At 37.7% G+C, this 72,089-nt stretch overlaps 3 protein-coding genes and 1 long non-coding RNA gene across 5 annotated transcripts; 1 reads left to right on the forward strand and 3 right to left on the reverse strand.

The window, feature by feature from the left end:
• Positions 1-18,542: 18,542 nt before the first annotated feature.
• On the reverse strand, positions 18,543-24,701 carry LOC104114833 (pentatricopeptide repeat-containing protein At4g01030, mitochondrial). Of its 2 annotated transcripts, none has more exons than XM_070181937.1 (3): positions 21,736-24,701; positions 20,725-21,022; positions 18,543-18,985 (listed from the first exon to the last, which is right to left on the reverse strand). In XM_070181937.1, the coding sequence occupies exon 1, from the start codon at positions 24,531-24,533 to the stop codon at positions 21,738-21,740; it is 2,796 nt and encodes a 931-aa protein (XP_070038038.1). In that variant the 5' UTR covers positions 24,534-24,701; the 3' UTR covers positions 18,543-18,985; positions 20,725-21,022; positions 21,736-21,737. The 2 variants fall into 2 exon arrangements, with proteins under 2 accessions (XP_070038038.1, XP_070038036.1); XM_070181935.1 differs by having other exon boundaries at positions 20,725-21,028.
• Positions 24,702-32,271: 7,570 nt separating this feature from the next.
• On the reverse strand, positions 32,272-34,996 carry LOC104114834 (uncharacterized). Its single transcript, XR_690472.4, has 2 exons — positions 32,688-34,996; positions 32,272-32,588 (listed from the first exon to the last, which is right to left on the reverse strand). It is a non-coding gene; the product is annotated as an uncharacterized lncRNA (long non-coding RNA).
• A 719-nt stretch (positions 34,997-35,715) lies between these two features.
• LOC104114835 (protein WHAT'S THIS FACTOR 1 homolog, chloroplastic) lies at positions 35,716-38,046 on the reverse strand. The gene has a single exon (XM_009625373.3). The coding sequence runs from the start codon at positions 37,781-37,783 to the stop codon at positions 36,107-36,109; it is 1,677 nt and encodes a 558-aa protein (XP_009623668.1). The 5' UTR covers positions 37,784-38,046; the 3' UTR covers positions 35,716-36,106.
• Positions 38,047-45,712: 7,666 nt separating this feature from the next.
• On the forward strand, positions 45,713-49,767 carry LOC104114836 (rhodanese-like domain-containing protein 4, chloroplastic). The gene is made up of 8 exons (XM_009625374.3): positions 45,713-46,467; positions 47,091-47,193; positions 47,276-47,362; positions 48,315-48,389; positions 48,469-48,543; positions 48,713-48,793; positions 48,921-49,154; positions 49,419-49,767. The coding sequence occupies exons 1-8, from the start codon at positions 45,857-45,859 to the stop codon at positions 49,464-49,466; spliced, it is 1,314 nt and encodes a 437-aa protein (XP_009623669.1). The 5' UTR covers positions 45,713-45,856; the 3' UTR covers positions 49,467-49,767.
• Positions 49,768-72,089: the final 22,322 nt, after the last annotated feature.

Raw genomic sequence — 72,089 nt, forward strand, 5'->3', positions numbered from 1 at the left:
ATTATAAAAATCGAACACCCATTCGATATCGAGTCCAACCATATAAGAACTATTCAAATCCGAACTCATTTCGCCTTTCAAAACTCAAGAATTTAGCCTAAGGAGTTTCTACCAAATTTTCCTAATTTTCAACTCCAAAGCACCAACTAAATGATGAAATTATCAATGGATTCATGTGAATTAATCAAAAATGGGTGAATTCCTTACCCCAAAGTTCTCTCTGAAAACCCCTCGAAATATTGCCTCAAACCGAGCTCTCTAAGTCCAAAAATGAATTATGAATCAAGCCCTCGAATTTTCCCCTTTTCTACCCAGCGACTTTCGCTTCTTCGGCCTTTGGGTCGCTTCTGCGACGCCTCACCTGCGGAAATACCATCGCATGTACGAAAAATACTTAAGTCCACAATTTTCACTTCTGCGGGCCATGGCTCGCACCTGCGAGCCCGCTCCTGCGGAGTATTCTCCGCTTCTGCGAAGGACGACCAAGCAGCTCTTCTTCCGCATCTGCGACCACATCTCCGCACCTGCAGATGTGCAGATGCGGTCCACTCCTCGCACCTGCGATCCCAGCTGGACTAAGACATTTACGCTCATACGATCACCAGCTCACTTTTTTGGGCCCGCACCTGCGGTCAATCCCTTTGCAGGTGCGATGACACCAGAACAGCCCAACTTTAGCAAAACACTAAGTCCAAAAATAATCTAATTTTCATCTGATTCACACCCGGGGCCCCAAGTACCCCGTTCGAATATACCAAATAGTTCCAAAATACATAACTGACCTACTAGAGGCCAAAAATCACATCAAATGACATAAATCCTACGAATCGCAAGCCAAATTCAAGCCTAAGAAATTATGAAATTTCAAATTCCGAAACTGAGGCAGATTCATACCAAATCAATTCCGATTGACTTTAAATTTTGCACACAAGTCATAAATGATATTACAGACCTATTTCAACTTTTGGAATCGGGATCCTACCCCAATATCAATAAAGCCCACTCCCAGTCAAACTTTCTAAAATCTTCTAACTTTTGTCAATTCATGCCAAAACGATCTACAAACCTCCAAAACAACATCCGGACACGCACCTAAAACCAAAATTACCCTACGGAGCTATCAGAACCATCAAAACTCTATTTCGGAGTCATCTTCACATAAGTCAAAGTACGGTCAACTCCTACGACTTAAACCTCCAACTTAGGGACTATGTGTCCCCTTTTACTCCGAAACTCACCAAAAACCAAAACCAACCACTACGGCAAGTTACATAACTACAATATAGCATAGAAGAAGTATAATTTAGGGGATCGGGGCTCAAATACTCAAAATGGTCGACTGGATCGTTACATGTTCCCTGATGTTTGGAAATATTTGCTTGTGCAAGCAAACTTTAGACACACGCGATTGAAGTTGCAAAATTTTGCATATGAAGTTACAAAATATGTATAAAGTTTGGCATATTGCTTGTTCAATCAAACTTAAGACATTTTTAATTGGAAGATTGATGTGGCAGTCTCAAACTTACTTCAGACAAAAATGTATGAAGTGTGGCCTAGCAATCCGAACTTGACTTGTCTAAAGTTAAAATGTCTGAAGTTAGGCCTAACCATCCCAAACTTCAGAGTGGGGTTGTCACCGGTTGAAGGGATAGCTACTACGGTGGTTTACAATGGTTTATATGGTGTCTTCATGGTGAGTTTTATGGTGTGTTTTTTTTTGAAAAATAAAGAAAAACAAGGTGTTTTGAAAGTTTTAGTGACTGGGTGTTAGCCCCTTGACAAAGTTCCTCGGCAGATGTGGGTTGTGACAAGGATTTTCATGATGGACTTGGCACACAACCTGAAAATTGGGGCAACATCATGACGGGCAGCTCGGCATGACGGATTGTGCGGAGTTGACAAACGTACCTTGACGGAGGCAAGGCGCATTTCACATGGACATATGGGATGGCATGACAATGGAAAGGCAAAACCATGTTAAAGCAGGGGCAAAGACATGGCAAGGAAAGGCAAGGCAAGCAATGACAAGGGCATGGACAGATTTGATCAAGTTGGGGCCTACTTGACATAAGCGGGCAGCTGAGGCAATGGACGTGTGCGGCTAAGTCAATGGACGACAAGATGTGAACATGACATTGGGGCGAAGCAGTGTGAAAGGGCAAGGCTGGGCGCAATGCCAGTCTTAGGCGTGTAGCAGCTGGCCAAAACAAGCACATGCAGTGCACATGACAGGGCAGTTGAGTAGTTACAACTTCTCCATCCAAACATGACTGATCATGGGGCTAAGTGGAGGCATGTTTTTAGATCATGACTGATTGTGTGGCTTAGTGATACACGTTTTTAACATGTTCTCCATGTTTGCCCATCAGTTGGGGCTTGTCAACTGATTGCTTTAAATGCTGCCAAGTGTAATTGGGCAGCCTGCACTATAAATATGTGCATGATGTCCCAAAGGGGTAGAACTTAGTCTTGTGGCAATTTGTTAAAGCCAAAACATAAGTGTATTCCTAAGGGTGAAAAATTATTTCGGGGCAGGGAACTAGGGTGTTTTTTGTTCTTGGCCATAGGGTTGGCTTTATTGTGTTCTTGTATTCACATATTAATACGAGTTGAGAAGAAATTCCTATAAATTCGTACGTGCCTTTACTTTTCTTGCTGCCTAAATTTCATTCTAAGTCCCAAACGTCCTACAATAATTCTAAGTGTCGGAAAGGCTGAAGTCAAGCCTGGTTGACTTCAGTACGGTGGTAAACCTCGGGCAGAATTCGAGTGACATAAATCACCGCGTGACACCGGGGGCAGTGGTGTTAATGGATGAGAAAAGTGCTATTATAAGGTTCTAACAATTTTCAGATGAATTCAGTGTGTATTACTAATATTTAGAAACGGTAGTTGGGGTGTGCCAACAGGGGACGAACAGGGTACTATAGGTATTATATTAACTTTCAAGGTTAAATTGATCATTTGGGCCTAATGTCTTTCATGAGACACGTGTAATGAAATTTATATGAGCAAACCACGTATATATTCTACTACTTTTGGTTAATGTGAATTGACAAAAAAAACCCAAATATTTCAGTTCAAGACATTTTTCCTTTTATACAATTTCGTAAAGATAGTGACGTTTGAGGACATTTAAATGCCATAAAAAGGCTGACGAAAGGTTACGGACAAAACTTGCTGCCCCTTTTGTTCCAATTTTGACGCCCGTTGGCTAAGGTGGGTTTTGGCTTAACCTTATAAGCATATTTTGACTTATTTATGTATTTGATAAATATCCAAACGTGTAATCAGTCATAAATCATTCTTATGACTTTTTAGCTTATAAATATTTTTAATTAGTTTGATCAAAGATTTTAATGGTTTATCCTTAATAATATTTTTTAATTCACAAACGGTGAGCGTCTCAACTTTCTTCTTCACTTTTCAAATTGTTAAGTTTTTCTGTTAATGGGCTGTGATGATATTTTATGCCGTACGTGAATTTCTTCTGTTTTCTTATTGATGTTCTTCTTCTGCTATATATAAGTTGAAAAAAAGGTAGGTTATGAAGTTCTTCTTCGTTTGCTTATTCTTTCTTCTAAAGTTTGAAATTGTGGTTTAAAGAGGAATCAGTCTGCTATATTCAATCTTCTTCCTCACTTTCCTTTCATCTGTCCGATTCTCGCTGAAGTTTGAAATTGTGGTTTAAATAGGATTGTGTAACGACATGGCTATAAGGTGTTTGCTCATTTACCTGAAAATTATTCCACTGTGTGATTGTTCCTATAGTGCAACTGAATATATAAGGTTGAAAGCTGCTCCCTACACTGCTAAATAAGGAATAATGGTGGAGTTTAAGAACAAATTAAAATCATCTCTTGACATATTTCACTGGAGTGGATTTTGATTAAGGCTTGGGAAATTGGATGATGGAAGAGAAGTGAGGAGAAAAGAAAGAAACAGTACACTACAAATGGGAAAAAATGTTGATCGGTAATGATATTGTATTAAAGAACAACAAACTACTACGATGTAATTTACATGTTCTACTGTATTAGAACTGTATAAATGCAAATAAAATCATGCTTTGCATATTGTATACGGTCAAAATAGATTCCGACCTTTCTACGTTCGATCGAGTTCGAATGGTAAGCAATCGGAGTGAGATTTTGGGATGAGTTCCGAAGGCAGTACAAACGAGCCTCGAGTCCAAAGGCTGATCGAGCCCGTGACCGAATCGGTCCGCAAGGCATTGCTTCGAGGTCAGAAATGCGCTACGTCCACCCCGGAGGTCGAACTCAAGCCAAAACCGAGGGTTCGACCCAATAACGAGCCCGAGCCAGTGTCGAGCTCACAGACAAGAGTCGTTACAACTGCACTAAGAAAGAGAATCTTGGCGGGAATCGAGGAAGAGACAAATCATCATGGGTCCTCCACTATATGCTTTATTTTACTATAAATAAAGTAGGATCCCTCTATTATAAAAGGGGGGGAGGATCCTTGTAAGCATCACACAGAGAAAAATACATTGTAACAAAAGATCACTTCTCATATTGAAAGATATCTCCTCATGCTTGTTTTATTTTACCTTATTCATTCTTTTGCTCACTATTCCCATTCTCATAGCCAAGAACACAAATATTGCTATTTCTCTATACGATTTGTATCAAATTGTATCACATATCCTTAGAACCATACATAAATTTAACGTTATCCGATTTTTCGGGTAAACAGTTTGGCGCCCACCGTGGGGCTAAGAATAACAGCGATTGTTTGATATAAATCTCCAGTACACACCAGTCTACAACTTCGAATCAACAATGGCTTTACCTATCGACCACGAAGCCGGCCTTCAAGATGAGACCAACAACTTGGTACTTGGGGCCGGAAGGCCGCTTGACGATGGCACTGAGGCTCAAATCGAAGTACCCGAAATTCGAGCCGAAGTACCGTTAGATATCAATTCGCAAATGGCTCTTGAAGCGAACCAACGTTCCGAACCGAAAAAAAGCATTCAGGGCGGTACCCGATCCGTAGCTCGAGACACCTATAACGTGGGAAAAATCAGAGTCAGCTTTTGTAGCATTTAAATGTCCTCACACCCCTACAGAAGCCTTTTCCCTCGAGTGCGGCCCCAAAACCAATCCCCAAAAAATTTCGTATGCCCGAAATTCTCAAATATAACGGTACGACCGATCCTAACGAATATGTCACCTCTTACACATGTGCCATCAAGGGTAACAATTTGGAAGACGATGAGATCGAATCCGTATTGTTGAAAAAGTTCGGGGAGACCCTCTCGAAGGGAGCGATGATTTGGTATCACAATCTGCCGCCAAATTCCATCGATTCTTTTGCCATGTTAGCAGATTCGTTCGTAAAGGCACATGCTGGTGCCTATAAAGGTTGCAACAAGGAAATCAGACCTCTTCAAAGTAAAGCAAAGTGGTAATGAAATGCTGAGGGAATTCGTATCCCGATTTCAAATGGAACGCATGGAATTTTCACCGGTCACAGACGATTGGGCCGTCCAAGCTTTCACCCAAGGTTTGAACGAGCAAAGTTCGATAGCATCGCGTCGGCTGAAGCAAAATTTGATCGAGTATCCAGTAATAACTTGGGCAGATATACACAACCGATATTAGTCAAAAATTAGGGTCGAAGATGACCAGTTGGGAGCTCCGTCTGAACCCATGTATCAGAATAGGACAGCTACTAAAAATCAAAGGGAGATCGACAGAGAACAAAGGTCGAACAGAGACCGATATCAACCGCACGTCGCAGATCGGATGAACAACGGTTCAACATGCAACACCGCTCGGAACAATCAAAGGATTGATCGAGGGCAAAATTCTCGGGGACTTATGAGCAAAAGCGACTTCGATAAATATGTTGATCCTATAGAAGCACCTCGGTTATCGGAATATAACTTCAGCGTTGATGCATCCGCCATCGTGTCTGCTATCGGGCGCATCAAAGACACTAGATGGCCTCGACCCATGCAGACCGATCCTTCCCAAAGGAATCCCAATCAAATGTGCGAATATTATGGCACCCATGGCCACAGAACGGAAGATTGCAGGCAACTAAGAGAGGAAGTAGCCCGGTTATTTAACAAAGGCCATCTTCGGGAATTTTTTAGCGATAGGGCGAGGAACCATTTTAAAAAGAGCCGCAGCACGTCATTCACATGATTATTGGCGGTGCCGATACCCCTCAGGGACCGGTGCTTAAATGCACTAAAACATCGGTTGTGAGAGAAAAGCGATCTCGAACTCAGGATTACACACCCATAGGAACTTTGTCCTTCAATGATGAAGATGTAGAAGGGGTCGTACAACCTCATAACGATGCACTGGTAATATCTGTAATCATGAATAAAACTAAAGTTAAGCGTGTATTGATTGATCCAGGTAGCTCGGCCAACATCATCAGGTTGAAGGTCGTAGAGCAGCTCGGCCTGTGGGACCAGATCGTACCCGCAGCCCTGGTTCTAAACGGATTCAATATGGTATATGAAACCACCAAAGGCGAGATAATTCTACCAATAAACGTGGCCGAAACCATCCAGGAAACGAAGTTTCACGTGATCGAAGGCGACATGAGGTACAACGCTCTTTTCATAAGGCCATGGATCCACAACATGAGAGCTGTACCTTCGACCCTACACCAGGTCCTCAAATTCCCAACATCGAGAGGAGTCAAAACAGTGTACGGAGAATAACCAGCCGCAAAAGAAATGTTTGCCGTCGAGGAAGCCAAACCAATATCCTCGCCTTCGTCAGTAAAGGGATCGGCCTCATAAGGAGAACGAGGCACCAAATAGCAATCACAGACATCGGCTTCGACCCAACCAGATAACCAGACGATCGAAGAACATGATGATCTAAGGGTCCCTCGATCCTTCGCGATTCCCGATGACTCCGACGCCACCAAATCAATAATTGAGGAATTATGGCAAGTCACACTAATCGAGCACTGGCCCGAACGAAAAGTATACCTGGGAACGGGGTTGAGCCTCGAACTCAGGAAGAAACTTGTTCAAATTTTTATCGATAACATTGATTGTTTTGCCTGGTCCCATTTAGATATAACAGGGATTCCACCGGACATAACACGCATCGGCTGAGCTTGGACCCTAAGTTCAGACCGGTAAAGCAAAAGAGAAGACCCCAGTCCGAGGTAAAACACGCATTCGTAAAAGACGAGGTAACCAAACTTCTCAAGATAGGGTCCATTCGGGAGGTGAAATATCCCGAATGGTTAGCCAATATAGTTGTAGTGCCTAAAAAGGAAACAAACTTAGAATGTGCGTAGACTATAAGGATTTAAACAAAGCATGCCACAAAGATTCTTTTTCGCTGCCCAACATCGATCGCATGATCGATGCCACAGCCGGCCACGAGATCCTCACTTTTCTCGATGCCTACTCCGGGTATAATCAAATCCAGATGAGCCCGGAAGACCAGGAAAAAACATTATTTGTCACCAAATATGGAACATATTGTTATAATGTGATGCCCTTCGGGCTAAAAAATACGGGGGCTACTTACCAACGCCTAGTAAATAAAATGTTTGAAGAACAAATAGATAAATCAATAGAAGTTTACATTGATGACATGCTAGTTAAGTATCTGCGCGCAGAGGACCATCTGACCCATTTGCAGGAAACGTTCGAGATTTTTAAGGAAATACAACATGAAGCTCAACCCCGAAAAATGTGCTTTCGGGGTCGGTTCGGGCAAGTTCCTCGGCTTCATGGTATCAAATCAGGAAAACGAGATTAACCCCGATAAAATCAAGGCTATCGAAGATATCACCATCGTGGACAGTGTAAAAACTGTACAAAGGCTAACGGGACGAATTGCGGCCCTAGGCCGATTCATTTCGAGATCATCATATCGAAGTCATAAATTTTTCTCCCTACTCAAAAAGAAGAACGATTTCGCTTGGACCCCGGAATGCCAACAGGCACTGAAGGAACTGAAACAATATCTGTCGAGACCACCACTAGTTCACACTCCGAAAGCAAACAAAAAACTTTTCTTATACCTGGCAGTATCAGAAATCGCAGTAAGCGGTGTCCTAGTTCGGGAAGAGCAAGGTAAGCAATTTCCCATTTATTACATAAGTCGAACCTTAGGAGAAGCAGAAGCTAGATATCCACACTTAGAGAAATTGGCACTTGCACTGATAAGCGCCTCTAGAAAGTTACGACCATACTTTCAATGTCACCCCATATGCATATTAACAACTTACCCATTTCGTAATATTTTGCACAAACCCAAACTATCGGGCCGATTGGCCAAATGGGTCGTCGAACTCAGTGGGTACGATATCGAATATCAATACCGTACGACCATCAAGTCTCAAATTTTAGCAGACTTCATGGCCGATTTCATGCCAACCCTCATACCCGAAGTCGAAAAAGAATTCCTGCTGAAATCGGGTAAGTCCTCGAGTGAATGGACCCTTTTTACGGACAGGGCCTCGAACGTAAAAGGGTCCGGATTGGGCATAGTTTTAAAGCCACCCACAGGTAAAACTATTAGGCAATCTATTAAAACTACCAGGTTGACTAACAACGAGGCCGAGTATGAGGCCATGATTGCAGGTCTCGAGCTAGCTAAAAACTTGGGAACAGAAGTCATCGAAGCCAAATGTGACTCTTTGTTGGTGGTAAGTCAGGTAAACAAAACCTTCGAAGTTCGAGAAGATAGAATGCAAAGGTATTTGGACAAACTACATGTCACTTTGCACCATTTCAAACAATGGACTTTACAGCATGTTCCACGAGAGCAAAACAGTGAGGCTGATGCACTTGCGAATTTGGGATCATCGGTCGAGGAAGGTGACTTGAGCTCGGGGACTGTCGTTCAACTCTCGAGGTCCGTGATCGAAGAAGGTCACGCCGAGATAAATTCTACGAGCTTAACCTGGGATTGGAGAAATAAGTATATCGAATAATTAAAGAACGAAAAGCTCCCATCGAACCCTAAAGACTCAAGGGCCCTACGGACCAAAGCTGCTCGATTCACGTTGGCTTCAGATAGAATGCTATACCGAAGGACATTCGATGGACCATTAGCAGTATGCCTGGGTCCAGGAGATACCGATTACATCCTACGTGAGGTGCACGAGGGCACTTGTGAGAATCACTCCGGTGCCGATCCATTAGTCCAAAAAATAATCAGGGCAGAATATTATTAGACCGATATGGGCAAAGACGCGAAGGAATTCGTTCGAAATTGTGACAAATGTCAAAGGTTTGCACCAATGATCCATCAACCCGGAGAGCAACTTCATTCGGTCATATCCCCAAGGCCATTCATGAAATGGGGAATGGACATCGTCGGCCCTCTACCATCGACCCCAGGTAAAGCTAAATTTATTTTATTTATGATTGACTACTTCTCTAAATGGGCTGAAGCACAGGCGTTCGAGAAAGTAAAAGAGAGAGAAGTTATAGAATTTATCTGGGATCATATCGTATGCCGATTCGGGATACCCGCCGAAATAGTATGTGACAATGGGAAACAATTTGTGGGCAGCAAAGTGACAAAATTCTTCGAAGACCACAAAATAAGAAGGATATTATCAACACCGTATCACCCCAGTGGGAACGGACAGACAGAATCAACGAACAAAATCATCATTCAGAACCTAAAGAAGAGACTGAATGACGCTAAAGGAAAGTGGAGAGAAATCCTTCCCGAAGTCCTTTGGGCATATCGAACGACGTCAAAATCCAGTACGGGGACGACCCCGTTCTCCTTAGTATATGGGTCTGAAGCATTGATACCAGTCGAAGTCGGCGAACCTAGTACCAGATTTCGATACGCAACGGAAGAATCTAATAACGAGGCTATGAAAACCAGCCTCGAATTATCAGACGAAAGACGAGAAGCTGCTCTCGTCCAATTGGCCGCCCAAAAGCAATGAATCAAAAGATATTATAATCGAAGAACCAAGCTCCGCCATTTCAAGCCCGGGGACTTAGTGCTAAGGAAAGTCACCATCAATACCCAAAATCCGAACGAAGGAAAGCTAGGACCGAATTGGGAAGGACCATATCAGGTTCTCGAGAACGTCGGAAAAGGATCGTACAGGCTCGGTATTATAAACGGCAAAAAATTATCAAGCAATTGGAATGTGGCACAACTAAAGCGATACTACTGCTAAGTACGACTCTCCCGTATTCATTTACATTTCAAAACTGACCCCCGCAGAAGTTCGATCAGGAGCTAAGATGGATCCCTCAATACGGAGCCTTAAGATCCGAAAGCACGCGTTGCACTCTTTTTCCCTTAGACCGGCTTTATCCCAAATGGGTTTTTCGGCAAGGTTTTTAATGAGGCAACCAATGATCGTACTGTGCTTACAACAGTATCTGAGGCCTATTTACAATCGACATCGAATACTGGGGGGGCATTAGCCCTCGAATATATCAAACTCTGATGCAAGAAAGTTATTTCGCAACAACGGGTTTCCAATAGGAAAAGTTGTAAGAGCCAAATGGTCAAAACGAACCATGCTCATGTAGTTGGCCTGAACCAAGACACGAAACATAAACACTTTTATAGTGACTTGCAAAGAAAGTTCTCTTTGCCAACATCTTATATCCAAGAAAAATTCCTCTATTTGGAGATTTATTATGCAAACAGAATTAAGATAAACTCGACCTATAAGCCTACGGGATACTTTATTTCGAGTTCGAACAAGCACTCACTCGACCATTACGCCTACGGGCTACATTACTTCGAGTTCGAATCATTCACTCGACTACTAAGCCTACGGGCTACTTTATTTCGAGTACGAGCAAGCACTCACTTGACCATTATGCCTACGGGCCAGTTTATCCCAAGTCGAATCATTCACTCGACTACTAAGCCCATGGGCTACTTTATTTCGGGTTCGAGCAAGCACTCACTCGACCATTACGCCTACGGGCTACAGTACTTCAAGTTCGAATAATTCACTCGACTACTAAGCCCACGGGCTACTTTATTTCGACTTCGAGCAAGCACTCACTCGACCATTACACCTACGGGCTACATTACTTCGAGTTCAAATCATTCACTCGACTACTAAGCCCACGGGCTATTTTATTTCGAGTTCGAGTAAGTACTCACTCGACCATTACGCCTACGGGCTACATTACTTTGAGTTCGAATCATTCACTCGACTACTAAGCCCACGGGCTACTTTATTTCGAGTTCGAGCAAGCACTCACTCGACCATTATGCCTACGGGCTATATTACTTCGAGTTCGAATCATTCACTCGACGATTATGCCTACGGGCTACATTACTTCGAGTTTGAATCATTCACTCGACGAGTACGCCTATGGGCTACTTTTATTTCGAGTTCGAGCAAGCACTCATTCGACCATTATGCCTACGGGCTACTTTTATTTCAAGTTCGAGCAAGCACTCACTCGACCATTACGCTTACGAGCTACATTAATTCGAGTTCGAATCGTTCACTCGACTAATAAGCCTACGGGCTACTTTTATTCCGAGTTCGAGCAAGCACTCACTTGACCATTACGCATACGGGCTATATTTCTTAGAGTTCGAATCATTGACTCAACTAATAAGCCTAAGGGCTATATCATTTCAAGTCTGAAAAACCAATCGATCAATCATAGAGACTACGAAGTCCAAATTCGATTAAGTTGTTTAGATCCTTGTAAAAACATTCATAAAGGCGTGAATAAAATCTTCACGAAACAGAAGCAAGTCGGCAGAATTATCAATATACAAAATTATCTACATGGTTGATTACAACGTAAAAACTAAAGACTAAACTTCTTGGTCATCCTTAGGAACGGTTTCTTCTTTATCGGGCTCCCCCCCCCCCAATTCTCGGATCCGCTCTTGCTACCGTCATCATCATCATCATCGCCATCAGAAGCCAAGGCTTTAGCCTCAGCTTCGAGCTCTTTAGCCTTCTTTATCTCTTCAGCAAGGTTGAAAGCTCAAGCATTTATCTCCTCGAGGGTCTCCCTCCGAGACCGACACTTAGCAAGTTCGGCAATCTAATGTGCTCGAGTGTCAGCAGTATCCGCCGCCTCTCGTGCCTCCATCTGATAGCCTTGGCATCAGCCTGGTACACGGCAATGGACTTGTCCTCCATGACTTCGATGACTCAACCTCTGCCTTGGCCTCAGCAAGCCGTACTTCAAGCTCCTCGATCCTCTTAGCCTGAGCCGAACCCTTTTGCTTGATGCTTCAAAGCTGAACATCGGCCGATAATAATTTGGCCAAGATGGTTTCTTTTTCTGCAGCCAGGCGGTCGATAGTCTCCTTCCACCGATTATATTCAGCCTTGATTTGATCGACTTCTTCCCGAAGTAACCCGATCTTTTCAACCTTTTGCTGCAGCTGAGATAACGAAGGGTTAACTTCCACAGTTGAGTCAAACCCATACTCTAACAGAACGAGGCTCACCTGCTTATCTAGTTCGGCCTCTTCTTCACGAGCCTTAGCCAAATCTGCTTGAAGGTCCTTTATAGCCTCGTCCTTTTGGCTGCAAAGAAGCCGCAGGGCATCTCTCTCCCCCGAGACCTTCTAAAGCTCGACCTCGCACTGGCTGAGGTCGACTCAAAACCTACTAATGGCCTGCACAGTAGGGAAAGAACACAAGTCAAGTTTGGGAAAAGAACGAAGAAACCAAGTACAGTAAAATCATTACCCGAGTAATGAAACGTTGGGCCTCCTATAGGAGAAGAGAAGCATCACCAATGTCGGAGGCATCATCGACTCCAGTAAAGCAATCCCGAAAAGGATCCCCTACACTAGAACCTCCGCCCATATCGGGGGTCTTCAATTCTCGAGCCTCCATTAACGCCTCCTCAGAAAAGGTTGGAAGAGAAGGCAAACGACCCACTGTCATGGTCCCAAGAAAATCACTCGGGATGCTCTGATCGAGACTCAGGGTAACGGAATCAACCCCGACCGGTACAGCCGCCATCGGCTCGGAAGCTCTGGCGACCTCGATAGCTTTCGCAGATCGGATCACCAAAGCCGAGGCATCATCTTTTTCTCCTTATTCTTCTTCCCTCAGTCATTGGACCGAGTCCATCAAAAGAGTGATTGCCTTCCTCCTCACCCTTCGAGTTTTGGGCTTGGTGTCCTCTGGCCGATAGACAGCTTTTCGCTTCTTATCTTTCCCCGATTCCGGGACCGGGGACTTGGTTCCTTCTTCACCACTTGAAGGCCTCAAAACGGCATCCTTGGTTACACCTGCATGAAAGGAAATCGGTGACGAATGGAGCATAAAAAATATTTCGAAGAACACGAGAATCAACCCTTACCATGATTCTTGGCCTCCCATCTACCTTTTGTCAAATCACGCCAAGCGCGTTCGGCATAAGAGGAAGTCGAGGCTAACTTCCGAACCCAATCCTCAAGGTTGGGTACCGCTTGTGGCATCCAAGGGGCAGCTGTATATCGGAGAAAGACATCAGATAAAATCAGAAAAAGATATGAAAAGCAAAGTCTTATGAAAACCACTTACGGTCGAAATTTCATTCCTCAAGGAACAGTATCTTCTCTTCCGGAATGAGGTCGCAGGTCCTCACTCGGATATAACGGCCCATCCAACCCCGATCTTTGTCTTTGTCGATGCTCGACATCAAAGCCTTTGATGCCCGACGATGAAGCCTGATTAGTCCTCGAAAGATTTGAGGCAGATACAGTCGTATGAGGTGATTCAGGAAAAATTCCAGCCCCCCGGCCTTGTTGGAAAAGAAGCGAAGTAAGGTTACTATACGCCATAGAGAGGGATGAATTTGACCAAGGGTGACCTGATATCTCTTGCAAAAATCGATGATCACCGGGTCGACGGGACCCAACATGAAGGGGTAAGTGTAAACACTTAAAAACCCCTCCACATGGGTGATGACGCTCTCTTCGAGGGAGGGAATTTGTAACACAACCTCGGAATCCCAGTTGCAGTCTTTCCTCACAGCCTCGAGATGACCCTCCGTTATCGAACACATGTACATCGACACATGCTCACATCGACCCGGAACAGATGAAGGATTCTCAACCTTAAAATCGATCTTCAGAGTACACGGGCCGGGAACATACTCATAGGTAGGCGGCTCCACCGGCACCTTGTCGCCGTACGGCCGTGTAGAAGAAGCTTTCTCCTTCTGAGGTACAATTTTCGAAGTTTTGGCCATTGATACAAGAGAAAGAAAGGCAAAGGAAGATGAAAAATTGATGCAGATGGCTTTGCAAGCGGCGAAATAGAGAGAAAGGGTAAGAAAATTTGGAAGAGTGAAAGATGTAAAAGAGGTAAATGTTAGATGGGGGGTTATTTATAGGCCTGCATCGTGACGGTTCAATATCAGAGGTGGCCGACCACCGTCTGACATGCATTAAATACCTTGAAAAGACTAAATCGATGGGACAGTTATCACATACGTCATGATCGAGCCTTGTGAAAACGTCATCTTATAACCCGATCGAACCATCGAAGATCATGTCGATTCTCACCACATCCTTCTTGAGAAACGAGGGGACTATCTGTATACGGTCAAAATAGATTTCGGCCTTCCTACGTTCGATCGAGTTCGAATAGTAAGCAACCAGAGCGAGATTTTGGGATGAGTTCCAAAGGCAGTACAAACGAGCTTCGAATCCGAAGGCTGATCAAAAAGTCGGCTCGATACTTTCATCGAGCCCGTGACCGAATCGGTCCGCAAGGCATTGCTTCGAGGTCAGAAATGCGCTACGCCCACCCCGGAGGTCAAACTCAAGCCAAAATCGAGGGTTCGACCCAATTACGAGCCCGAGCCAGTGTCGAGCTCACAGACAAGAGTCGTCACAAACGCACTAAGAGAGAGAATCTTGGCGGGAATCGAGAAAGAGACAAATCATCATGGGTCCTCCACTATATGCTTTATTTTATTATAAATGAAGTAGGATCCCTCTAGTAAGCAGCACACAGAGAAAAATACATTGTAACAAAAAATCACTTCTCATATTGAAAGATATCTCCTCATGCTTGTTTTATTTTACCTTATTCATTCTTTTGGTCACTATTCTCATTCTCATAGCCAAGAACACAAATATTTCTATTTTCCTGTACGATTTGTATCAAATTGTATCACATATCCTTAGAACCATACACAAATTTAACGTTATCCGATTTTTCGGGTAAACACATATAAACTTACGGTATATCATTATCCCCCTAATTTTAAAAAATACTGATTGATGCACTTAAGCTCCACAGATTCTCGCAATTTTGCAAAGGTTGACACAATTACTTTGACTAAGTGATGCAGAAAGCTAAATTCAGAACTTAAAAGAAAATTGCCGCAGATAAAACTACCTCTTCAAGAAACATGTGTTAATAGTATTAAAGACAAATGAGGAAAACATGAAAATTTGGATATGAAATCAGAGATTGATGCGAAGTTGAAGAGGTCAGTATGTAACTATTGATATTCAAAATTTTACCAGCTGGTAATATCAGTATATACAGGATGATATTCTTTGTCACTTACAAAGATGAGCTTCCGTTGTTATTGTCCGACTAAACAACAACATCGTAAGTATGCTTTTTTTATTTGGAAGGAGTTATATTATGTTGCATTTTTAATTTCTTTTGATTAGTGTTAACTATATCTAAAACTTATTTGCCTATAAAGGCATATCTATAACTATAAGTTCTTCCTATAAAAAAATAGTTATATTACGTGGGTACTTCTTGGCGCATCATAAAAATATAGATAGGATCGTTGTGTCAAAAAAAAAGTATTAAAAGCCAAATGTATCTTTCTGCTTCTTTCTTTCTATGTATTTGCTGGATTTTGATTCAGCTGAATAGACGGAAAACTTAAGTTCCTTTAGAGATATCTTTTGTGTAAATATTATATGCTAGCTATTCTATTATGTTGACTTCTGTACTTCCTTTGTGTCTACTGAAAAATTATGAGATGCTCAAATTATGACTTTTATGACCATTTTCTGGCTTACATCCAAAACAGTTTTAAACCCTCAGTAAGAAACTAGAAACTGGAGTGATGTAGAGTATTCAGAAAACGGAGAAAAGTGAACATTTTGAATATGTATTTACTTTTGTCATGTCAAAGGTTCTACAACTAGCTAGGCTAAAAACTTTTTGTACAAATTGACACACTGTAACTCTACGTCTATCATTTTATAACTCAACAGTGATTACAAGCTCTTTAAATACCTTATTGCATTAAGTTTGTCACTTCTTAGCTATCCGTCATTAATTTAATTTAATTGTTTTATCTTTAGGTATATTCAAGTAAAAGTATGAAATATTATTTGTTGCTAATTTCTCAGTTCCATGGTATATGTAGGAGTTTGAGGCGAGACTGTAAAGCTAAAAGCAAAAGAGATAAAAGGAGTAAAATAATAAATGAAACTATAAAAGAGGAGCACAAGTGATTTACTAGAGTTATATTGTAGCAATCAGTGGCGGAGGCAGGATTTTCACTAATGGGGTTTAAAAAAAAATAAGTTAAAAATTTTTAAAAAATTGGGGCCAATGGGAATTGAAAAACTAGTGACCTCTCAAAGTTTTTAAAACCCCCTTGACCACTAAACTATGTTTTTGGGTTATGTCAAGGGAATTCAAAACATAATATATATACGTAAAAAACAGATTTTGTCTTATATATTCGACGAAGGCGGTTCGGATGAATCCCCTTCCACCCCTAAATCCGCCCCTGGCAGCAACATCTTACCATAAAACATGGTAAGGCAAACCTCCACGGGAGTTGACTGGAATAGTTTTGCCATCAAACATTTTGTTGTTTTCTATTTAAAAACAAATCCCTCCGAATTTAGGAGGCATCAAACATTATTTGCTATCAGAATATCATATAGGTTTAGGTGAATGCTCCGATTGTACAATATTTTGTTCTTTGTTGGTTTGCATTGGATAGGTGCAAAGCTAATCGGTGATGTAAATATAAAATGTTCCTTGTCTATCACAACTTTATTTACAATAGTATATTTTATATCTTACTTTAGTACTTGCAAATAATAACAAAGAATTTGAAACTTTAGTAAGTCATCCTTACCGGTGAAAGTTTACAAAATAATCGAAGTATAATAAAATATGTAATAAAACAATATAACGTGTTCGCCCGGGCTACCCTTCCACTAGTTTTAAATAATTCAATGTGTGCGCGAAAATGGGGAGCATAAATCATGTTGTGCTGCGACGCTACATGACTTAGGAGAAGGATAGTTGGGTGTTTCCTGATGTCGTTAAAATTAGGTATAAGTTAGTGTCCAAGTAATTATAAGCCGTGAAAATTTTATAATTTTCGTTAAAAAAGAAATTTGCTGGGGTGGTTAGAACGACAAATCTCTGACGACTGCGAGTCATCTTTTCCTTTTATCTTCAATTATTGGTCTTATTATTCAAAAACCCAAGTAAGTAACTTGTGGATACTTTTTGTTTCTCCATGTTAGTTTCAAAGCTAATATACATAATGCGATAATTATTTTTAAGTCCGGTTATTCGGCTTAACTGATTTTTCTTTTTGAAACATTAAAAACCGAACCGAAAATTGGAAAATTCTAAAACGAAACCGAATAAAGAATCGAAGAAACCGAACTGGAAAAACCAAAATTTTGGTTCGCTCTATTTTTTCGGTTAAACTCGAAATATGCCACATCTGTATTATAGTTTCGAAGACTGGTTGATTTCGGTCATAATAAAAATAAAAAAATAAAAAAGTTCTTGTCTCTGCCTCTGTCATGGGCAAAGCCACATGCTCGTAAGGATAGTCTTCGTCAAAAAATTACACTGTGTATATAGGTAAAATATTACGTTTTAAAGGTATATAACACATATTGAACACCCTTTGTCGGGAATTTTTTTTCACTCCTTTCAAATTTGAACACCCTTGGAGAAATTCCTAACTTCACTGTCATGGCCCATTTTCCATCTGCACTACCCGGTATTACTAACTTACAATCATGAATTCAATTTGTTCATAACCATCTTCTATCCCCTTTAATACTAACTTCAAATCCTGAATCGAACTCTCCAAAGAGAAGTTTAACATAATCACCTTGATTTATCTATAGCAGAGGTCCAGAGTCATGTGAATTTGAGTAACAAATTCACGCCTAAATAGGTAACTCGGGTGGCATAACTTGATACCACAATGAAAAAAGATAAAAAAATCAAATTGATGTACGAAAGGGAAAAACATAGCATTCAGACAATCCATGTACTACATGGTAGCATAAGTTGAATAACATAAAGTTGGCAACTTTGTATCCTTCGAAAAAAACAAGGTAAAAATGTCATGTTTATTAAAACAAACAATAGAAGAGAAAATAAACAGAGAGAAGTCTCAGTACTACATAGCTATGACACTTCGAGAGTTTTTTGGATTGGCCTAAAGCTTTGCAAACCAGCTTTAAACTATTCTTTTGGCTTATTTTGGTGTGTTGCCCGTTTGGATTTGCTGAATTTAAGTACCAAATGCTGCAGAAACCGCACAATCTCAAAATTAATTTGCGTGCAGATAGTATTATCAGATGTACTACTGTTAACTCTACCTTTTCATTGAATTTGATGTACCACAGTACTAGTGCTGAATTTCGCATACACTAAAAAATCAGCAAAATCTGAATTGGAAATTTATGAAGCCATATTTAATACATCCTGTAACTGAGTCCATGGCACATATATGTGTACGTTGTATGAGCTATAAAAAGCTAAGCTATTTGTTTTAACGGTTTTAAAATAGGACTGCTTCTCTTTGCATTTGATAGTCATTAGTTTCCAGATATGTTATCATCTCCTCTCCTATCAAAAAGAGGGATATTTTCCCGTAAGTGCAGGGAGTTGAACTCTAGGAATGCCCAGCTATCATCTGCAAATCCTATAGTGTGAGACTGCTCAACCTCAAAAGTTGATCGCAGTACTGTAGGTAATGCTGTCAGTTGTTGTACTGTCAAGTATTTTGTGCTGATTTCATAATAAACTATAAAAAAAAAAAAAGCAAAATAAGACATGTATCTAAATCGGATATTTACAGGAACTAATCAAGTACATATGCATAATCAGAGTCCATGTTACAAAATTAGGTTCGTTGTCTGAGCTATAGTAAGCTAATTGTGTAACTTAATTAATTAGGGCAGCTTCTCTTTCAATTTAATTCACAGTCCAGTCTACTGTCAACTTCTCACTGATCTCAACAAGGGATATATTCCCACAATTGCAGGGCTTTGAGCTTTAGCATTTGAGCCAAGTTTGACTATGATGCGATGAATTAGATCATGAGGATAATACAGCAACTTTGTGAAAGTTGATATATAGGAGTGAGACATTAAGGAGGACTTTAATTTTGTTCCCAGCCTTGTAGGGAATTACAATAGAGGAAACTGGAACACTCTAGTTTCCAACCATTTCTTTTATCTCTTATCTTGTTCCTATCTATCACAGACAGTTGTCAAATTGGCATAGGCTGTCTTCCTTTCCAATAAGAATAGATGTTTAAAGAGTGAATAATTTTGGCACTGCTACTATTTTTTCTACGCGGGACTTCATTTATATTTCTTGTATGAATGTTGAGGACACCCTTATCTATGCAAGCTCAATAATCATAGTCTCCGATATTAGACGGAATGGGACTCAGATACCTGCATTAGGTTTTCTACCACAAGCTTAATCAAATAGAAGGCTCATTCATAGATCAGCACATAGCTTTAATTCGATTCAATCCAAGATGAGGAACCGAGTTCTTCTTACCATTGTTGGCACGAGAATACCTCTCAAAGGGGAATAATCAGATTCCATCTCTAGAGTTGAGATATTACTAGATTAGCAACACTCGCTTAACCTAAAGAAAGGTCAGCCTGAGAAAACACCTTCCTAAGCTGGTAGGAGAACTTCACTCACTAAATTTCTTGAGTAGAGGAAATCTTTCCTCAGATTACTTGAATGCGAAAGGTCAAATAATTGATTTTCAAATATGTCTGCTATTGTCATAAGACCTCCTAGGTGAGCCACTCGGAGGTGTGGTATTCAGTGTGTTTTACATGAGCTATTAACCGATTAATTTTACAAAGTGTAGTCAAAAGATATATTGAGGAGAAAATATCATAGGTGAAGAAGATAAAATGATGACCAAAGAGTGGATGTAACTACTATCATCTATGTTTATCACAGTTCATTTTCAACAGTTGGACTTGGATTAAAAAATTTTCTCAAAATTTTGGTTGTTCTTAATTCTTTGAACCATCCATCCTGGTTACTTTGCCAAAAACATTACTACTACTACTAACAACAACAACAACCAAAAAAAAAAAAAAAAAAAGTGTAATTCCGTAAGTAGGGTCTGGGGAGGATAGTGTGTACGCACAGTAGCGGACCCAGGATTTTGTGCAAGCGGGTTCAATCTTAGAAGTATATAAATTTAGTAGTAAAATAGTAGTTATCAAGTGTGTTCAAATAAAATATTTATGCAAAATTTACACAGCTTTAATCCTAATTTATACATATACACAGTATTATTTTTACCACTTGGGTCCGCCACTGTGTACGCAGACCTTATTCCTACCTTGAGAAGGTAGAGAGATTGTTTCAGATAGACCCTCGGCTCATGAAAAGATGAAAAAAAAAAAGCAGTACCAACAGGCAGTAATATCAGCAAAAATGATAAGAAAGAAAAAAGAAAATCTAATCCATGAACAGGTAAAACAAAGGATACTCAGGCCTTACCATTCACCAGAAGCTGCATTGTGATTGAGGATGCAAGGCTTCCAAAGACGGTGAATTATCCGAATTTCTTTTCAAGAAGGGGAATCCAGGGAATCATTCTGGGCTCGTAAAGATTAACGGTTAATATAGAGTTTAACTGCTAAATAGATCCCGTCATGTTACATTAGTTTTCCCCTTTTCCTTTGAGATCTCTTAATAGTGTTTTGGTTAAGTAACCTGTTCCACCCCCTCTACTGTTACACATTTCAATAGAGTTTGAGACATTGTTTCTCTCCTTATGTGCCAGATAGCTGCAGCCCTGCAACTTTAGATTTAACCTTATGAGATATATTGGCGAGCAATTTAATTAATGAACTAGGTTTGAATAGTTTCTTACAAAAATGAGACCTTATTTATAAAATCTTCCCTGAAAAATAAAAACCTAGACAAGGAAAGAAACTAAACAATGATCTGAAAATCAAGAAAAAATCAGCAATGAGTTCCTTTCCTCTTTATCTCTCTTCTATCCCTTCTCTTTCTTGTAACCAAACATGGTGTGAAGAAAAAAATCTGAAAATTTATTTCTCAGTTTTTCATAAACAACTGCACCTTTTGCTCAATTTTGCCTCCGATCAGTGCTGACATTTGCTCAGAATCAAGGGTTGTCGTGCGACTGGTATAGTTTGATAGTTTAACGAGTTACTGATCACTAAGATCTCTTCGTTAGATGCTCCAAGTTTTGTTAGTACATGAGTGGAGAATAAAACTGGAGTCATCATACCAAAACGAATATGTACTTGCTCTAAATAGAACCACTGAATCACTTTTTTCTTTTTTTGTGTGCGCAACAGATTGAATTGTGACCAAGCTTTCTGGCTATTAAATATAATAACGCTTAAACTGATTCCAAGTATCACTGTATTCATTCTTCCAACATCTATGAACTTCATATATCACAAAAAATACCATGTACAAAACTGGTATGACACAAGATCTGTTTTCTGTTTTAGGAGAAGAAGATGCTAGACGTACCTCTACCAGAAGTCACAGCAAGAACATTTACCATCCTTAAAGTGGTGAAAGCGAACACCATCTTTTAGGAAAATCTCTCGCCTCCTCAGCAATGACATGTATTTTGCAACTGTATGACAGTCTGAACATATTCTTGTATTATTGATCACTCTAATAGGTGCAGGACTTGTGGTCCTGATTAATCCATATGTAATTGCCAGTTTTTCAGTGTGAGCAAGTAGCACCTTTTCTTTCTCCACTTCAGGAATGTTCTGACAAACACATTTAGTATCAGGTGCATAGCCCAACTTCTTCATCTCAGATATTAACTTGTACAGTTCAAAGTATATCTCTCCTTCTTCTTGATGAGTTTTTCCTGCTGTAGAGAAGATGTGAATCCTCTGATTGACTTGTACCCAACTCCATACAGGTCCGATTTTCACTCCCATTGCTTCCATCTTGTCTCTGATACGGTCAACATCCTTCCATCGGTTTGAAAGTGCATAGAGGTTCATCATTAAGGCATAGTTAGCTGCATTATATGGTTCTAACTTGAAAAGGTATTCTGCTGCAATCTCTCCAAGCTCCACGTTTCCATGGATCCGACATGATGTAAGAAGAGCACCCCAAACAGCAGCATTTGGCTCCATCGGCATTGACTGAATAAAATCCAATGCTTCATCAAGGTAACCAGCTCTTCCCAGTAGATCAACCATGCAAGAGTAATGCTCAATTGTGGGGGTAACTCCAAAATCTGTCTTCATATGATCAAAATATTTCCAACCTTTATCGAGCAAACCATAATGTTTACAACTAGATAGAAGAGCTATGAATGTTATGGCATCTGGTTGGATGTTTGCTAATCTCATTCTATCAAAGACTGAAATTGCCTCTGTACTAAGGCCGTATATGGCAAAACCGGTGATCATGGAATTCCAGGAAGCTATTGTTTTGTCCTCAAGTCTTTGGAAAACCTTCTGAGCATTTTCTAAGTTCCCACACTTACTGTACATGTCTATGAGAGCCGTAGATACATACACATCATCTATAAAATCGTTTCGTATACACAAGCAGTGTATCTCTTTCCCAATATGTAACAAAGAGAGACCTGCACATGCTTGAAGTAAGCTTGAAATTGTAACTGAGTTGACTTTGATACCTTCATCCTGCATCTGAATTAAAAACTCAAATGCTTCTCTAAAATATCCTTGCTGTGAACAACCTGATATTAAAGAGGTCCATGAAATGACATTAGGAGACATGCCACAACTTTTGATCCTTCGAATCATACCCAAAGCTTCCTTAATGCAGCTAGACGTTGAATAACCAGAAACCATGCTATTGTATGTCACTATATCTGGTTTAATCCCTTCTTCCTTCATCTGATTCAAAAGATTACCAGCTTTTTCAAAATGTCCCTTGCAGGAATAACCAGAAATTAATGAATTCCAAGCACAAATATTTCTGTTTGTCATACAATAGAAAACAGCTTGAGCAGATGTCAAATCATCATTCTTCACATACATATCTACTAGTGAAGTTGCAACATGCAGGTCATAGTCAAGTCCATTTCTTATAACATGGCAATGGATCTCCTTACCACTATTCAAATAGCCTAATTCAGTCACTGCCTGAAGAACACTGGTTATAGAGTTGCGATTTGGATGATAACCAGCACTCTGCATTCTCCTCAGAATCGCCAAAACCTCTCGATATGATCCATGAAGAAAATGACCAGATAAAAGGCAGTTCCAGGTTATTATGTCCGGTTTTATGTTGGAAGTTATCATTTCATTAAATAGCTCCCATGCGTCATCAAGGTAACCAAGTGCAATATACCCCGAAATAATACTGTTCCAACAAGGCAGATTACGATTGTCTGTTGAATCAAAAACTACTCTAGCAAGTTTGAGATTGTCATTTTTTACATACATGTTGATGAGTGCAGTGCGTATCATTATATTCGATTCTAAGGCATATCGGATAACATACCCGTGAATCTGTTTTCCTTCATCAAGAGCACCCAATTTCCCACATGCTTGCAAAACTTTGGAAATGGTTAGGCTATTGGCCTTAACATGTAATGTCTGCATTTCATGAAACATTTGTAGACCTTCAGCCCATTTCTCATTCCTTAAATTAACCAAAATTGCTTCATTCCACAATAAAGAGTCACGGATTGATGTATCTTTAAAAACCTTATTAGCACTCTCTGTCCCACAACACCTCCCATAAAAATTCATCAGTGCACATTGTGTATAGACATCTAAATTAAAACCTTTCTTGATCAAACAAGCATGGATTTCCAATCCTAGCCACTTGTCTCTTAACTTTGAACAGATTTTCAAGACAAAAGCTAGAATTTCAGTGTTAAAGTTCACTCCTTTACTATGTAACCCACTGAAAACTTCAAGAATTTCACATGGGTTTCCACCAAAATAACTAAATTCTTCAAGGAAAGAATTCCAATACAAATAGTTCTCTGCAAACCCCACAAAGAATAACACTGCAGCTGATTGAAAATCACCAAATTCCAAGTAAGCTGAGATAAAAGACTGCATATTTCTCTTTGAATCCCATACACTAGACAATTTTATCATCTTGGCATGCATTGCTCTGACTGAGTTTAGTGAATGGAACTCTTTTTCATAATCAAATTGCAATGAAGAAAGTGGAGAAGGTGAGGTTGAGGGTGAAGTTTCAGGAAGTGTTTCTGCTACATTTATAAGGCCAAAATTTGTGGAATATCTTCTGGGTTGCTTTTGGGTGAGTGGCTGATGTGAAGAAATGAAGTGGTACAATGGAGTAGCAGCCTCCATTGTGGCTTTTGAGCTTGAAGAAAATTATGGCATCCACTCAAGGTAGTTGATTGTGAAATAATGACAGTTTAAACAGTAGGATTTGGAGGGCTCTAATAAAAGCTGGAAGACTAACTAGAAGGAAAATCCAGAAAGGGAAAGACATAGGGAAATAAATAATTATGTCTGAAAATCAAGAATCTTTAGTGGATAAGGTTTATCTAGTGTGCATTTTATAGATAAGCCACTGTACAATGCGATGGGCCTTCCATACCTTAAAAAGAAAGGGCGCAGTGCACCGGTAGCCACTTTTAAGCCTATTGTTTATAATATATAAACAATTTATATAATATTTTTAAAAATTAGTTAATTCATTCAAACTTTAGGACTAAGTATCCCGAATTTTTGTATCATGTTTGAGTTGCTAATTTGAAATTCTAGACTTAGTGTCCTAAATTTTTAACCTGCTAATTTAAAATTCAGGATATAAGAATTGAATATCTAGACACAATTTTCGAACTTTAGGACACGATATCCTAAAAGTTTGAACTTCTAGGTTTAAACTTTAGGACGGCGTGTCCTGAAGTTTGAGCGAATTAGCTAATTTAAATACATTTTAAACTGTTGATATATTTTAAATAACATGTTAAAAGTGACTACCTGGTGTCATTTCCGCAAAGGAAATCACTATAATTTTTCTCCCCAAAAACTACAGGCCTCAAAGTTTATTCTCTCTTAATTTTCCCTGTTCAGCAACTGGGATTCAGCTAGCGGACAAATTAAGAATTAAAAGGTATACGACTGAGAAAAACTTTAATAAAGGGTAAGAGTGTAAAATTTGACAAGATTAATGTGAACTAGTGTGAACATTTTTTTTTTTGATAATAACTGTGAATATATTACCATAACCCATCCAAATTGATACAACCTATAGGAGCACTCGAAATTTACAACCACCTTCTAGGAAGGGTGTTGAGTAATTCCAAGCCCCCGGAAAAAGAAACTAGTTACAAAACTTCTGAATCAACAAACTACCTCTATGTACTCTGGAATATTTCCTAAGTTCTAATCTTTTCTTTACTTCCTGTTTAATCTGTGTAGTGTTTCTCTATTTACACTTTCATTCTTGAACAACTTATAATTCCTTACTCTACATGTATGGTAGATCATGGCTCCCCAAATAGCCGTTGTTATCTTCTTCTTGAGTTTACTCCAGTATCTTCGTTTCATCCATCTCAGACTTTGCCCAACTCCCATACTCTGTATGTGTATGCCCGACTATTGTTCTATTATCGGTTTCAGTTCCTTTATCCATTAGCATTCAGAAAACAAATGTGAGGAAGTTTCCTCTTTTGCCTCATCACAAAGACAACATAAGTTGTTATCAGTAGGTATCTGCAGTCTAGCCAGTCTCTTCTTGGTCATTAATCTATCCTGGTTAGCCAACCATACTATTACCTTGTGTCTAGGTAGCATTGTTGAGTTCCATATTAGATCAGCAGCCTCAAGTTACTGCATATCCCCCAGCATAGCATTGTAGCTTCTAGTGACTGAATAATCACCCTAGTGTGAATATTTGGAAGCCTCGTTTTAGGAAGAAATTGGTATATGTATTTTTCATGCATTTACATTACATAATCATACTTTATGTGATGTCATGCATGACATTATTAAGGTCATTTCCCTTCTATAAATAGCAAGGTTTTGTTCATTTGTAAACACCTCTCACTTGCCTTCCTATCTTCTGAGACATTTGAGTCTTCTTTCTCTCTTGTCGTATTTCACTTATATTTTTGGAGTGAAATAAAGTTTGAGTTGATTGTGTCTGAGGACTAGGCAGAAAATCAAATTTTGCTGAACCTCGTAAACTTCTGGTGTTCTTTTTATTATTATCTCATTTACTATTTATTAGCTACCTTTAGATATAGTAGTTGTGATTTAATCACTTTCTATATATTCGGCTTTTGCAATAATTAGTATCAGAGTCAAGGTTCTATTTGAGTATGCTCTGTGGTTGCAGCATAGTCTAAACTTTCACATCAGAAAAGAATTACTTTGGTGTTCTATAGTGTCAGCAAATAAGTAGTATCTGTAGCAAAAATGGGAGAAAAGAAAAATGAAGAGTCCACATTGAGTGTTAGTAATACGTTGTTGGCATCTTCGCTTATGACAAGAATTATGTCAAATGCGAAATTTGCAGTTAAAATTTTTGACGGGTCAGGACATTTTGGGATGTGACAAGCTAAGATTCTTGATGTTCTTTTTCAACAAGGGCTAGATATTGCCATAGAAGAAAAGAAACCAGACAATATATGAGAAGAAGAATGGAAAATTATCAATCGCGTTGCTTGTGGTACCATTCGATCTTACCTTGCAAAAGAATAGAAATATCCATACACAAAAGAAACTTCTGCAAGTAAATTGTGGAATGCATTGGAGGATAAGTTCTTGAAGAAAAATAGTCAAAATAAAATTTATATGAAAAAAAAGACTGTTACAATTCTCATATGTTTCTAGTACTACAAAGAATGATCATATCACCAGCTGTAATAAGTTGGCGACAGATTTGCAGAATATAGACATGACTTTTACTGATGGAGATATGGCCTTAATATTATTAAGTTCACTTCCTGATTAGTACGAGTACCTTGAAACTACTCTACTTCATGGGAATTATGAAGTATCTCTCAAAGAAGTTTGTTCTGCCTTATACAGCTATGAACAAAGAAAGGGAGAAAAACAAAAGAGTGGAGAAGGAGAAGCACTGGTCGTGAGAGGTCGTTCTCAAAACCAGATAAGAACAAAGAAAGGAAGATTGAAGTCAAGATCTAGACCCAGCAAAGATGAATGTGCCTTTTGTCGAGAAAAGGGGCACTGGAAGAAAGACTGTCCAAAGTTGAAAAACAAGGCCAAACCTAATAATAGGAAGGTTGTCATAGATTCAAATGTAGCTAATTGTGACGAATCTGATTTCTCACTAGTTACAACAGAGCCATTCAAATCATCTGACATATGGTTGATGGATTCAGCTTGTAGCTATCATATGTGTCCCCATCGGGACTAGTTCGTTGACTTTCAAGAAGAAAAATATGGAGTTATTCATACCGCAAATAACAATCCTCTTACCGCATATAGTATTGGTTCAATCCAATTAAGGAACCATGATGGATTGATCAAAACATTAACAAATGTTCGATACGTACTGGATTTAAAGAAAAATCCCAATTCTGTGGGAGCCCTGAGTCAAAGGGGTTCAAAGTCATTGCAGAAAATGGGGTAATGAGAATATGCTCTGATGCACTAGTGGTAATGAAGGAAATTCGGAGAAATAATAACATGTATCACTATTACGGTAGTACAGTTATTGGGACAGTGACAGTGATATCCATTGATGACAAGGAGGCATAAGCGACCAAGCTATGACACATGCGCTTGGGACATGCAGGAGGAAAATCCTTGAAAACTTTATCAGATCAAGAATTGTTAAAAGGAGTAAGACTTGCAATTTGGAGTTTTGTGAGCACTGTGTCAAGGGAAAACAAATAAGGGTTAAATTTGGAACAGTTATCCATAATACTAAAGGTATTTTGTATTATGTTCACTCTGATGTTTGAGGTGCTTATAAAACACCTTCATCATGTGAGAAATACTATTTTGTAACCTTTATTGATGACCTTTCACGGAGAGTGTGGGTGTATACGATGAAAACTAAAGATGAGGTGTTGAGAATTTTTATCAAATGGAAGGTGATGATAGAGACTCAAACAGGCAGAAAGATAAATTGTACTCGCACAGACAGCAACGGAGAATACAAAAATGAACTTTTCAATAAGATTTATGAAGATGATGGCATTTTAAGATATTCCACCGTCATAAATACACCACAACAGAATAGAGTGACAGAACGTATGGATCGGACTTTGCTGGAGAAGGTTCGTTGTATGTTGTCCAATGCTGGCTTGGGCAAAGAATTTTGGGCTGAGGCAAGAACATATGCATGTCACCTCATTAATCATCTATCATCTGTCGTTGTTGGCATCAAGACACCATTTGATAAATGGTATGGAAAACCTGTTGAAGATTATAGTTTTTTCCATGTATTTGGCTCAATTGTATATTATCATGTGAAAGAATCAAAATTGAATCTGAGAGCAAAGAAAGCTATATTTATGGGGATTACTTCTGGAGTCAAAGGATACCACGTATGGTGTACAGAGACAAGAAAAATTATATTCAACAGAGATGTTACCTTTGATGAGTCTGCCATAACAGATAAGGTAACAGTTGAAGATGTCAAACAAACCGATGGTGGTTCAAAGCAAGTGGAGTTCAAGAAAAAATTAATTTTTCTAACACAGGGAGAAAATGAGGAAACAACAAAAGATTTTTCTCTGGAAGAAGAGCCAGTGGAGAGGGAGATTCCAACTCAAGAACCTCAACAACTTTAATCAATATCAACTAGCAAGCCAAAAAGAACAATAAAGAAACCTGCTCGTTTCATAGAGATGGTGGCTTGTGCAGCCTCGATTGTAGCTGATGGTGTTCCTACCACTTATAAAGATGCAGTCTAAAGTTCAAAAAAAGATAAATGGAGGATTTCCATGAATGAAGAAATGCAATCCCTTCGTCAGAATCGCACATGAAAATTGGCCAATCTCCCGAAGAGAAAGAAAGCAATTGGTGCAAATGGGTATTTGCAAAGAAAAAAGTATTTCCTAGCCAAGAAGATGTTCGCTACAAAGCAAGATTGGTAGCCAAAGGATACGCTCAAAATGAGGGAATTGATTATAATGAGGTATTTTCTTCAGTCGTGAAATACTCCTCCATTAGAGTTTTATTGGCTTTGGTAACACAATTGAATTTGGAACTAGTTTAGTTAGATGTAAAAACTGCATTTTTACATGGAGATTTGAAAGAGAAAATCTATATAACTCAGTCAGAAGAATTTAAAGTTGCTGGAAAGGAAAATATAATGTGCAAACTTGAAAAATTGATGTACATATTGAAACAATCTTCTAGACAATGGTACAAATAATTTGGCAAGTTTATGTTGCGGCAGGAGTACAGAAGAAGCAAATACGATCATTGTGTGTATCTACGCAAGCTTGAAGACGGATCTTTCATATATCTTCTCCTATACGTTGATGATATGTTGATAGCTTCAAAAAGTCAAGAGAAAATTGAGAAGTTGAAGATTCAACTTAAAAAGGAGATTGAGATAAAGAATTTGGGTAAGGCGAAGAAATTTTTTGGCATGGAGATAAAAAGAGATAGACATTCAAAGAAACTTTGTCTATCTCAAAAAGAATACTTGAAGAGAGTAATAGATCGATTTGGCATGAATGAAAATACGAAATCGGTTAGCACTCCGCTTGCTCCTCACTTTAAGCTTAGTGCTGCTATGTCGCCGAAGAATGAAGCTGAACGAGAGTATATGTAAAGAGTACCATATGCGAATGTCGTTGGTAGCTTGATGTATGCAATGGTTTACATAAGACCTGATATTTCACATGCTATCGGAGTTGTAAGCAGGTATATGCATGATCTAGGAAAGGAGCATTAACAAGCTGTAAAATGGATTCTACGGTATATTCGTAATACTGTAGATGTTGACTTGATTTTTTAGCAAGAAGATAGTCAGTATCTGGTTGGATATTATGACTCAGATTATGCGGGTGATATGGACAAGCGTTAGTTGGAAGTCTACTCTGCAGTCAACGATTGCTTTGTCTACTACTGAGGCAGAGTACATGGCAATTACGGAGGCTGTAAATGAGGTAATTTGGCTTCAAGGGTTGCTTAGAGAGCTTAGTATTGGTAAAGAAAGTATCACACTATTTTGTGATTGTTAAAGTGCTATCCAATTAGCAAAGAACCAAGTTTATCATGCAAGGACGAAGTACATTGATGTTCGATATCACTTTGTATGAGATATTATAGAAGAAGGTGGAGTCATGGTGCAAAAAATTCAGACTACAGACAATCATGCCGATATGCTAACAAAAGTAGTGATTGCGATCAAGTTGCAACATTGTTTGAACTTGATCAACATTGTTGAGCTTTAAAGATTAAAGTTGAAGACACAATCAAAATTTATTGGTGAGAGAAAATTGAAAGTGTGAAATCTTGCCAAGGTGGAGATTTGTTAAATTTGACAAGATTAATGTAAACTAGTGTGAACATATGGAAGCCTCCTTTTAGGAAGAAATTGGTAAATGTATTTTTCATGCATTTACATTACATAATCACACTTTATGTGATGTCATGCATGACATTATTAAGGTCATTTCTCTTCTATAAATAGCAAGAGTTTTGTTCATTTGTAAACACCTCTCACTTGTCTTCCTATCTTCTAAGGCATTTGAGTCTTCTTTCTCTCTTGTAGTATTTCACTTGTATTTTTGGAGTGAAATAAAGTTTGAGTTGATTATGTCTGAGGACTAGGCAGAAAATCAAATTTTGCCGAACCTCGTAAACTTCTGGTGTTATTTTTATTATTATCTCATTTATTATTTATTAACTACCTTTAAATATAGTAGTTATGATTTACTCACTCTTTATATATTCGGCTTTCGAGACCATGTGATAGTTCTAGGATCAGAGTGCATCATTTATTTATTCCTTAAGTCAATAATTCAACTGCCCCTTAATTCTAAATTAGTTGGACCACCTATATGAATCCTCCCATTTCATTTTATTCAGGCCAGTTTTCTTTCCAATTCTAAATATAATTTGTTTAAGGTACTTCCTGAAAAAGGAAAACTTGAACAAGGCGGACCGCATTGTTGGGTTAAAATAGCTTTTAAGTCAAGTTCGCACGGTTTTCCCCTAAGGATACAACAACATACCTAGCGTCATCCCATAAGTGGGGAGTGGGTTTTTTCCGAAAGGCTAGGAAACAGAAACCTGGATAACCTTGACGGGTGTGGGAATGATTTGAGATGGGTAAATTGCGTAGGAACAAGAACAACAATCTTTGATTATATTCCTCTTCTTTTTGTTTTTCCTTCGAATATTCTTTATCTTTACTATAATACTATTTAGAAACTCAGAATGTTTTGCCTCTACTGCAAACACAGTCAATTTGGTGATCCCTGAAACTTTGTTCTTTTTAAGGAGCAGAATATATACAAAATGCAGCATCTCAGCGGGCAAGATTGGTTACTTTGTGTAAATGTTGATCCATGATTCTCCAATTCGCAAATGAATCTCATGGCCTTTATACCATTTTTACACAATTAGTTTTCCCAGCGATCATTGATAATTGTAATAGAATTGAAAAAAGTTAGTACTTACCACTTAATTTCTATGCTATTTTAAATATGGTCTTAATGAGCATAATCTCTCATATCTTTTGGCAGGCATTTGATCTGAAATTGAGTAGGTTTAGGCACAGAATGTCATGGTAAATAACTAAACAGTTGTCTGCAACATCAGTTAGGCTCTTACTTGACCAATTAGCATTCATTACAAGTGAGATTTTATTAGCGAAGTGGTTCTTTATGCCGCGATTGCAAACGTTAGTTGTTCAATCCTTGGTTTACTGCACTGCTTATGATCAAATATGTTTAAATGTGGTTACTATGATCCATATTATTAGCGCAGTCTACCCATTCTTATTGCAGCTTTGAGCTGTTTCTGCAGTCAGCGTTTTTGCTAAGCCTTAGGCCGTATCTGATTAAAAGGCAACTGAGCACTTATGAGTGACTTCAAGCTCCAAAACACAAGTAGTAATAAGTTTTCTTGCAGAGACAGAATCTTAAAATTTTCGGGCACGTTTGATAATTACAAAGGAATATAGAATACAGCCAGCCACTTCTCAACTTCAAGAGGCCGATTCAAGATTTCAAGTCAGTGGATCACTGCACCTACAACTCCTTCGTGATGAGGGGTACTTTAAAATTTTCGGCTACACATACATATTTCGGTAGTTAATGCAGACGAAAATACAGCAGCCCCTGGTCAACTCAATTTAGGCCTTAGAATCATAATCAGGGTGAAAAATACATCACTCATTTGTCTTCTCTTGCGATCATAGAGGCATTTTTGAGCCGATGTACAGTTGATCCACCAAAACTGCATAGAAAAATAGAATCAGTTAATCAGAAGAAGAACATTAGTATTTTTTTTAATAACTGACAAATTCCAGTAGGCCAATGGCGCAGGTTTCGGAACCTGGTGGATAATTGGCTAGCCTCTCTACATTTCTCCACTTAAATACCATGCTTTTGTTTGCGGCAAGGGGAGAAGAATTGCTCCTTTGTTGAGTCAGAATTCTACCAATATATCATGGCAGAATTTATCCACTCTCACTCGAAAGACCTCTGGCACTAACACAAACCAAAGAATAAGGCATTTTAAGCCAGAAGCCCTTGAGGGAGAGTGAACAAAAACTGCCCTGTTAAGAGTAATATAGTTTCTAAATCCAGTTGTGAGCACTGAACAAGACACTTCTTATTGACTCTCCCCGCTCGAGCTTCTTTCGCTGCATGCTTTCTACTTTAACCTTAAATCATACTCTCTAAACATTGCAGGAGAGAAGCCCTTGAGGGAGAGGCAACAATAACTGCCCTGAAGAGTTAATTTATTGTATGAGCTAAATGTGTATTTGATTGGCAAACTGAGTGATTTAAGAGCAGCCTATTTATAGGCAAGAAAAGATACAGAATGGAAAAAAAGAAATTTGTGGGACCTTTGATATCTTGGCTCTTGATATGAGTGGCAAAACCAGATTCTTTTGATTCATAACAGAGCCCCATTAAAGTATGGATTACCTATAATCTTTGTTCCTTAGAGATAGAAGTCAACCCCTTGTGATTAAAGAATAAAAGCATCTCATCCTCTTCTCTATTTTATCATCATATTCGAACTATTCCCTGACGAATAATTCTTGCTTCTGATAGTCTTCTATGGGTGTTTCCGTTTCTGATTGCATTACTTTTTGCTAGTTTTGTATTTTTGCTTTAGATGTCAGATCGGTTTGCTTGTTATTGCCCCTCCCCTCTCCCCTTCCTGAACCGAGGGTCCACCGGAAACACCATCACTGCCTTTTTAAAGGTAGGGGTAAGGTGTGCGTACACTCTACCCTCCTCATACCCCACCTGTGAGATTACACTGACTATGTTTTTGTTGTTGATAGTCTTCTATGTTCTTTATCTTAATAGTATTGATAACGAAAATGGAAGCTTATATCTAAAATTCTCAACACGATCTTCGAATACTTGTACAATTATAGAGAAACTTCAACATTGATAACAGCACGGGAGCTCAAAAAAAGCACAAATAGTGAACGGCGGCTTCACAATTTAGTGGTATCATTTCCCTAGATGCAAGAGAATTCCCAGCCATGTGACATGATCTCATTTTATGTACATAAGGATGTAAGTATCCAATAGACTTTCATCCTAATCAAAAATCTTGTGTTCGAACGGAGAAACTCCTGGTAGAGAATATGCTTCCACCCTTTAATGGCGCCTACACAGTGCGCAAAACCGAATTACTCGGGTCCGTAAATTTCGAATACCGAATGATTATACCAAAAAAGTATCCAATTAGCGTATATTTGAACATTTTCAATAACTCATAGCATGCCCTTTCAACATTTCCTGTAACTTTAACCAGCCATTACGCCGCGTCTCCTGCATTGGCCTATAACTGAAAGTTACTCATCTATTTTTAAATTGAACAGATAGTACTGGGAAGGTGGGATTAACTTTAAGAAAATAGGATCATAAAGATTCTTTTCTAGACAAAGTTGCTTTACATAGAAAATAGGATCATATATATTGACGTGGATCACCTTATCTACATGAATTCTGCGTTAGTCTATACACGCAACTTTTATAAAACAAATTGTACAATAATCACTGTTAAGGATCAAAGAAATGACAAAGTAAATGATCTTCTTTGTTTGGAACCAAAAAACAAAGTGTGAGGTCCCCATATTCCCATAAACAACTAGGCTGCTAGGTTCCATGTTGAAAAAATCGACCTACCATCTTCTAATGACACATGTTAAGTGTGATAATAAAGAATGATCCAATCAGAGATATGGATTTGCTTTTTTGATCGGAGTAATCTAATGGGTGGCAGACAATATTCATGATAAGACAATGGCTGTAACAGTTTGGACATTGTGGTGAAGCTGCTCAAGAATAATAGAGTAGAAACATTGGTATTGACAAACAACATTAGTAAGCTACATTATCTGATTACATAATTGTTACCACAGAAATATAAGAAAGATATAACGAGTTTTATCTTTTTTTTCTGAATAAAGAAACAGCTCAATCTTATTTTCTTTAATCATGTGTCCGAACCCGCCAGCGCATACAAAACCAATACTGACAAGAGTACGGAATAAACAGTGCAGTACTGATTTTGTCATTCTTTTCGAACCCACTAAATCACTCTTAGGCTTATATAATTGATAATTCAAGCATTCCGTATCTTTGATATTGTATTGAGTAGAGTCCACTAACACAATAATGATACAGGTGGCAGCTATACTTAGATTAGGCTCGAGGATGGTGATCAAGGGAAGAGGACATTTATTCTACAAGCCTTTGCTCACAGAACAATCAAACACAACATGACTTCAAGAGCTAGCAAAAGAATATATGCCATAAATTCTTTTTTTTTACAAGCAAAATTTCGGTTGTTTCTAACATTGAATATTTAATTAATGTCCGCCCCCTCTACCCTTCCTCACTTAAACACTAGACTTGGTTCACAGCACTACTCGCACTCATAACATGCGTCAACCACAAATCCCCCACTGTAATATGATGCCCCTGACTGAGGGCGGGCTGATGAGGGCGGGTCAAGCAGGACTGGCAGGATTCTAGGCTGGCAAGCTTCTGAAGAAGGGGTGCACATGTCACCTTAGGCGAAGAGGAAAGTGAAGAGCTATATAAGGCATGACACAAGTTCACATGGTGTGTCACATGGTACGCGCGCTTTTGGAGCTTGAGGTGGTGTAGCCCAAAAAGACAAATCCGTGCAGGCCTAGGCCTAGGCCTACAGCGAATAATATGTGCCATGGGCTTGGGTCGCGACAAGTAATACCTTTGTCATTGAACCAAAGCCCTTGGGAAAATATATGCCATCAACTCTTAAGGACAACTGAGCTAAGCAGGGGTTTTCAAGACTAGCTAAATGCTCATATGTTTCAAATGACAACACACAAAAGATCGTGAGTCACTAAGCTATGAAAACCATGTTGTATTATGTAAAGAAGCTACATTTTACAATCTGGCAAATAATCTGAAATATGAAAGCTTTAGTGCTTAAATTAGTGCAGAACTACCAATTCACAAAGCCACTTCCAGCAGAAGCTTATAGGAGCTGTATAATCTATAAGATATTTAACTTAACGACAACATTGAACCATAAATCTAATGTAAAGATGCTTAGCCAAGGCCTATTAAGAGAAAGCAATGTGCACGCAGGGTGTTAAAAGAGTGGAACAGCCTTTTACCCTGGGATTTTAAACCTCGTGCACATGTAATAGGCTAATAGCAGAAGTTGTAACTTAAGATATTTTATCAATGTCTTTCATGCATGAAATAATCTCAAGCACAAGTTTATATTTGTCACCAGCGTTCCCTGGGGCGGCCATCTGGAAAAACAGGAACCAGAATCTTTTCTTCCTTCTTCTTTGCACCATTAACTTGTGTAGCCGGTTTGCTATCTTCTAGGTTAACAGTGCCTTCATCATCACTGAAGTCGGGAGGTATATCATCACCATCATCACTCCAGTCATCATCCAAATCTTCGTCGCCATCATCATCGTCATCAAATCCGTCACTCCCTAAGTTATCAATGTCAGACCACTCTTCACCTTCCTCAGCATCAGTTCCATATTTGGACTCGGATTTTTCTGCTTCATCAGAATCAGTTTGTGGAGTGCCTCTCCGGTTGAATCTCGTGACTGAAACAAGGGAGCGAAGCTTTTCCTTGATGAGCAATAACCTGTTCTTTTCTATCAAGTGTGAATCGTGATAAGCTTCACGGAGAAAAACTGAGTCCCGATCCCCTTTCAAAGAGACATAGAACATATCAGGATGCCTTATCAGCATGCCTCTAAGCTGTTGAGAGAATTTAAACTCTTCCCGAAAATGAGTAAGGTGATCAACAAGAGTCCTCTTCTCGACTGTGAGGCTCAGAAGTTCATGAACCACACCACATGCGTGTTTCTCTTTCTCCGGAGTACCAGGCCTTATTTCAGAGAAATCCTCATAAGGAGAAATGTAAGGAATGTCTCTAAACTGACTAATCCTTCTCATCTCACCCTTTGAAAGTTTAAGACCCTTAGGAAGCTTCACCCGATTGAACCTTGGTGGTCTATCGATGATCAAATTCTTCTCTTCCAGCTCTCTTTGCCTAGTATCCTCTTCAGCGATCTGTGCAGCAGAAACAGCAAGCTCAGGGTCCCAATGAGTCAACTCCAATGCCGGCCCTCGTCCAGTTGGAACTACCTTGAAGTATTGTGGATATCGCCTACAGATTGTATCCTGGAATTCTAAAGGAAGCCCTAAATCAGTCTTGAGATGTCCAATCTTCTCCAACAGAATCCGCTTGTCCAAAGACATCATCAATAGTTTCCTCAACTTGACAACCAACAAATCCTCCATTTCATTCCTAATCTTCATTTCCTCCAAGTAAAGCCTCTCGGCCTCGGGAGTCATTTTGAACTTAAGTGAGTAAGCCCCTTCTTCCATAATCTCAAACACACCAGGAAATTTCTCCAATAAAGCAATAAATCTCCTTTTTTTCTCCAGACCCAATGCTCTTCTATACCTACCCAGTTCGCGAAGCGACATAATTCTATCAGGCTGACTCACTAGAATCTTCGTAATCTTCATAACCAATTTCAACTTCTTGTCCCTTTGAATCACATTATCAAAAGGAAGCTCTTTCCTTCTCTTCACAGCACCAGCTGCTCTAATGGGAAAATTCGGCACCTGGGTTTTCCGTAAATTACATAAAGATTCATTCTTTTCTCTAAAAGATAAACTTTTGCCCAAAAATGGAGTCTTTTCTACCTGGGATTTCCTTAAATTACACAATGATCCATTCCTTTCTCCAAAAGATAAACTTCTGCCCAAAATTTGAGTCATTCCTAAATGCTCTGCTGATATAGCCAGATGGGTCATTGGACAAAGTCTAGTTTTATGAAGAAAAGATGATTTATGGGAAAGGGCAAAAGGAAAAGCTCCATTTGAAGCAAAGGGTTTTGATGCTGTGGAAAGAAGAAACTTGGGTTCCATGAGGAGTCCCAATTCTTGGTAGAATTATAAAAGAAACAGATTATAAAACATGAAATCTAAGGTTTTAAGCAGAATTTAGATAGCATTTATGTTTGATAAAGCAGTGTGAGAGAAAAGAGAGAAGAAGAGGATACACTGACCTTCGTGTGGTTCGAGCAGAGCTATGAATGCTGGAGATGTTGATATGGTTAGGGTTTATCAGAAAGGGTAAAACCCCGAGAAGTAGATAATATCTCTATCTTTATGCACTATCTTCTACGTCACCTAATGTTGATTAGTTTGTTTGGTTCCCAAACTAAATTATGTCACGATTATAATGTAAAACTTGTACTAGTAATTTTTTTCCTCATAATTTAAAAAATATCAATTTCATTTAATGGATCGATCTCTGAATTTAGCTTAAATATTAAATGATTTGTATTATGAAATAAAGGCCGTAAAGTAAAGACAACTATAGAGAGAAACTGATATATTATTTAAACTTTAAACTTATGTACATAATGAACTGAAATCTCCTCTGTTTATAGAAGAAAGCAAGTTGTTGTGTAAGCTGTTTCTGTACCAGATATAGATAATATTCTATTGTGGTAATGTTTATCCAAAACAGAGTACTGAAAGGATAAGCTCATTATACCAGATATAGATAATGTTCTACCGGTGATAATGTTTATCCATAACGGAGTACCGAAAGAATAAGATCATTATACCAGATATAGATAATCTTTTACTGGGGGTAATATTTATCCATAACGAAGTACCAAAAGGATAAGTTCATTATACCAGATATAGATAATCTTCTATCGGGGGTAATGTTTATCCATAGCGGGGTACCGAAAGGATAAGCTCATTGTACCAGATATAGATAATCTTCTACCGGATGTGATGTTTATCCATAACGGGGTATTGAAAGGATAAGTTTTTTCAAGAGACTTATTTCCAATAGAGTACTAAATAGATAAATATATTTACGTCGGAGTCTCATATAGATAAGTTTCTTCGGGAAGCTTATTTTCAACGGAGTACTAAATGAAAATCCATAATATAATATATTTATAACACTCCCCCTTGGATGTTCATTAAAAGATAATGTGCCTCATTAAAACCTTACTAGGAAAAACCCCTGGGAAAAAAATCTCAATGAAGGAAAAAGAGTACACATATTTAGTAATACGTATAACTAGTTGTCTCATTAAAAACCTTATAAGGAAAACCCTATGGGAAAAACCTTAGTAAGGAAAAAATAGTATAGCGCGTATCTTACTCCCCCTGATAAAAACCTTGTTTTAAAGTCTCTGCATTCCAATCTTGTATACCATCTTCTCAAAAGTTTAAGTTGGCAAAGATTTAGTGAATAAATCTACCGAATTGTCTCTTGAACGGATTTGTTGCACATCAATGTCACCATTTTTTTGAAGATCATGTGTGTAGAATAATTTTGGTGAAATATACTTCGTTCTATCTCCTTTTATAAAACCTCCTTTTAATTGGGTTATGCATGCAATATTGTCTTCGTATAAAATTGTGGATCTTTTATCACATTCCAAACCACATTTTTCTTGAATAAAATGAATCATTAATCTCAGCCACACTCATTCCCTACTTGCTTCATGAATAGTTATTATCTCAGCATGATTTGAAGAAGCAGCAACAATAGATTGCTTTGTGGAGCGCCATGATATGACAGTACCTCCACATGTAAACACGTACTCGGTTTGAGATCGAGCTTTATGTGGATCAGATAAATAACCTGCATCTGCATAACCAACAAGATCTGCACTACCTTTGTTAGAATAGAATAAACCCATATCAAGCGTTCCCTTTAAATATCGCAATATATGTTTAATCTCGTTCCAACGTCTCCGTATAGGAGAAGAGATATATCTTGCTAGTAAATTAACAGAAAATGTTATGCCATGCCTTGTAGCATTAGCAAGATACATAACTGCACCAATTGCACTAAGATAAGGTATTTCGGGACCAAGGAGTTCCTCATCCTCTTCTGGAGGTCGGAACAAATTCTTATTCACTTCAAGTGATCGAACAACTATTGGTGTACTCAATGGGTGCGCTTTGTCCATGTAAAAGCGTTTTAAGACCCTTTCTGTATAGGCAGATTGATGGATAAAGATCCCGTCTGCTAAATGTTCAATTTGCAGACCAATACAAAGTTTTGTCTTTCGAAGATCTTTCGTCTCAAATTCTTTCTTAAGATATTCAATTGCCTTTTGGAGCTCTTCTGGAGTTCCAACAAGATTTATGTCATCAACATAAACAGCAAGTATAACAAATCCTGATGCCATTTTCTTTATAAAAATACATGGATAAATAACATCATTTATGTAACCCTCTTTAAGCAAATATTCACTGAGGCGATTATACCACATACGCCCAGATTGCTTTAAATCATACAAAGATCTTTGTAATGTGATTGAATACATTTCCTGAGATTATGGATTTGCTTCAGACATTTTAAGTCCTTCGGGAATTATCATATAAATTTTATTATCAAGTGAACCATACATATAAGTTGTAACTACATCCATTAGATGTATTTCAAGCTTTTCATGTAGTGCTAAACTGATGAGATATCGAAATGTTATGGCATCCATAATAGGTGAATATGTTTCATCAAAATCGACTCCAGATCATTGTGAGAATCCTTGCGCGACAAGGCGAGCTTTGTATCTTTCAATTTCATTTTTATCATTCATTTTTTCTCACCAAAACCCATTTATGACCAACTGATTTTATACCAGCAGGTGTTTGGACTACTGGTCCAAAGACCTCTCTTTTAGCAAGTGCGTTCAATTCTGATTGAATTACCTCTTGCCATTTTGGCCAATCAGATCTTTGTCGACATTCTCCGACAGATCGGGGTTCAAGATCCTCACTATCTTGCATAATGTTAAGTGCAACATTATATGCAAAAATATTATCCACCACTATTTCAGATCTATTTAAATTAATTCCTTCACTAGTAGAACTTATTAAAATCTTTTGACTCACTTGAGTCTCGGGTTCATTGATTTCTTCAGGAATCTCAGAACTAATCAGATCTTGGGGTCTCTTCAGGGGATCCCTTCATAGTATCGTTTTGATCATTTATTATTATTTTTTTTCGAGGATTTCGATCCTTAGAACCTAAAGGTCTATCACGCTTCAGGCGTGCTTTAGGTTCACTAGCTCTCATGTTAGTAGATGGTCCTGTTAAGACATCAATTTGGATAGGCTCATTCTCTACATGGATATGTGACTTAGTTATCCTTTTCAAATCATTAAATGCGTCTGGCATTTGATTTGCTATATTTTGTAAATGAATTATCTTCTGGACCTCCTGATTACATATAGGGGTACGTAGATCAAAATGGGATAATGATGAAACTTTCCATACAATTTCTCTTTTAATTTTTTTTTTCTCTCCCCCTAATTGTGAAAAATTTATTTCATCAAACCGACAATCTGTAAATCAAGCAGTAAATAAATCTCCCGTCAATGGTTCAAGATAGCAAATAATAGAGGGTGATTCAAACCCAATATATATTCATAATCTTCTCTGCGGGCCCATCTTACTGTGATGTGGTGGTGCTACTGGCACATATACAGCACATCCAAAAATTCGTAGATGGGCAATATTTAGTTCATGATCAAAAACTAATTGTGATGGAGAATATTTATTATAATGTGTCAACCTGAGACGGATAAGTGATGTTGCATGCAAGATAGCATGGCCCCAAACAGTAATGGGCAATTTTATTTTCATAAGTAGTGGTCTTGCTATCAATTGCAGGCGTTTAATAAACGACTCTGCAAGGCCATTTTGAGTATGAACATAAGCTACAAGATATTCCACTTTTATCCCAACTGATAGACAATAATCATCAAAAGCTTGAGATGAGAATTCTCAAGTATTATCAAGGCGAATAGCCTTTATAGGATAATCTGGGAATTGTGTCGCTAATCAAATTATTTGGGCTAATAGCTTTGCAAACGCCAGGTTGCGAGATGATAGTAGGCACACATGAGACCATCTTGAAGATGCATCTATTAGGACCATAAAATATATAAACAACCCACTTGGTGGGTGAATAGGTCTACATATATCCCCATGTATACGTTCTAAAAAGGCAGGGGATTCAACGCCAACCTTCATTGGTGATGGTCTGGTGATCATTTTGTCTTGATAACAAGCATCACAAGAAAATTCATTATTTGTAAGAATCTTCAGGTTCTTTAATGGATGCCTACTCGAATTTTGAGTAATTCGTCTCATCATTATTGATCCAGGATGGCCCAAACGGCCATGCCAAAGCACAAAAATATTTGAATCAGTAAACTTCTAGTTTACGATAGAGTGTGCTTCAAATGTACTAATCTTTGAATAGTATAAGCCAGAAGATAAAGTTGGTAACTTTTCTACAATGCACTTCTGGCCAGAAACATTCTTTGTAATATAAAGATATTCCATATTCATTTCATTTATCGTCTCAACGTGATACCCATTTCGGCGGATATCCACAAAACTCAACAAGTTTCTTCGGGACTTGGAGGAGAATAATGCATTCTCTATTATAAATTTTGTTCCCTTAGACAGAAATATAGTGTCTCTTCCGGAGCCTTCAATTAAACTTATATTACCATAAATTGTTGAAACATTTGTTTTTTTCTTATGCAAATAAGAAAATTATTTCTGATCTTTGAATATAGCATGAGTTGTTCCACTATCAATTATACAAATATCTTCATGATTGGTCTTTGATCCAAACATAATTTGAGGATTATCCATATTCTTCAAAATGACATAAACAAAATAAATATGATAGTAAATATCATTATCAAAGCATAACTTTTATTTATGTACAACAATTACATAACCATACTATCTACTACAAACAATAAAAATTAAAATATTTACATCTCTATAGATTCATCACCGATCACATAACTTATTTCTCCTTCCGGGGGTGCAAAGTAATTAACTACATCCAAATGCATGAAGTATAAATTATCTTCAGAAATAAAATTTATTTCAGCATTTTTCTCTGTCTTCTTCAGGAAAGCTTGATATAGCTCAACCAGGTGCTTTGGCGTACGACATGTACGTGACCAGTGCCCTTTTCCCCCACATCTATAGCATGCATTTTCTGGCTTTGCTGCTTGCACCGCTTCATGCTTTTGCTCCTTCCTTTTACACTGCTGGTGGTGAGGAGGGTTCTTTGATGCATTATTATTACCATGATTAGAGTTTCTTCCCCGACTACGGCCATAACCACGACTGGGGCCACGTCCTCTTCCACGCTTAGATTGGTGGAAATTCGTCTCATTCACTTCAGGGAATGGACAAGAACCAGTAGATCGGCTTTCATGATTTTACATTAATAGCCCATTATGTTGCTCGGCTACAAGAAGATGTGAGATAAGTTCAGAATACCTTTTGAATCCCATTTCTCGATATTGCTGCTGCAGGAGCATATTCGAGGCATGAAAAGTGGTGAAAGTTTTCTCCAACATATCATGATCAGTAATATTATCACCACATAGTTTCAATTGGGAAATAATTTTGAACATAGCAGAATTATCCTCACTGATAGATTTAAAATCTTGTAGCCTTAGATGAGTCCAATCATAACGTGTCTGTGGAAGAACAACCATCTTCAGGTGATAATATCTATCTTTCAAATTATTCCACAGTATGACTGAATCTTTAATAGTGAGATATTCCATTTTCAAGCGTTCATCATGGTGATGGCGTAAGAATATCATTGCTTTGGCACGATTTTGGTTTGGTGCTTGATTTTTGTCCATGATGGTGTCTGCCAGACCCATCGGATCAAGATGAATTTTAACATCAAGCACCCAAGACATATAACTTTTGCCCGATATATCCGGGGCTACAAACTCAAGTTTAGAAAGATTTGACATTATTTAGAAAAAAAAAATTTGTACCTCTGATACTTTCAAAGTATTTGCTCGAGATGGCAGAGTCTCGTACTCATAACGTGTTATGAAATAAAGGTTGTAAAGTAAAGACAAGTATAGAGAGAAACTGATATATTCTTCAAATTTCAAACTTATCTACATAATGAACTGAAATCCCCTCTATTTATAGAAGAAAGTAAGTTGTTGTGTAAGTTGCTTCTGTACCAGATATAGATAATCTTCTACTGGGGGTAATGTTTATCCATAACGGAGTACCGAAAGGATAAATTCATTATACCAGATATAGATAATCTTCTACTGGTAGTAATGTTTATCCATAACGGAGTACCGAAAGGATAAGCTCATTATATCAGATATAGATAATCTTCTATCGGGGGTAATGTTTATCCATAACGGAGTACCGAAAAGATAAGCTCATTATACCAGATATAGATAATCTTCTACCGATGGTAATATTTATCCATAGCGGGGTACCGAAAGGATAAGTTCATTGTATGAGATATAGATAATCTTCTACCGGATGTGATGTTTATCTATAACGGGGTACTGAAAGGATAAGTTTTTTCAGGAGACTTATTTCCAATAAAGTACTAAATAGATAAACATATTTACGGCGGAGTCTCATATAGATAAGTTTTTTCGGGAAGCTTATTTTCAACGGAATACTAAATGAACATCCATAATATAATATATTTATAATAATTTGATGATTCTTTAAAAGAGATAAATGTGTGAATTTTCACAAAATAAATAAAAAGTTCTGTCAGTCATATAAAAGTGAATATGAAAAGTAAGATATTGATCAACATTTGATAGTTTCAATTTGTATTTATTAAATACTTTATAATAAGTTAATAAAATACACATTTATCATAAGTTATAATGAAACAAAATTGTGAATAATATGTATTTATAAGAGTACTATACATATGACCATATCAACCGATAATGGAAGAGTCATAATATTATTTTTCTTAATCATATAAATAATGCAAATATATTAAAGGATTCAGTCTATTAATGTGTAAGCAAATAAGTTAAGCGGTCATACAAAAATTTCTTGTGTTTTATTTAGTCCGAAGTGATTAAAGAATAAAATTCAGTTAAACCAACTTATCAGTTTATTTCTGTTGATATTTTGTCACCATTTATTATTCATTCACAGATTCCTTTTCCAACTTCGGACTACGCAGCTTCTGGACTGCTAATTCGTTGGAGACGTAGTAAATTTTTGGATAAAATTCATAAATAGCATTGAAAAATAACCATAATCGTAAACGTAATCGAAATTTAGCTATTTTTCATGTAAAGATAAATTCGAACAAAAATATTATTCAAAATTCGAAAAATATTCCAGCATAATATACTGGAGTTCGAATTTTTTACACGTGAACTTCCAATATAGTGGAGTAGTTCCACAATATTATATTGTAACTGCATCATAATAATATATTGGAGTTCCAGCATAATATACTGGTCCAGCATAATATGCTGGAAGTTCATACACGAGTGCTCCAATCTCCAGTATATTATATCAAAAATTTTCGTGTTACAGTAAAATAGTGACTATTTTTTAATAACTTTATAAATACTGACTATTTTTCAATTAACAATCCGAAAAATAGCTAGCCCGTGTAATTTTTACAAAATTTTTATTATGAAAAATGAGCTTTGTTCATTGCTTGGTTAGAGGTTAGTGGAAAATCAAGATGTCCAGTACTGGAGTACAGTGTACTGAAGTGAAGCAAAATGAAGTGGTACTCTAGAAAATCATCATTTTCTGCACTAATTCCTGGCCACACAATTGCCTCAGCACAATAAATTTCTCGATCCATCTGTAAATTGGTCTACATGATCGACAGCTCTATGATCTTATGTGACACGTGGAATCCAGCGACTGGTAGGATATCCACCTCTCCTTCCACGTCACTACCTCCCTAGCTTCACACTACACCAGCCAAATTACACCAATTGATGATGAAATATGCCAAAAAGCTAAAAACTTTTGGTAGATATCAATCAAAATTAGCTAGTATTACAATTTCCTCATCTTATGGTATAGCTAGAAAACTTCCAATCAACTCTCTTTGAGACCCCATAGAAATTCCACTATAATTTTTGATAAAGAATTATGCTATGGAGGCCATTCATGCAGTAAGATTGACACCTCTCTCTGTTCTATCTGATAGAAGAAATGAACCAAAAAAAATCCCATCACACCCCATTTCTTTCCCATTCAAGAATCTTTGTTCAGTAGAGAGTTTATCAAGAAATGTTCAAGGGGGTTTAGTACTTCTATCCTCAGCTCTAACTACAGGTTTAGCTAAAGCATTAACATATGAGGAGGCACTAGAGCAATCTACAACCAGTCCTGCTGCTGACTTTGATGCAACTGCAGTTGTTGAAACTGTGACCACTTTTGCATCAGACAATCCTTTGGTCATAGTTGGTGGAGTTGTTGCTTTGGCTTTGCCATTGGTTCTGTTTCAGGTTCTTGAAAAGCCTAAGTCATGGGGTGTTGAATCTGCTAAGACAGCTTATGCTAAATTGGGAGATGATGAAAGTGCACAGCTGCTTGATATAAGAGCACCTGCAGAATTGAGGGAAGTAGGGAGTCCAGATATAAGGGGTTTGAAGAAGAAGCCAGTTACAGTTGCTTATAAGGGTGAAGATAAGCCTGGGTTCTTAAAAAAGCTAGCTTTGAAGTTCAAGGATCCTGAGAATACTACACTGTTCATTCTAGACAAGTAAGATTTGAAAAGAATTGGTTAATTATTTTTTCATCTGATAGTATGTGGGTATTTAGCTTATCTTGCTGAAGTATTTGTGAAACATTAGCAGCAAGATGTAACTAAAAATTAATTTTTTGAGGATTGCTTGTGCTGACATCATTTAAGATAATTCTTATGCTCACCATCTTACATGCGGTGACCATTTAGACAGTCATGGAAATTTGCAAGAAGTTATATTCCAAACCTTTGAAAATTCTCTCTTTTCCCATTTAAGATATGAAAAAGTTAACATCGGATGTTAACCTACTCACTGGCTATAATTTAAAACTGTTTCGACTGAAGAGGATAACAGCTAGTGAGTCTCAGAAGGTTTTCATTATTAGAGTATTAGACTTCATATCATAGGCCTCAATGTGGATTTCTTGAACTTTCAACTATCTAATTTGATCTTGGGGTTTGGATTTACCTCTGAAAATCTTTAGTCTTCTAGGTCTTGCATCAACGGTTTAAAGGCACAGATCAAGGATCAGTAGGCAAACTGAAAATTTATAGAGATTTATGTACGGAGTTCTTGTATGAGCCAACTATTCGTAAAAATGAATCTATTCCTATCTCTTTATTAATTGTAATGAAGCCAGATTTGATGGGAACTCTGAGCTGGTTGCGGAGCTAGTCACAGCAAATGGATTTAAAGCTGCTTATGCGGTAAAAGATGGTGCTGAAGGACCCCGAGGATGGCTGGTATTCACAAATTTAGTTGTACTTAATTTATTTGTTAAAACAAGTAGGTGGTATGAAGCTTAACGAATTCCACTTTCTGCAGAACAGTGGCCTTCCTTGGATTGCTCCTAAGAAAACATTAAGTCTTGATCTGAGCAATCTCTCCGATGCTCTTGATGGTGTTCTTGGGGTATGTTCCTCTTTCTTAACCATGGTACTAATTACTAGATGTGATAATCCCATTTGATTTCAAGAACATCAACTGCATTCGCTTTTCTCTGACTCCAAACTAGTTACATTTGGTAGCAATTAGAGTTGCTGAATTCATATGGAAAAGGCTTTGATATTGTTGCCAGCACTAGGATTGTGGTTCATTTAGGAAATCTAACATAACGGGAAGGAGAATGGCTTGTTTCCAGCACAAGAAGCCATGTAGATAAGGTGATGCATGCTAGGGTTACCTAATATATTTGAAAGTAAGATCGTACAACAGATCACAAATAGCACGTAGCACAAACTCATCAGGTCGCAGTGCACACAAGAAGTTTAAGATGCCTTAGTTGCATTAAGAAGTTCAAAAGGTACACAATGATGTTACTATAACTTGGATGCAAATCTTAACATGACAATGATATGGCATACCCAATATTTTCAAGTTATGTTTGGTTCAGAGAATGCCCATGAAAATTCGGAAAATGCTGGGAGCTCTTGCAGAAATCTGTTTTGCTGCTTTTCTGCATTCTACTCCACATTTCTCAAAAAAATTCCAAGTGAATAGTATGGTAGTGATAGACTAGTGACATATCACAAACTCTCTCACTTGCACCTCCTAAAACTTGTGTCACCCATCTTCTCCTATTTTCCCCTGAAGCCCGCCCTAATCAAAGTTTTGCTCTATGATGAACTTCCTACATTCAACTGCTCATTTGCCCCATGACTGATTCTGTTGTTTTAAGACCTGAAATTATTTTTTAATTAAGATGCACACTTTCATAGACTCGTTAACTTTGCGCAATTATCAAATTTACAAGGGAACATGGTGAATTAGTAGTCTAGAGCTACTTGATCATACACTATATTGGCTTCTTATTTTAACATGCTCAACTTCAATGCAAGAACTTAGTTGGAATTTGGATATACAGGAAGGTTCTGATGCTGTTACTGTAGGCTTAGGTGCTGCCGCAGCTGCTGGGCTAGGAATTTTAGCCTTCTCAGAGGTCAGGCTCTAACTTCTTTTTCCCTCATTGTATACTGAGCTCAATTTAGTGCAAAGCTTACTATTGGTTCCTTTTTCAGGTAGAAACAATACTGCAACTGTTAGGTTCAGCTGCACTTGTCCAACTGATTGGCAAGAAACTCCTGTTTGCAGAGGTTTGTTGGTGCTATTTGCAGTGAATACCTTTCTTGCCTGTTGCAAGTAGAATGAGTGACTTTATCGACCTAACTCTTCCTAGTCTGTCTTAAAATAGATAATGATCGTGGGGATCAAAGTTATTAAATGTGACAGGTCCTTTAATATTACAATATTTTCCCTTTGCAGGACAGAAAGCAAACTCTGCAACAAGTTGATGAATTTCTCACTACTAAGGTTGCTCCAAAGGAGCTTGTAGATGAGATTAAGGCAATCTCCATATCTTCTCAAGATATTTGTTCCCATACCAGAGAAGAACAAAATTTTGGTTTAGTATATTTCTTCAAAATCACAATTTTGTTTATCGTGTTTTTTTTTCCTCGCCTTGAAAATTCAGCAACTAGGGAAGGCTCTCCTTCCAGAGACGGTGAGTAGCGATGCTCTACCTGCACCTGCAGAGGAAAGCCTTGCTGCAGCCACCGGCACTGTTGAGAAAACTGAATCAGTTCCTCAGGAAGATATAGCACCACCTAAAGTAGAAGCAAGTTCCCAGCCTACTCAAGAGGTCAATTCAGTCAATAAGGCAGATGCACTACCTGCAAGTTCAAGGCCACTCTCACCTTATCCTAATGTAAGTTTCTTTTTTCCATGTTGAACTGCTTCTTTCATCATTTCGTTCTAACTCCCTGAACGATATCCGCATGCGACATCTTCCAGTCCTAGTGCACCCTCTCTATCAATGGTCTGATGAGTGATAATGGTTCTCTTTCAAGTTCTGAGATTGTGCTATTGTTGAGTTGTAGATTGTTACCATACACCATATATAAGCTATACTTTATGTTCACTGTTGATCTGTCAAGTTTAACATCTTTTGCTTTGAATATGTTATATGCAGTATCCTGATTTCAAGCCTCCAACATCGCCAATGCCTTCACAACCATAGAGCTGGACTTGCAGACTGCCATATATCCAAGGCATAGCAGCCCTCATATTCTAGTTTGCAATGCAAGCTCCCCTGTGAAATTTTGAATATTACATAACATGCATTTGAGAGAAAATTGCAGTGCCAGTAGAGATCCTAATTCTCAACACTATTATGTCCTTATCTTCCATCTTAATTTGTAGCATATTCTTGTGAGTTTACCAATACATTTTCTTTTAAGCAGACATGTGAGAGCGTAATGAACAAGGATATCAAACTTGAATATCATTAACCTTGAAATAAATCATCTACACTTGGACTATGCCATTTTGCTTCTTGTTTGTCTATCAGTTTGGGTCTTGGAAAGGAGTATTTTTCAATATTTGAGTCTACGGATATCTATTTTAAATCATCAGGTGGTGGGGTTTACAAGCTGAGGAAAATAAATTAAATTCAAAGTCATTTTCGGAAAGTATAATATTCCAAAATAACAACTATTAATAGTCTGCTAGTGTATTTGTTTTAATTGCCACTTGCCCATGTTACCCTTGTGCTTTAGCAAATTGTTCATTGTGACAGGGCAATTTTGTCTTTTTATCATTTTACGCGAGAAGTATTTGTAAAAATCGCATAAATTTGATTGTTATAAAATAAAGACTATAAAGTAAATAAACCGAAGACAAGTAGAGAGAGATTGATATATTATTCAATTTCAAATCCATGTACATAATGAACTGAATTCTCCTCTATTTACAGAAGAAAGGAAGCTATTGTGTAAGCGGCTACTGCAAGTTACTGTGCAAGTTGTTTTAAGTTGCTACTCTAATGTCACGACCCAAACCGATGGGACGCGACGGGCACCCTGTACCTTACTCAATCGAGTACCAACATAACGTATCTTTTCGTATCATACTATCATAGATAACTGAGCCGGAGAGGCTGCCGTGAGATAAGTGGAATACAACATGAAATACCAACTTATACATAAGATATGCGGGCCTATAAGACCGAAATAACCACTCGTATACTGAACATAGGCCGACAAGGCCATACAAACTTTTACGTACATGACATCTGTCTACAAGCCTCTAAGAATACATAATTATCATAAAGGTCGGGACAGAGCCCCGCCATACCAAACAATACACGTCTAAATCATACTGACCAAACAAGCAACTCCGGAGCAAATGGAGCGCACCAACACCTTCCTCTGAGCTGATAGCCTACTTGGAGGACTCTCGACCTGTCTATCGGGACCTGCGGGCATGAAACGCAGCTTCCCCAGGCAAAAGGGACGTCAGTACAAATAATGTACAGACTATTTAAGGAATGAAAATAAGTAAATAATTGACATGAAAGAAACATGGAGTAAAAGATTCAACATGTAAGTCTGAACAACTCTGTGAATCATTAATATTTACAATGCCATGCATATGCGTATAAATGCCATACCATGCATAGGTATATGCGTGCATAACATCATCAAGCCTCTGAGGGCATCCCATCATATCATCTCGGCCACTGTGGGCAAATCATCAATGTATACCAGCTGATCATGTGGTGGTGCGTATATAACGTCGTAACCTTTTCCCATATCCCATATATATAACATACGCGTATATAACGCCATCTGGTCATGGGTCAATGTACATGTATAAATGCATGAAATGCATAAAAAATACGTTAATAAATTTTTTCGGAATATCATAAAATAAATATGTCTTTCGGATAAACTTTATCAAATACGTATTTTTCTGAGACCCATGAACAGAGGATATAATAATAATTCACATGGGGAATCAAGAATATAGACACTCCTAGTACTTCTATGAATATAATCATTTATGAAAATTGTGCGTTTACTCATTTTGTTTGTATCGTATGGATCATGCCAAAAAGAAAGAAGAGATAGCCTTAACATACCTGGAGTATGAAAAAATCCGTATGATATTTTTGAGAAAGATTGCACCGTACTCCCTTATAATTGCAAAATCTCATGTTGCTTAAGAAGCTATGAAATCTCACGTTTTTGAATTCCTGAAGATCCATGAAAGCTCACCGTATTGAATTCTTGAAGATCTATGGAAGCTCACGTTATGGAATTCTTGAAGACCCATGAAAGCTCACGTTCTTGAATTCTTGAAGATCTACTTTAGCATTTGATATATGCTAAAGTAGAGAAGCCTTATATTGAATGGGTGTGGTCCTCACTTCATGTGGTGGCTTAACCGCATGCCTTTAATTTGCCACATTTCAATGTAATTCAAGAGTCATTAGTTTGAAGGGTGGGTTGCCACGTTGGAAAAATTTAATCTTATCCAATTCTTTAATTAATCACCCAATAATTCCTTAATTAACTAGGTAATTTTTCATTACCCAATAATTAATCAATTATTCACATAATTAGAAATTATCTCAAATTACTTAAAATACTACTCGCTTTTAACATACTTTATATACCTTACTATCATGGTCATGTGGTACCTTATATGAAACTAGTCCATGAATATGAGGTATTATAGCTCGGACCGTATTTTATCCCAAATCGACAACCTTCGACGAAACTCACTTTCTTTGATTCGTTTACCCTTTAACCTTCACGAATTTACTCATCGCTTGTTGAAATAGCATAATGCTTATAATCTCAAAATAATCTCTTTCCCGAACTTACGTCGATTAACTTACGACGAAACTTCAACGTACGAAAATGCGGGATGTAACATCTTATTTCCGAGCTTATATCAATTTACTTACGGCGTACTTTTACGTACCAAAATATGGGGTCTAACATTATTCCCCCCTTTGGAACATTCGTTCTCGAATGTTGACTGATGCACTTATTATTATCATAACCTATAGCTCTTGCGAATACTTTAGTACTCTCCTTGCCATCTAGGCAATTGTTCTGTGAGTAAATTCAAAGATCAGGGCATTCCCCCCTTTAGGCCTCTTTCTCACACCATGACTTGTGATCGGAATCCTTTCAATCTTGTAACTGATACTACCTTTTATCATGCAGCATGTACGGCTATGACCTTGTAAGTGCGCCTATACGATTCTTCTCTCTCTTTTTTTCCCTCCAGTTTCTAGCCAATCTTTAGGCCTCACTTTGTAAACATATACAGAGCTTGACTAGATGTCCTTCTGGGCATCCATAGGTATACTGAAGTTCTTCGCTCGGTACTTTGTTGAACTTACTGATATTGCTATATCTTATTTCATAGGCCAGGTTATCTATCCGCATGACTTTACTGCATCCAAGTCTGTTATACTATACCATAACTCTTACCTCGATTTATCGTTACTGAGGTCTGCTATCAAACTCCAGGTTACTTTCGTTGCTTATCCCATATGCATAAATCTAAGTCCTTTAATGCTTCTTCACTACTGTTCATCTTAAGAATGACGACCTAATCTCATCTCATACTTTATAACTTTTATCCATCCATTGTTGATTCACCTCAATATTGATTTATAATCTACCACTGATAACTTGACCTTCTATGTAATATTGTCGCTAGGGCTCACGTCTCATCGGGGAACATCTGAAATGATTAGACTTATCCACCTAGGGCGATATCATGCTTTTATAACCGTATTTCATAGCATCCCAATGTGATTCACCTTATGTGGGTATTTTAATCCTGTGTCGTCCCTGAAATCCTTTTTTTCAAATCATTACTCAATCGAAGGCCCAAACGTCCTCCTTCATCTATCATAATTACATCCTTATTCTACTACTGTCACGACCCAAAACTAACCCCTGTCGTGATGGCGCCTATCGGGGAACTAGGCAAGCCGACTCATTTCCAAAACAAAATGATATTTTTATTTCAAAGATAATTTCAAGGTTATTTAACATAAAACCTCCATTTAAAGAGTTCAAATCAAAGAAAAACAAAAGTGCGGAAAACAAAAGCCCGACATCGGGGTGTCACTAGTCATGAGCATATACTACAATCTGTCTAACAATATCAAGGCTAACTCAGCCCGAAAAATAGCTAAATACAACTAGAGGAAGATAAGAGGGAGAAGAGCAGGGGCTGCGATCGCCAAACAGCTACCTTGCTATCTCCAAGAAAATCTGCAACCAGAACACTCAATAACCGCTACCGTGTCCAGCTACACCTGGATCTGCACACAAGGTGCAGGGAGTAACGTGAGTACGCCAACTCAGTAAGTAACAACAATAAATAAAGACTGAGCAGTAGTGACGAGCAATAAAGCATATAACATTCATATCAGGAAATCTCAGTAAAATACCACATGCTCTTAAAAAAATCAGGATTTGAATCAAACATCTCGTTTAAACCCAGTTCCAGAAAAAAAATTATTTAAAGACATTTTTCCAATAGTTTTTCAAACAAAGGCTCAATGCAAAGGTAAGCAAAAATGATAAAATCATAAACAGCCCCTCGGGCAAAACATTACTCATATACAACCCCTCGGGCAAACCTCACAGTCACTCGTGCCACTCGGGCATACCTCACAATCACTCTTGCCACTCGGGCATACCTCATAATCACTCTTGCCACTCGGGCATACCTCACAATCACTCTTGCCTCCCAGTCACTCAGCACTCGGCACTCGCACTCAGTAGGTACCTGCGCTCACTGGGGGTGTGTACAGACTCCGGAAGGGCTCCTTCGGCCCAAGCGCTATAATCTGCACGGACAACTCACGTGCGATAATAATAAAGTATGCTGCAGGTGGGCAGCCCCGATCCACACTCATCCTCACAAATCAGACCCTCGGCCTCACTCAGTCATAAAGTATGCTGCAGGCGGGCAGCCCCGATCCATACTCATCCTCACAAATCAGGCCACTCGGGCATTTCAGTAAAACAGGGCATTCGGCCCAAAATATTTATATGCAACAAAATAGAGTCATAAAACTGAGTTATGCGGTAAACAAGTATAAAAATGACTAAGTATAGATTTTCAATCGAAAACAGTGAGGGGATGGTAAGAAACAGCCCCTAAGGGTCCAAACAGCATTGGCGCAAGGCCCAAACATGGCATTCAACCTAATTTACAGAAAATCTTTCTAAAACATATAAGTATCAATGGTTTCAACAAAGTATGCAACTTTACAGTTGCTACGGGGCGGACCAAGTCATAAATCCCCAACAGTGCATGCTCACACGCCCACACACCCGTCACCTAGCATGTGCGTCACTAAAAATAGTAGAATGATACAAAAATCCGGGGTTCCATACCCTTAGGACTAGATTTACAATCGTTACTTACCTCAAAACGTGAAACTTTTTACTCTGTTATACCTTTGCCTCGCAAATCGGCTTCCGAATGCCTCGAATCTAGTCACAAATAATTCGTTTCAGTTAATAAAATTCATTGGAATTAATTCCACAAGATAATAATGATTTTTCCATAAAAATCCGAAAATTAGCTCAAAAATTGTCTGTGGGGCCCACGTCTCGGAACCCGACAAAAGTTACAAAATCCGAAAGCTCATTCAACCACGAGTCTACCCATACCAATTTTACCAAAATCCGACCTCAACTCGACCCTCAAATCTACAAATCTTATTTCCAAATTTCTTAGTTCCAATCTTCGATTTACACCTCAAAATCATGTAATCTAGTCGGATTATTCGATGATAATTCAATATTATGGAGTAGAAATGATCGCAAGGGACTTACCTTAAGTTTTCCTTGAAAATATATCAAAAATCGCCTCTCCTCAAACTCCAATTTGTCAAAAATGACAAATGGGACGAAGTCCCTATTTTTATAATTCTGCCCAGACATCCTCGGTTCTGCCTCGATCTTGGGCTTCGATCGAGGACCTCGATCCTGGTCCTCGGTCCTGCCCCTCGATCCTGGTTCTCGATCCTGGCCCTCGATTATGCCTTCGATCATGGCCCTCGACTCTGGGCTCGATCATGGCTTCAATCGTGGCCCTCGACTCTGGGCTCGATCATGGCTTCGATCGTGGCCTCGACCCTGAGCTAGATCTGGGCTTCGATCGTGGCCCTCAACCCTGAGCTCGATCTGGGCAGAAGCAATTTCCAACAAAAGGAAATTGCAGCAACTGTTCTAGTTCAATTTTTGATCTGTTAACCATCCGAAACTCACCCGAGACCCTCGGGACCTCAACCAAATATACCAACAAGTCCTAAAATATCATACGAACTTAGTCGAATCCTCAAATCACCTCAAACAACGCTAAACCCATGAATTACACCCCAATTCAAGCCTAATGAACTTTGAAATTTCTAATTTCTACAAACAACTCCGGAACCTATCAAATCACGTCCGATTGACCTCAAATTTTACACACAAGTCCTAAATGATATAACAGAGGTATTCCAATTTTCAGAATCGGATTTCGACCCCGATATCAAAAAGTCAACCCCCCGATCAAACTTCTCAAAAATAAAACTTTTGGCATTTCAAGCCTAATTCCTCTACGGACTTCCAAATAATATTCCGGACACACTCCTAAGCCCAAAATCACCATATGGAGCTGTTGAAATCATCAAAATTCAAATCCGAGGTCATTTACACATAGGTCCATATACGGTCCACTTTTCTAACTCAATTGTTTTTTTCAATTATGAGACTAAGTGTCTCATTTCACTCCGAGTTCCTTCCGGACTCGAATCTACTAATTCGATATAACATAATATAGCTGAATAACACCAAAAAGAAGTAGGAATGGGGGAAATAGGGTTATAACTCTCGAAACGACCGGTCGGGTCATTACAACTACCAGGGAAACATTCTATTTCTTCTAAATGCTACTAGTATTAGATTCCTTTGAGTTCATTCAGGCTATATTGAGCTTTCTATAACTTAGAGAAACCATCAGCTCTCTTGTTTTCATAGGCTTAACTCCAAGGACTTATCCATTCTCGTCACCTTCTCACTCGCGCTTTCTTATCCTTACTCCTGTCTTCCTAAAACCTTGTCGTTTTACCATACTTTAGCTTGCGACCAACACATATCTATTTATACTACTCGCAACCTTCCTTCAACTTGCTTGTACCTTGGATTTCCTTATGTTATTCTGAAACATAAAGCGAGACATCACATCGTCTCAAACTCTTCTTCACTCTCTTAACTAGGCCTCTCGTTACCTAGAAACCATATGCTGGAAGATATGCCACTGACGATGCCGCTATCATTCTTGGATACTGAATCCCCGCGCTTCTAGCCTTCTATCCGAAGTATGAACTGTTCATAAGCTTCTGAATTTGAGTATCTCGTACGTTGTTCACCTTTACCTTACTTACTTTAAAATTTCGCATCATATCTCCTATCTCTTTCATGACCTCACTTTAACACAGGTATAATTCACATCCACACGTGAAGCTCTATTATAATACTTACCCCTCTTGTGCATACACAAACCGGTGGGAGCTTCATACTAACTTCCTATGAGGCCGGTACTCTTTCTAACTGGCTTTATCGTTAAGCCATTATAGAATATGGTTGTTGTACTATCTCTTTTGTACCTCTGATATTAAGAGTGATTTTGCAATGTTCTTAATCATAATGTCTATAATTTTCTGGGTCCAATAATCAGACTCCCGATTTACTTGGTTGATGTAACTCTTTAGTTTCCTCTTCCTTCTGATCAACCTTTATGTAGGCTTAAGCTATCTTCCGATCTACGGCTCCTGGTTTTAGTTATTACTTTAACCTTTCATGGGCGCTATGGAATATCCATGATGCAATCTTCTAGTAGTTCAATCATTTGTCTATGACCTAGACTTCATTCCTTCTTTTAACTTATACCGGAGTCCTATATTGCTGTATGATTGTCAATATATATGTTGCATGAATAATACTCCAAAATCTTGAGTGCATTCATAACGTACTAACTCTGGATCATTGATCGAATAATTCCTTTCGTTCCATCTCAGCTTTCTTTAAATGTAAGCAATTACTTTTCCCTGGTCGTTCTGCCACTTGTTGCATGAATACTTGGCTTATCTTAGTGCCCACACATATTGGAATTCCATACAACCCATATGATCTTGAATATTACTTTTGATTTTTCTTCCCATTCATTAGCCACGGTAGGTGCCACTTTCTTTTGGAGTGCATACAATTTTGTAGTGAGACTGTTTTTACAAGACCATTTCCTCTTTAGGTAATTGTGCTTAGGTTGAAGCCTTCTTCCTTATTACCTCAGCTAGTCTTTCGTTGTAGTACTTAGGGAAGACCCTCTGACTCTTGTAAAGCTGCGAGCTTATTACGTCGTATACCCGATAGAATTTTTTGATGTCCTTCCCTGCCTATAATTATCCATAGTTACTTACCTCCACGCCCTGTGCTTGTAGGGTTGCTTCTGTACTGATATTTTGACTGTCTTCCTAGTGGGACTCTTTTTTATTTCTGTAACACTCATACGGTACCTTTACCATCCCAACTCTTATTTGAATATTTCTCAAGTATCACAATGTCATATCTGCGAGACTGAATTCCCTATGTTAGGGTTCACTACGTTTATCTTGCACGATCTGCTGATTTGTCTGTATCCTCTTGTCTAGCCATAACTAGGCTCTTCCTAAATCAACTACTAATTACTTGTTGGCCCATTCTCATATCAATATTCCACGTAATCTTTCGTGGGTTATTTCCTTTGTCTTAGCTTACGTCTCGCACTGGCTCCTTATTTATCAATAACATCCCGGGCAGGAACCCTTACTTCCTTTCCTTGACGCCGTGTTTGCATAATGTTATGGAATCGTAGCATATCTGTAGGATTTGAATAAGTGCAATCTTATCCCTTTCTCATTTTTATCGCATTATTCCTTTACCGTTTCATAGTTACTAGAACCACTTAATTCTTACTTAATGCCACATCACTCTATATTCCCCTCTTTAGGGGAGTACTAAGATTTAGTGCTACGATGATTTACGTATAGATATTTTACTTCTTCATATTTGGCGTCTTTTCACATCATCGATTATCCTTACTCGCCTCGCGGTAATCCTTCTGTACCAAGGATAACAAATTTCCTTACTCGCGAGGGTGACACTTAGTATAACTGACACATACAGTCCCTTAAGCTTAACTTTGCTCACATTGCTTGCTTTAGGGAAGCGTCTTCCTGAATGACCATTCTCTGATTTTCTCATTAATTTTCTTCTGTTGTCCATTCTATTATCGCCGGAACGAAGTCTGAAATTCTCATGATGTCGACCATTATCAAATCACTCAGTCCCTAATTCATGTTTAGTTTATCTTATTCACCAATCCATATTGATTTCTATTGCTCTGGGGTCTAACTTTTCCTTCTGGTAATCGCGTTAGAGTCACGAAATTATTTCTCGAAGTAAGGATATGACTTTATGGCCTATATTCTTTTATTGTCTCAAGGCGTGTCACCTTTCGTCTTTTCCTTCACTTGACTATAGACTCTGTAATACCTTCATCTTTTTGATCTACCATTGTCATCCATGTATCACATCTTACTCATAATGCTTTATTAACTCTCTTCTTATTTCCCGCTAACATTTATGTCTATCACTTTATTCTGAAAACTCGAACAAGATATTCTTTTGCTTTTAGCTCCCCTTGCTCCATCTACTGGCTCTTCGGTTTGCCTAACATTCTTTCTCTACTAGGGACAGGAGCTACACTAAGCTTCAAGGCTTCCAGTGCATATCTTTGTAGTATTCATATCTAGTTATACTATTTTAGAGTGCACCCTCTGGGTGTCTCACAAGGAGATCTATTAGCACATTTGCAATATCCCTTCGGAAATGTCAACTAACGCTAATAATCCATCCACCATTTTGTGTTACCCTAACCCCAGCTAGATCCTAATATCCTGCCTCCTCTTATACTACATCTGTTAGTCCCCATAAGGCATAAATGAGATGGGTGTGGCCAATTGTACATACCTCTGCTATTGTTGAAGGTAACTCAAAATGCTTATATTTCTTTGCCTGAATTGTAAATACTGATAATCATCATTAACTGGGCACCTCATACCCTTCTTCACCTTGCTTCTTTTATTTGTTCGAACTTGTATCTATCTTCTGAATCTCTCATTGCCTTTCACCATAGGGGTGGATAGATATTCTTGCCTTAAGGCTCCTTATCAAGAGGCTTACACGTATTAGTACACACATGATCTGCTAAAGACCTCACATTTACTCATCATAAGCATTATGAAAAATCGAGTTCCTCTTACTCAACTCTTCCACAACTATATCTCTTACCAACCGTCTTTCTGGATATAGGCATCGTCGTATTATGAATAAGATAGAGTTTAGGAAATTGAGTTCTTATAACTAAGCTCTATCACACGATCTAGAATAAGAAGAAAGAGTGACAGTCCTAAAAGCCTCGTAGCCTCCTGCTTATAAGTGTGGTGTACAACACACCCATAAACAAGACTCTACTAGATACGACTTGTAGACTCCCTAGGACAGAACTGCTCTAATACAACTCTTATCACGATCCAAACCGATGGGCCACGACGGGCACCTGGTACCTTACTCAACCGAGTACCAACATAACGTATCTTTTCGTATCGTACTATCATAGATAACTGAGCCGGAGAGGCTATCGTGAGATTAGTAGAATACAACATGAAATATCAACTTATACATAAGACATGCGGGCCTATAAGACCAAAATAACCACTCATACACTGAACATAGGCCGACAAGGCCATACAAACTTTTATGTACATGACATCTGTCTACAAGCCTCTAAGAATACATATTTATCATAAAGGTCGGGACAGAGCCCCGCCATACCAAACAATACACGTCTAAATCATACTGACCAAACAAGCAACTCCGGAGCAAATGAAGCGCACCAACACCTTCCGCTGAGCTGATAGCCTATTTGGAGGACTCTCGACCTGTCTATCGGGACTTGCGGGCATGAAACGCAGCATCCCCAGGCAAAAGGGACGTCAGTACAAATAATGTACCGAGTATTTAAGGAATGACAATCAGTAAATAATAGACATGAGAGAAACATGGAGTAAAAGACTCAACATGTAAGTCGGAACAACTCTGTGAATCATTAATATTTACAATGGCATGCATATGCGTATAAATGCCATACTATGCATAGGTATATGCATACATAACATCATCAAGCCTCTGGGGGCATCCCATCATATCATCTCAGCCATTGTAAGCAAATCATCAACGTATACCAGCTGATCAGGTGGTGGTGCGTATATAACGCCGTAACCTTTTCCCATATCCCATATACATATAACATACGCGTATATAAAGCCATCTGGTCATGGGTCAATGTATATGTATAGATGCATGAAATGCATAAGAAATACGTTAATAAGATTTCTCGGAATATCATAAAATCAATATGCCTTTCGGATAAACTTTATCAAATACGTATTTTCCTAAGACTCATGAACAGAGGATATAATAATAATTCACATGGGGAATCAAGAATATAGACACCCCTAATACTTCTATGAATAGAATCATTTATGAAAATTGTGCGTTTACTCGTTTTCTTTGTATCGTATGGATCATGCCAAAAAGAAAGAAGGGATAGCCTTAATATACCTGGAGTAGGGAAAAATTCGTATGATATTCTTGAGAAAGATTGTACCGTACTCCCTTATAATTGTAAAATCTCACGTCGCTTAAGATGTTATGAAATCTCACGTTTTTAAATTCCTGAAGATCCATGAAAGCTCACGGTATTGAATTCTTGAAGATCTATGGAAGCTCACGTTATTGAATTCTTGAAGATCTATGGAAGCTCACGTTATGGAATTCTTGAAGACCCATGAAAGCTCACGTTCTTGAATTCTTGAAGATCTACTTTAGCATTTGATATATGCTAAAGTAGAGAAGCCTTATATTGAATGGGTGTGGGGCCCACTTCATGTGGTGGCTTAACCGCATGCCTTTAATTTGCCACCTTTCAATGTAATTCAAGAGTCATTAGTTTGAAGGGTGGGTTGCCACGTTGGGAAAATTTAATCTTATCCAATTCTTTAATTAATCACCCAATAATTCCTTAATTAACTAGGTAATCTCTCATTACCCAATAATTAACCAATTATTCACATAATTAAAAATTATCTCAAATTACTTAAAATACTACTCGCTTTTAACATACTTTATACACCTTACTATCATGGTCATGTGGTACCTTATATGAAACTTGTCCATGAATATGGGGTATTATAGCTCGGACCGTATTTTATCCCAAATCGACAACCTTCAACGAAACTCACTTTCTTTGATTCGTTTACCCTTTAACCTTCACGAATTTACTCATCGCTTATTGAAATAGCATAATGCTTATAATCTCCAAATAATCCTTTCCCGAACTTACGTCGATTAACTTACGACGAAACTTCAACGTACGAAAATGCGGGATGTAACATCTTATTTCCGAGCTTATATCAATTTACTTACGGCGTACTTTTACGTACCAAAATATGGGGTCTAACATCATTCCCCCCTTTGGAACATTCGTTCTCGAATGTTGACTGATGCACTTATCATTATCATAACCTATAGCTCTTGCGAATACTTTAGTACTCTCCTTGCCATCTAGGCAATTGTTCTGTGAGTAAATCCAAAGATCAGGGCATTCCCCCCTTTAGGCCTCTTTCTCACACCATGACTTATGATCGGAATCCTTTCAATCTTGTAACTGATGCTACCTTTTATCATGCAGCATGTACGACTATGACTTTGTAAGTGCGCCTATGCGATTCTTCTCTCTCTTTTTTCCCCTCCAGTTTCTAGCCAATCTTTAGGCCTCACTTTGTAAATATATACAGAGCTTGACTAGATGTCCTTCTGGGCATCCATAGGTATACTGAAGTTCTTCGCTCGGTACTTTGTTGAACTTACTGATATTGCTATATATCTTATTTCATAGGCCATGTTATCTATCCGCATGACTTTACTGCATCTAAGTCGGTTATACTATACCATAACTCTTACCTCGATTTATCGTTACTGAGGTCTTCTATCAAATATTTGAGTCTCTGCATTCCAATCTTCTATACCATCTTCTCAAAAGTTGAAGTTGGCAAAGTGAACAAATCTGTTGGATTGTCGTTACTGAGGTCTGCTATACTATACCATAACTCTTACCTCGATTTATCGTTACTGAGGTCTGCTATCAAACATTTGAGTCTCTGCATTCCAATCTTCTATACCATCTTCTCAAAAGTTGAAGTTGGCAAAGTGAACAAATCTGTTGGATTGTCACTTGAACGAATTTGTTGTACATCGATGTCACCATTTTTTTTGAAGATCATGTGTGTAGAATAATTTTGGTAAAATGTGTTTCGTTCTATCTCCTTTTATAAATCATCATTTTAATTGGGCTATGCATGTAGCATTGTCTTCGTATAATATTGTAGTTTTTTTATCATATTCCAACCCATATTTTTCTCGAATAAAATGAATCATAGATCTCAACCATACGCATTCCCTACTTGCTTCATGAATAACTATTATCTCAACATGATTTGAAGAAGTAGCAACAATAAATTGCTTTGTGAAGCGCCATGATATGACAGTACCTCCACATATAAACACATACCATATTTGAGAGCGAACTTTATGGGGATCGGATAAATAACCTGCATCTATACAACCAATATGATCTGCACCACCTTTGTTAGCATTAGTAAGATACGTAAGTACACCAATTGCACTGAGATAGAGTATTTCAGGACCAAGAAGTTCCTCATCCTCTTCTAGAGGTCGGAACAGATCCTTATTCACTTCATGTGATCGAACACCCATTTGGTGTACTTAATATGTGTGCTTTGTCCATGTAAAAGTATTTTAAGACCTTTTCTATATAGACAGATTGATGGATAACGATCCCATCTGCAAAATATTCAATTTGCAGACAAAGACAAAGTTTTTCTCTTTGGAGCTCTTCTGGAGTTCCTATGATATTTATGCAATTAACATAAACAACAAGTATAACAAACTATGATGTTGTTTTCTTTGTAAAAATGCATGGACAAATGCCATCATTTACATAACCTTCATTCATCAATTCAGTGAGGCGATTATATCACATGCACCCAGATTGATTTAAACCGTACAAAGATCTTTGTAATCTGATTGAATACATTTCACGATGCTTTGAACTATATGCTTCAGGCATTTTAAATCCTTCAGAGATCTTCATATAGACTTAATCAAATGAGTCATATAGGGCATTGCATTTAGATAGCATGACATCTTCAGGTGTCTGGACTACATGTCCGATCCTCACAATCTTTTACAATATTGTGAACTATATTGTATCAAATATATCGTCGACGATCGTTTTGTATCGGTTCCTAAGCGACATAACTTGTTGAGATCTCATCATTTTCCTTATTTTCATGTACCTGAACTTCTTCTGGATTTCATGAAATGTTATGGCGTGGGCTCTTCTAGAGCTCATTTCCTCCTCATTATGATCATTTTGATCATTTGCTCCTATCATTTTTCAAGAATTGTTACTTTTGGAACCGATCAGTTTACTACCGTTCATGCGTGCAATAAACTTTATCCTTCAGGGACTTTAATTTTAATAGGATCATTTGCAGTTGAAATATGATATTTAATTTTGGATCAGCAAATGCTTCTGGCATTTGACTTGAATTATCTTCTAAGTGAGGATCATATTAATTATAATTCGATTCATATAGCATATTTTTCAGCTGTTTATTCCATCCCCAAGTGTTAGAAAAACTAACACATATCCCCAATCTTCTTTGTAAAACCTATCTTTGTGCATTGTGGTAGAGAAATTAATCATATACCACACATCAAAAGTTATTAGATAGTAAAAATATTTAGTTTCTGATCCTAAACCAATTGTAAGGGGAGGACTTATCATATTTTATTGGTCTGATCCATACAAGTGCTGCTGTATGCAATTTAGAAAATCTTAGACCAACATATGAGGCTTTGTTCTCATAAGCAATAGTTTAGCCATTAGTAGGAGGTATTCAATGCTAAACTAGCTTGGATATAAACCAGCATCATCAAGATGAACTATCTTGATTTCATAATCTGAAAATTATGCTCTTAATTGAGAAAGGCAATTTCAAATGTCAAACTGCAGGTTGACAATAAACACACATATAACCATCTCATATATGCATCTATAAGTGGTTCACATGATAGGTGAATGGGCCCATATTCACCTTTTATATATTCCGGAATTCAGGAATTTTAGTCCCAACTTTAGTTGGTATAATTAATTTATTTTGAGAACAAGCAACACAAGAGAATTCTTGAAGAATCTTCTAGTTCTTCAGTATATGCTTATCTGAATTCTCAAATAGCTTATTTAAAAATGGCAGATGAAAACTTCAAGTTTATCATGACATGTGCTATCTCTAAGTAAACTTCTAGTTTACTATGGCATAAAATTTTGCATCAGTAAACTTCTGATTTACTGTGGCTACTTTTGTATCAGTAAATTTCTGATTTACAGTAGCAACTTTTGCCTCAGTAAAACTTTTGGTTTACTGTGACTACTTTTGCATTAGTAAGCTTCTGGTTTACTGTGATATATGATATAGTACAAATTAAAGAATAAGGCGACTCACTTCTCGCATACATATTATTTTACCGCCTATGATTGTGGAAACATAAATATTTTCAATCTTCCAGTCATTTGTAGTCTCAATATGATAGCCATTTATTAGTAAACTTCAGATTTACTACAATATATATTTTGACCATAATCATATAATACGAATGACATATTTGTATATAAGCTCTTCGAGAGCCTTCATTTATTATCCACAATCTAATATTTATCCAACACTACTGGTGTCATGTGTCTTCTAGACAAACAATTAGATATTCAGGAGCTTTTGATAAATTTTGTATTACCAAATAGTATTCAGACACTTCTGGTGTCATGAGAGAAAATTATAATCAAATGAACAATATAAAGACAATTCTAAATTTATAAATGACGAAAATTAAGAATTTTAATATTTTTTTTACCACTACATAATATTTTCCGTCTTCAGTAGGAAATTTTAATTATTTACCACTTCAGGAGAAATTTGAAATATGAAATATTAAGTATATATTCTCTCAATCATATTAACTCTTTTGGAGGTGAATTGTAATATATTTACATCAAGAGCGCGTTCATATTTACGACTTTATTAATATTATCACATTCACTTCAAGGAATGGATTAGTATTTATCAAAAATTCTCATCCTTCAGGAAACCGAACATAATTATCTGAACGCGCATTAATCACATCAAATTGTGATGCTTCAACCTCTTTTAAAATATTTACTACTTCAGGAGCAAATCAAGGCGTGCATGTAATATAGAGAATATTTCTCTAGCTTATCTTTAATTATAACCATAGAAAGCCTAAATTATCACTTCTGGTGGTCATAGGCATATACCACTTCTGATGTTTAACAAAATTTAGTTACAATGAGATATACGAAACATAACCACTTTTGGTGGTTGTATATTTCTTGCAAACTCTGCTATAGTTTAAGTGGATCTAACAATGTTATCCACTTTGTAATTCTTTATTAAGATAATTAGGATGAAAATAAATACCAAAAGTAAGTACTGTATACATAACATATAACCAAGCAAGTGAAGATAAAGATATTAAAATATAAGCAAAAGGCTCAAATTAAATTACGCAAATTTGGCCACTTCAAATGTAAGTGGTATCTACATCACTACTGCCAAGAAGAAAAACTCACCACCTCAAGGATATAATCTGCCTTATGATGCTCGGAATGAACAAGATCTAACCACATACATAAGAGTGTCGCCTTACATCGGAGATGAACAATAAAATATAAATTAAATTCGAAGTAAGTGCTTAAAATGGTAGAGTCTCGTGCTGATAATGTGTTATAAAATAAAAACTGTAAAGTAAATAAACCGAAGACAAGTATTGAGAGAGATTGATATATTATTCAATTTCAAACTCATGTACATAATGAACTGAATTCTCCTCTATTTATATAAGAAAGGAAGCTGATGTGTAAGCTGCTACTCTAAACTGTTGTGTAAGCTGCTACTGTACCAGATATAGATAATCTTCTACCAGAGGTAATATTTATCCATAACGGAGTACCAAAATGATAAGTTTCTTCAGGAAACTTATTTCCAATAGAGTACTAAATAGATAAATATATTTACGGCAAAGTCTCATATGGATAAGTTTCTTGAGAAAACTTATTTACAACGGAGTACTAAATGAGCATCCATAATATAATATATTTATAACACTATTCTAGTTAATATTGCTTAATTGTCTTTGTGTTTCAATATCTTTTTCCACATATACAACACATATTTATCTCTTTATTTCCTTTCGCGCGGAAATTATTTGTTATTCTTAAAATCGGGTTTGGATAGTGTTGAGTGTTGACACTCCATTTTGTACCGCTCAGCCTAGGTACTTTTCAGTTTAAAAACAAATCTAAAGTATTTCTTTTAGTCCTTTTAATCCTCAAGTGATTTAAACATATGTTTATTGGTACTCTCTTTGTAGTCGACTCTATTTTACTTTTTCATCATCGCTTTTATCTGTGTGTCATTAATTAATCCTTATATTTATCATTTGTTTTGAATTAACTTGATATTTCACTTGGTCTCTAATTCATTTTTTTGCAATCTTACTTAAGTTTTTCTACATTTCGGAGAATCGCTAACATTTGTAGATAACTTATTCACTTAAGGTAGCTTGCTCACTGGACAATCAATTTACTATCAAACTTATAATTCCTGCTAAATAATTTTTCCGTCGTATCTATCTATAAAATAATTATTGTTCATAATATTTAAGTACCAAAATTAGATAGTACAGTGTAAAAGAATTTTAAGAGTTTAAATTCACAATGAGCGCCCAAAAGAAATATTGACCGTGCCCCCTCTCCACCCCACCCCCCTCTCTCATACGACCCTATTTCCCAAAACCTTCCATTTCTTTTTTCAAGGTAAAAACAGCTTTCACCATTTTTGTAAAATAACGGTCATATTGCTAACTGACACACACTCATAACGGTTGTTTTTATACCCTTCAAAGTTCAAACCCAAAATTCTAATCCCATTACTGTTTTGAAATTTTTTTATTCCTGTACAATATTTGAAATTTATTTATCAAAATTATCTTAATTTTGTATGTTATCCGTCCTAAATAAGGATTACTTACAAATTATATACAATCTATTATTAGTGTCTTAAATTAGGGGATTTAGTTATATTTTTTTCCTATTTTCTCTCCATTCCTCTTTTAATAAGACTTCTTCCTGTTGTGTATTACCTATTTTAAGCTATAATAACAAACGAAATTTCAGTTACAAAAACGAAAAAGATACACTACAATATGACAATAGTTTTGAATGCAATTGTCGCCAAAATTTATCCTTGTTTTCATCTCTACGATTGCTCTACTCTGCTTTTACTGAATAATTTCTTAACAATATTATCAAACTACAACACCAATCGCAGTTGAATCAAAAAGCATAATTGAGCAGATTGAAAGTTTTAGCAGATTTCAAATTAAATTCAATCGCCTCCAAACTTCGGATTCAACTTTGTATTAGTATTTCCAATAAGAATCTATGCTACCCAGTTAATTTTTCACACAAAATTCAAATCTCACATAAAACTCAGTTTCTCCGAAGTGCGACGACGACGCTTTTAATGTAAAACTAAAAATTTCTCCACCCAAATCATTCAGTTCCGATCAATATTCAAGTTTTTCCGTTCAAACAAATATGAATCAGTGTACATGAGTCGATTTGGAATTCATTCTCTAATTTTTTTTCCTTAATAAATCAACTGAGAAAACAATAATGTATTGTCACGACCCTAAATCTACTAGCCGTGATGACACCTAATCCAACCCACTAGGTAAGCTAATTAACCACTAACCGGTTCTAATAACAATTAATAAAGCGGTTGAGTAAAGAAATATATGAATCTTATACATTTTTCCAAGGACGGGTAGTACAAATCATGAGCTTCTAAGAATAGAGTTTACAAAACCGAAATAAAATAAATATATAGTCTGTTTGAAAAGTACATAAACAGAGTTTTATAGATCTAAAACTACCACGATCAAGAGGCAGCTACAACCGGGACGCAGGTATATCTTCAATCCAGCTCCCATAGAACACAGCAACATCAGCAACCAACATCTGCACACAAGGTGCAGAAGTGTAGTATGAGTACAACCGACCCCATGTACTCAATAAGTAACAAACCTAACATTAGGTTGAAAGTAGTGACGAGCTAACAAAAAGGGGTCGGGTCTAACACCAATATTCCACAACAGTGCATAACAATATAGTACAAGTAACAAACAAGTATCTCAGAAATAAAAGGCTCAGTTCCAGAAAAATAGGTATTTCTTTTCAAGTATCTCAGTAAAAATCCAAATCTTTTACCGAAAATACCAAAATACGAGTAAGTTTGAAAACTATGATTTTTCCCAAAAATTATTTCAACAATAAACAAGGTGTTCCATATTTCCTTTCAGATAGCAAGTGTAATATGCCTCTCTATGCCCATATGTAAAAATGTATGAGAAGTTACAAATGACATGATACTATACAACATGGGAAAAATGCTTCTTTATGCATGTATGTCAAGTGTGCATGCCAAATGCGATGCAAATCAATGATAAAGATCATATGCATACTCTGAGAGTATCAATTCACTTCGTCCTCCCAGTCACTTAGCACTCGACACTCGGCACTCACACTCAGTAGGTACCTGCGCTCACTGGGGTGTGCAGACTCTGGAGGGGCTCCTACATCCCAAGCGCTATAATCAGCACAGACAACTCATGTGCTGCACGGATAACTTACGTGCTATAATATCAATATCTGAAATCACACGGATAACTCACGTGCTGCACGGACAACTCACGTGCTATAGTAAGCCAATCTGACCCGCTGCGGCATGCAGCCCTATCCCATAATCATCCTCATAAATCAGGCCCTCGGCCTTACTCAGTCATCAATCTCTCCAGTCTCTCGGGCTCACAATGTCATGATACTAGCCCGAAAATAATGATATGATACATCAATAAATAACAACAGAGACTGAGATATGATATGTATGTGAATGCGTATGACTAAGTATGTAATGCAATGAAAGCAGATTACTCAACAAAAGAAATGACCTCAGTGGGTCCCAACAGGATAAACATGTAGCCTAGACATGGTTTCTAACATAATCACAACTCGATAACTCTAGTACGTAGAGATTTCATGATTTCATACAAGTTCAGGTAACTACACAATATCACAGAAATAACGGAAATCACAGTTCACACGGTGCACGCCCACTCGCCCATCAACTAGCATGTGCGTCACCTCAAAATCAAATACATAACACGTATATTCAGGGTTCATACCCTCAACTCCAAGATTAGAAGAGTTACTTACCTCAAACAAGCCAATACCAATGACGAGCAAGCCAAACGATGCTCCAACTATGCCATCACGTACGTAGCGACCTCCGGGAAGCTCAAACTAGCCAAAAGCAACTCAAATACATCAAAAAAGCGCAAGAAAATAATTTCAAATGAAAAAGGTCGAATTTTTAATCAAAAGCTCAAAATCGGCCAAAACGTCCAACCCGGGCCCACACCTCGGAACCCGATAAACTCACAAAATCTGACAACCTATTCAATTATGAGTCCAACCATACTAATTTCACTCAAATCGGACTCCGAATCGATGTTCAAGACTCAAAAATTAACATTATGAAACATTAGGCCAAAACCCCCAAATTTCTCTTTTGGAACCCTCAATCAAATGCCAAAAATGAAGATAGATTCATGATATAAAATCAAAAATGAGTAGAGAACATTTACCCCAGTTCACATGGTAAAAATTGCCTCAAGAATCACCTCAATCCGAGTTCCATAGCTCCAAAAATGATAAAATGGCCGAAACCCCCGAAATGAGATTTAATAGAATCTGCCCAGCTATTACACTTTGCGAACGTAGACAATTCCACGCGTTCGCATAGAGCAAATGCTCACCAGCTGAAAATTCTCTTTCGCGAACACAACACTATAGACGCGAACGTGATGAACAAACTCCTAGAGCTACGCGATCGCATACCACATTTCGCAATCGCGAAGAACAAACTCCTGACATCCTCAGGCCTTCCTTCCTACTACACGAACGCATCACTAGGCTCGCGAACGCACTGAACAAATGCCTCAACCTCCGCGAATGCGACTCTTGACTCGCGAATGCGATGAACAATCCTACTCATCCATCCAATAACCCTACGCGATCGCGTTCTATACTCCGCGATCGCAATTAAGGAAACCAGAAGCCCAGAATTCTGCAGAACCGGCAATGCAATTATGAAGGAAAATAGCTCGAAATCAATTCGCAACACGCCCGAGACCCTCGGGATCACGTCGAACATCCCAACAAGTCCCATAACATAACACTGACCTACTCGAGGCCTCAAAACACACATAACAACATCAAAACGACGAATCACACCTCAACTCGAAATCAATGAACTTGAAACTTCACGCTTCCATAACCGATGCTGAAACCTATCAAATCACGTCCGATTGACCTCAAATTTTGTACACAAGTCACATTTGACATTACAGACCTGTTCCAAGTTTCAACTTCCGGAATCGGAATCCGACCCCGATATCAAAAAGTCCACTCCCGGTCAAACTTTCCAAAATTTCAACTTTCGCCATTTCGAGCCAAATTCAACCACGGACCTCCAAATCAAAATCCGGACGCGCTCCTAAGTCCAAAATCACCCAACGGAGCTAACAGAACCATCAAAATTCCAATCCGAGGTCAAATGCTAAAAAGTCAAACTTGATCAACACTTTCAAATTTAAAGCTCCCTAGCTGAGAATCATTCTTCCAAATCAGTCCCGAATAACCTGAAAACCAAAATCGATGATTCACACAAGTCACAATACATCATACGGAGCTACTCACGCCCGTAAACTACTGAGCGAAGTATAAATGCTCAAAATGATCGGTCGGGTCGTTACATGTATGGTACATCAACATACAAATTAAAAATAAAATTCGTACAAATTTAATACAAATTTGAATATCTACAACAACATACATAGTAAAAATAAATTTCATACAACTAATTATATAGTATACAACTTATTTACAACTTATCTACGACTTTCATACATTATTTATACCTAGTTAAACACAACTACAACATCATACAACTTAAATATAATTTTCATACAAATTTTATACAATGCCTTATGTATGTATTTTGTATATGATTTGTATATATTTTGTAAGTAGCGTGTTCTTCTTCCACTCTAAAATTCCAGTCAAAACTGCCTTTCTTTAAATAATTTTGATACATATCAACAATTTTATGTAAAAATATAGTACTTATAACTTAAATACAAATTTCATACAACAATTCATACATTATACGACTATTTTTTAACTTTTATACAATATTCAAATAAAAATATATATAATTACAATATAATACAACTTAAATATAATTTACATACAACTTTTATATAATTTTGTAAGTATATTGTATATGTCATGTATTCTTCTTCTTCTTCTTCTTCGAGTTTCAATATGAAATTTCGCCAAAATCAACTCTAACTTCACCAAACACCCTCAAAATTGAGATATAAACTCC

The sequence above is a fragment of the Nicotiana tomentosiformis genome, chromosome 1, assembly GCF_000390325.3.
Source record: "Nicotiana tomentosiformis chromosome 1, ASM39032v3, whole genome shotgun sequence".
Taxonomy (NCBI): Eukaryota; Viridiplantae; Streptophyta; class Magnoliopsida; order Solanales; family Solanaceae; genus Nicotiana; species Nicotiana tomentosiformis.

What these genes read in the sequence shown, in the direction of transcription:
- LOC104114833 (XM_070181937.1), bottom strand. Translation starts at nt 24,533, where the DNA reads ATGGAGGCTGCTACTCCATTGTACCACTTCATTTCTTCACATCAGCCA.
- LOC104114835 (XM_009625373.3), bottom strand. Translation starts at nt 37,783, where the DNA reads ATGGAACCCAAGTTTCTTCTTTCCACAGCATCAAAACCCTTTGCTTCA.
- LOC104114836 (XM_009625374.3), top strand. Translation starts at nt 45,857, where the DNA reads ATGGAGGCCATTCATGCAGTAAGATTGACACCTCTCTCTGTTCTATCT. An exon ending in GAATTTTAGCCTTCTCAGAG is followed by an intron (nt 48,390 to 48,468) that starts GTCAGGCTCTAA and finishes TTCCTTTTTCAG; the next exon opens with GTAGAAACAATACTGCAACT. An exon ending in CACTCTCACCTTATCCTAAT is followed by an intron (nt 49,155 to 49,418) that starts GTAAGTTTCTTT and finishes TGTTATATGCAG; the next exon opens with TATCCTGATTTCAAGCCTCC.